The sequence below is a fragment of the Melospiza melodia genome, unplaced genomic scaffold, assembly GCF_035770615.1.
Source record: "Melospiza melodia melodia isolate bMelMel2 unplaced genomic scaffold, bMelMel2.pri scaffold_179, whole genome shotgun sequence".
NCBI lineage: Eukaryota > Metazoa > Chordata > Aves > Passeriformes > Passerellidae > Melospiza > Melospiza melodia.
Genome location: NW_026948524.1, coordinates 20,189 through 92,277, shown reverse-complemented (window position 1 = coordinate 92,277; position 72,089 = coordinate 20,189).

Sequence of the window (72,089 nt, the reverse complement as noted above, 5' to 3'; positions counted from 1 at the left end):
GCTATTTACGGCCGTATTTACGACAGTCGCTATTTACGGCCGTATTTACGACAGTCGCGCTTTACGGCCGTATTTACGGCAGTCGCGCTTTACGGCCGTATTTACGGCAGTCGCGCTTTACGGCCGTATTTACGGCAGTCGCGCTTTACGGCCGTATTTACCGCAGTCGCGCTTTACGGCCGTATTTACGGCAGTCGCGCTTTACGGCCGTATTTACGGCAGTCGCGCTTTACGGCCGTATTTACGGCAGTCGCGCTTTACGGCCGTATGTACGACAGTCGCGCTTTACGGCCGTATTTACGGCAGTCGCGCTTTACGGCCGTATTTACGGCAGTCGCGCTTTACGGCCGTATTTACGACAGTCGCGATTTACGGCCGTATTTACGACAGTCGCGCTTTACGGCCGTATTTACGGCAGTCGCGCTTTACGGCTGTATTTACGACAGTCGCGCTTTACGGCCGTATTTACGGCAGTCGCGCTTTACGGCCGTATTTACGACAGTCGCGCTTTACGGCCGTATTTACGACAGTCGCAATTTACGGCCGTATTTACGACAGTCGCGCTTTACGGCCGTATTTACGACAGTCGCTATTTACGCCCGTATTTATGACAGTCGCGCTTTACGGCCGTATTTACGGCAGTCGCGCTTTACGGCCGTATTTACGGCAGTCGCGATTTACGGCCGTATTTACGGCAGTCGCGCTTTACGGCCGTATTTACGGCAGTCGCGCTTTACGGCCGTATTTACGACAGTCGCGCTTTACGGCCGTATTTACGGCAGTCGCGCTTTACGGCCGTATTTACGACAGTCGCGCTTTACGGCCGTATTTACGACAGTCGCGCTTTACGGCACCTTTTACGACAGTCGCGATTTACGGCCGTATTTACGACAGTCGCGCTTTACGGCCGTATTTACGACAGTCGCGCTTTACGGCCGTATTTACGGCAGTCGCGCTTTACGGCCGTATTTACGGCAGTCGCGCTTTACGGCCGTATTTACGACAGTCGCTATTTACGGCCGTATTTACGACAGTCGCGCTTTACGGCACCTTTTACGACAGTCGCGATTTACGGCCGTATTTACGACAGTCGCGATTTACGGCCGTATTTACGGCAGTCGCGCTTTACGGCCGTATTTACGACAGTCGCGCTTTACGGCCGTATTTACGACAGTCGCGCTTTACGGCACCTTTTACGACAGTCGCGATTTACGGCCGTATTTACGACAGTCGCGCTTTACGGCCGTATTTACGACAGTCGCGCTTTACGGCACCTTTTACGACAGTCGCGCTTTACGGCCGTATTTACGGCAGTCGCGCTTTACGGCCGTATTTACGGCAGTCGCGCTTTACGGCCGTATTTACGACAGTCGCGCTTTACGGCCGTATTTACGACAGTCGCGCTTTACGGCCGTATTTACGACAGTCGCGCTTTACGGCCGTATTTACGGCAGTCGCGCTTTACGGCCGTATGTACGACAGTCGCGCTTTACGGCCGTATTTACGGCAGTCGCGCTTTACGGCCGTATTTACGGCAGTCGCGCTTTACGGCCGTATTTACGGCAGTCGCGCTTTACGGCCGTATTTACGACAGTCGCGATTTACGGCCGTATTTACGACAGTCGCGCTTTACGGCCGTATTTACGGCAGTCGCGCTTTACGGCCGTATTTACGACAGTCGCGCTTTACGGCCGTATTTACGGCAGTCGCGCTTTACGGCCGTATTTACGACAGTCGCGCTTTACGGCCGTATTTACGACAGTCGCTATTTACGGCCGTATTTACGACAGTCGCGCTTTACGGCCGTATTTACGACAGTCGCTATTTACGGCCGTATTTACGACAGTCGCGCTTTACGGCCGTATTTACGGCAGTCGCGATTTACGGCCGTATTTACGGCAGTCGCGCTTTACGGCCGTATTTACGACAGTCGCGCTTTACGGCCGTATTTACGGCAGTCGCGCTTTACGGCCGTATTTACGACAGTCGCGCTTTACGGCCGTATTTACGGCAGTCGCGCTTTACGGCCGTATTTACGACAGTCGCGATTTACGGCCGTATTTACGGCAGTCGCGCTTTACGGCCGTATTTACGACAGTCGCGCTTTACGGCCGTATTTACGACAGTCGCGCTTTACGGCACCTTTTACGACAGTCGCGATTTACGGCCGTATTTACGACAGTCGCGCTTTACGGCCGTATTTACGACAGTCGCGCTTTACGGCCGTATTTACGGCAGTCGCGATTTACGGCCGTATTTACGGCAGTCGCGCTTTACGGCCGTATTTACGGCAGTCGCGCTTTACGGCCGTATTTACGGCAGTCGCGCTTTACGGCACCTTTTACGACAGTCGCGATTTACGGCCGTATTTACGGCAGTCGCGCTTTACGGCCGTATTTACGGCAGTCGCGCTTTACGGCCGTATTTACGGCAGTCGCGCTTTACGGCCGTATTTACGACAGTCGCGCTTTACGGCCGTATTTACGGCAGTCGCGCTTTACGGCCGTATTTACGACAGTCGCGCTTTACGGCCGTATTTACGGCAGTCGCGCTTTACGGCCGTATTTACGACAGTCGCTATTTACGGCCGTATTTACGACAGTCGCGCTTTACGGCCGTATTTACGACAGTCGCTATTTACGGCCGTATTTACGACAGTCGCTATTTACGGCCGTATTTACGACAGTCGCGCTTTACGGCCGTATTTACGACACTCGCGCTTTACGGCCGTATTTACGACAGTCACGCTTTACGGCCGTATTTACGACACTCGCGCTTTACGGCCGTATTTATGACAGTCGCGATTTACGGCCGTATTTACGGCAGTCGCGCTTTACGGCCGTATTTACGACAGTCGCGATTTACGGCCGTATTTACGGCAGTTGCGCTTTACGGCCGTATTTACGACAGTCGCGCTTTACGGCCGTATTTACGACAGTCGCGCTTTACGGCCGTATTTACGGCAGTCGCGCTTTACGGCCGTATTTACGGCAGTCGCGCTTTACGGCCGTATTTACGGCAGTCGCTATTTACGGCCGTATTTACGACAGTCGCGCTTTACGGCCGTATTTACGACAGTCGCGCTTTACGGCCGTATTTACGGCAGTCGCGATTTACGGCCGTATTTACGGCAGTCGCGCTTTACGGCCGAAATTACGGCAGTCGCGCTTTACGGCACCTTTTACGACAGTCGCGATTTACGGCCGTATTTACGGCAGTCGCGCTTTACGGCCGTATTTACGACAGTCGCGCTTTACGGCCGTATTTACGGCAGTCGCGATTTACGGCCGTATTTACGGCAGTCGCGCTTTACGGCCGTATTTACGGCAGTCGCGCTTTACGGCCGTATTTACGGCAGTCGCGCTTTACGGCACCTTTTACGACAGTCGCGATTTACGGCCGTATTTACGGCAGTCGCGCTTTACGGCCGTATTTACGGCAGTCGCGCTTTACGGCCGTATTTACGACAGTCGCGCTTTACGGCCGTATTTACGACAGTCGCGCTTTACGGCCGTATTTACGGCAGTCGCGCTTTACGGCCGTATTTACGACAGTCGCGCTTTACGGCCGTATTTACGGCAGTCGCGCTTTACGGCCGTATTTACGACAGTCGCTATTTACGGCCGTATTTACGACAGTCGCGCTTTACGGCCGTATTTACGACAGTCGCTATTTACGGCCGTATTTACGACAGTCGCGCTTTACGGCCGTATTTACGACACTCGCGCTTTACGGCCGTATTTACGACAGTCACGCTTTACGGCCGTATTTACGACACTCGCGCTTTACGGCCGTATTTATGACAGTCGCGATTTACGGCCGTATTTACGGCAGTCGCGCTTTACGGCCGTATTTACGACAGTCGCGATTTACGGCCGTATTTACGGCAGTTGCGCTTTACGGCCGTATTTACGACAGTCGCGCTTTACGGCCGTATTTACGACAGTCGCGCTTTACGGCCGTATTTACGGCAGTCGCGCTTTACGGCCGTATTTACGGCAGTCGCGCTTTACGGCCGTATTTACGGCAGTCGCGCTTTACGGCCGTATTTACGACAGTCGCGCTTTACGGCCGTATTTACGACAGTCGCGCTTTACGGCCGTATTTACGACAGTCGCGCTTTACGGCCGTATTTACGGCAGTCGCGCTTTACGGCCGTATTTACGGCAGTCGCGCTTTACGGCACCTTTTACGACAGTCGCGCTTTACGGCCGTATTTACGGCAGTCGCGCTTTACGGCCGTATTTACGACAGTCGCGCTTTACGGCCGTATTTACGACAGTCGCGCTTTACGGCCGTATTTACGACAGTCGCGCTTTACGGCCGTATTTACGACAGTCGCTATTTACGGCCGTATTTACGACAGTCGCTATTTACGGCCGTATTTACGACAGTCGCGCTTTACGGCCGTATTTACGACACTCGCGCTTTACGGCCGTATTTACGACAGTCACGCTTTACGGCCGTATTTACGACACTCGCGCTTTACGGCCGTATTTATGACAGTCGCGCTTTACGGCCGTATTTACGGCAGTCGCGCTTTACGGCCGTATTTACGACAGTCGCGATTTACGGCCGTATTTACGGCAGTCGCGCTTTACGGCCGTATTTACGACAGTCGCGCTTTACGGCCGTATTTACGACAGTCGCGCTTTACGGCCGTATTTACGGCAGTCGCGCTTTACGGCCGTATTTACGGCAGTCGCGCTTTACGGCCGTATTTACGGCAGTCGCGCTTTACGGCCGTATTTACGACAGTCGCGCTTTACGGCCGTATTTACGACAGTCTCGCTTTACGGCCGTATTTACGGCAGTCGCGCTTTACGGCCGTATTTACGGCAGTCGCGCTTTACGGCACCTTTTACGACAGTCGCGCTTTACGGCCGTATTTACGACAGTCGCGCTTTACGGCCGTATTTACGGCAGTCGCGCTTTACGGCCGTATTTACGGCAGTCGCGCTTTACGGCCGTATTTACGGCAGTCGCGATTTACGGCCGTATTTACGGCAGTCGCGCTTTACGGCCGTATTTACGGCAGTCGCGCTTTACGGCCGTATTTACGACAGTCGCGCTTTACGGCCGTATTTACGGCAGTCGCGCTTTACGGCCGTATTTACGGCAGTCGCGCTTTACGGCCGTATTTACGACAGTCGCGCTTTACGGCCGTATTTACGGCAGTCGCGCTTTACGGCCGTATTTACGGCAGTCGCGCTTTACGGCCGTATTTACGACAGTCGCGCTTTACGGCCGTATTTACGGCAGTCGCGGTTTACGGCCGTATTTACGACAGTCGCGCTTTACGGCCGTATTTACGACAGTCGCGCTTTACGACCGTATTTACGGCAGTCGCGCTTTACGGCCGTATTTACGGCACTCGCGCTTTACGGCCGTATTTACGACAGTCGCGCTTTACGGCCGTATTTACGGCAGTCGCGCTTTACGGCCGTATTTACGGCAGTCGCGCTTTACGGCCGTATTTACGACAGTCGCGATTTACGGCCGTATTTACGGCAGTCGCGCTTTACGGCCGTATTTACGGCAGTCGCGCTTTACGGCCGTATTTACGACAGTCGCGCTTTACGGCACCTTTTACGACAGTCGCGATTTACGGCCGTATTTACGACAGTCGCGCTTTACGGCCGTATTTACGACAGTCGCGCTTTACGGCCGTATTTACGGCAGTCGCGATTTACGGCCGTATTTACGGCAGTCGCGCTTTACGGCCGTATTTACGGCAGTCGCGCTTTACGGCCGTATTTACGACAGTCGCGCTTTACGGCCGTATTTACGACAGTCGCGCTTTACGGCCGTATTTACGACAGTCTCGCTTTACGGCCGTATTTACGGCAGTCGCGCTTTACGGCCGTATTTACGGCAGTCGCGCTTTACGGCACCTTTTACGACAGTCGCGCTTTACGGCCGTATTTACGACAGTCGCGCTTTACGGCCGTATTTACGGCAGTCGCGCTTTACGGCCGTATTTACGGCAGTCGCGATTTACGGCCGTATTTACGACAGTCGCGCTTTACGGCCGTATTTACGGCAGTCGCGGTTTACGGCCGTATTTACGACAGTCGCGATTTACGGCCGTATTTACGACAGTCGCGCTTTACGGCCGTATTTACGGCAGTCGCGCTTTACGGCCGTATTTACGGCACTCGCGCTTTACGGCCGTATTTACGACAGTCGCGCTTAACGGCCGTATTTACGGCAGTCGCGCTTTACGGCCGTATTTACGGCAGTCGCGCTTTACGGCCGTATTTACGACAGTCGCGATTTACGGCCGTATTTACGGCAGTCGCGCTTTACGGCCGTATTTACGACAGTCGCGCTTTACGGCCGTATTTACGACAGTCGCGCTTTACGGCACCTTTTACGACAGTCGCGATTTACGGCCGTATTTACGACAGTCGCGCTTTACGGCCGTATTTACGACAGTCGCGCTTTACGGCCGTATTTACGGCAGTCGCGATTTACGGCCGTATTTACGGCAGTCGCGCTTTACGGCCGTATTTACGACAGTCGCGCTTTACGGCCGTATTTACGACAGTCGCGCTTTACGGCCGTATTTACGACAGTCGCGATTTACGGCCGTATTTACGGCAGTCGCGCTTTACGGCCGTATTTACGACAGTCGCGCTTTACGGCCGTATTTACGGCAGTCGCGCTTTACGGCCGTATTTACGGCAGTCGCGCTTTACGGCACCTTTTACGACAGTCGCGCTTTACGGCCGTATTTACGGCAGTCGCGCTTTACGGCCGTATTTACGGCAGTCGCGCTTTACGGCCGTATTTACGGCAGTCGCGCTTTACGGTCGTATTTACGGCAGTCGCGCTTTACGGCCGTATTTACGGCAGTCGCGCTTTACGGCCGTATTTACGACAGTCGCTATTTACGGCCGTATTTATGACAGTCGCGCTTTACGGCCGTATTTACGGCAGTCGCGCTTTACGGCCGTATTTACGGCAGTCGCGCTTTACGGCCGTATTTACGACAGTCACGCTTTACGGCCGTATTTACGACACTCGCGCTTTACGGCCGTATTTACGACAGTCGCGATTTACGGCCGTATTTACGGCAGTCGCGCTTTACGGCCGTATTTACGGCAGTCGCGCTTTACGGCCGTATTTACGACAGTCGCGATTTACGGCCGTATTTACGACAGTCGCGCTTTACGGCCGTATTTACGGCAGTCGCGATTTACGGCCGTATTTACGACAGTCGCGATTTACGGCCGTATTTACGACAGTCGCGCTTTACGGCCGTATTTACGACAGTCCGCTTTAGGGCCGTATTTACGGCAGTCGCGCTTTACGGCCGTATTTACGACAGTCGCGCTTTACGGCCGTATTTACGGCAGTCGCGCTTTACGGCCGTATTTACGACAGTCGCGCTTTACGGCCGTATTTACGACAGTCGCTAGTTACGGCCGTATTTACGACAGTCGCGCTTTACGGCCGTATTTACGACAGTCGCTATTTACGGCCGTATTTACGACAGTCGCGCTTTACGGCCGTATTTACGACAGTCGCGCTTTACGGCCGTATTTACGGCAGTCGCGCTTTACGGCCGTATTTACGGCAGTCGCGCTTTACGGCACCTTTTACGACAGTCGCGCTTTACGGCCGTATTTACGGCAGTCGCGCTTTACGGCCGTATTTACGACAGTCGCGCTTTACGGCCGTATTTACGACAGTCGCGCTTTACGGCCGTATTTACGGCAGTCGCGCTTTACGGCCGTATTTACGGCAGTCGCGCTTTACGGCACCTTTTACGACAGTCGCGCTTTACGGCCGTATTTACGGCAGTCGCGCTTTACGGCCGTATTTACGACAGTCGCGCTTTACGGCCGTATTTACGACAGTCGCGCTTTACGGCCGTATTTACGACAGTCGCTATTTACGGCCGTATTTACGACAGTCGCGCTTTACGGCCGTATTTACGACAGTCGCTATTTACGGCCGTATTTACGACAGTCGCTATTTACGGCCGTATTTACGACAGTCGCGCTTTACGGCCGTATTTACGACACTCGCGCTTTACGGCCGTATTTACGACAGTCACGCTTTACGGCCGTATTTACGACACTCGCGCTTTACGGCCGTATTTACGACAGTCGCGCTTTACGGCCGTATTTACGGCAGTCGCGCTTTACGGCCGTATTTACGACAGTCGCGATTTACGGCCGAATTTACGGCAGTCGCGCTTTACGGCCGTATTTACGACAGTCGCGCTTTACGGCCGTATTTACGACAGTCGCGCTTTACGGCCGTATTCACGGCAGTCGCGCTTTACGGCCGTATTTACGGCAGTCGCGCTTTACGGCCGTATTTACGGCAGTCGCGCTTTACGGCCGTATTTACGACAGTCGCGCTTTACGGCCGTATTTACGACAGTCTCGCTTTACGGCCGTATTTACGGCAGTCGCGCTTTACGGCCGTATTTACGGCAGTCGCGCTTTACGGCACCTTTTACGACAGTCGCGCTTTACGGCCGTATTTACGACAGTCGCGCTTTACGGCCGTATTTACGGCAGTCGCGCTTTACGGCCGTATTTACGGCAGTCGCGCTTTACGGCCGTATTTACGGCAGTCGCGATTTACGGCCGTATTTACGGCAGTCGCGCTTTACGGCCGTATTTACGGCAGTCGCGCTTTACGGCCGTATTTACGACAGTCGCGCTTTACGGCCGTATTTACGGCAGTCGCGCTTTACGGCCGTATTTACGGCAGTCGCGCTTTACGGCCGTATTTACGACAGTCGCGCTTTACGGCCGTATTTACGGCAGTCGCGCTTTACGGCCGTATTTACGGCAGTCGCGCTTTACGGCCGTATTTACGACAGTCGCGCTTTACGGCCGTATTTACGGCAGTCGCGCTTTACGGCCGTATTTACGACAGTCGCGCTTTACGGCCGTATTTACGACAGTCGCGCTTTACGGCCGTATTTACGGCAGTCGCGCTTTACGGCCGTATTTACGGCACTCGCGCTTTACGGCCGTATTTACGACAGTCGCGCTTTACGGCCGTATTTACGGCAGTCGCGCTTTACGGCCGTATTTACGGCAGTCGCGCTTTACGGCCGTATTTACGACAGTCGCGATTTACGGCCGTATTTACGGCAGTCGCGCTTTACGGCCGTATTTACGACAGTCGCGCTTTACGGCCGTATTTACGACAGTCGCGCTTTACGGCACCTTTTACGACAGTCGCGATTTACGGCCGTATTTACGACAGTCGCGCTTTACGGCCGTATTTACGACAGTCGCGCTTTACGGCCGTATTTACGGCAGTCGCGATTTACGGCCGTATTTACGGCAGTCGCGCTTTACGGCCGTATTTACGACAGTCGCGCTTTACGGCCGTATTTACGGCAGTCGCGCTTTACGGCCGTATTTACGACAGTCGCGCTTTACGGCCGTATTTACGACAGTCGCGCTTTACGGCCGTATTTACGACAGTCTCGCTTTACGGCCGTATTTACGGCAGTCGCGCTTTACGGCCGTATTTACGACAGTCGCGCTTTACGGCACCTTTTACGACAGTCGCGCTTTACGGCCGTATTTACGACAGTCGCGCTTTACGGCCGTATTTACGGCAGTCGCGCTTTACGGCCGTATTTACGGCAGTCGCGCTTTACGGCCGTATTTACGACAGTCGCGCTTTACGGCCGTATTTACGGCAGTCGCGCTTTACGGCCGTATTTACGGCAGTCGCGCTTTACGGCCGTATTTACGACAGTCGCGCTTTACGGCCGTATTTACGGCAGTCGCGCTTTACGGCCGTATTTACGGCAGTCGCGCTTTACGGCCGTATTTACGACAGTCGCGCTTTACGGCCGTATTTACGGCAGTCGCGGTTTACGGCCGTATTTACGACAGTCGCGCTTTACGGCTGTATTTACGACAGTCGCGCTTTACGGCCGTATTTACGGCAGTCGCGCTTTACGGCCGTATTTACGGCAGTCGCGCTTTACGGCCGTATTTACGACAGTCGCGCTTTACGGCCGTATTTACGGCAGTCGCGCTTTACGGCCGTATTTACGACAGTCGCGATTTACGGCCGTATTTACGGCAGTCGCGCTTTACGGCCGTATTTACGACAGTCGCGCTTTACGGCCGTATTTACGACAGTCGCGCTTTACGGCACCTTTTACGACAGTCGCGATTTACGGCCGTATTTACGACAGTCGCGCTTTACGGCCGTATTTACGACAGTCGCGCTTTACGGCCGTATTTACGGCAGTCGCGATTTACGGCCGTATTTACGGCAGTCGCGCTTTACGGCCGTATTTACGACAGTCGCGCTTTACGGCCGTATTTACGACAGTCGCGCTTTACGGCCGTATTTACGACAGTCGCGATTTACGGCCGTATTTACGGCAGTCGCGCTTTACGGCCGTATTTACGACAGTCGCGCTTTACGGCCGTATTTACGGCAGTCGCGCTTTACGGCCGTATTTACGGCAGTCGCGCTTTACGGCACCTTTTACGACAGTCGCGCTTTACGGCCGTATTTACGGCAGTCGCGCTTTACGGCCGTATTTACGGCAGTCGCGCTTTACGGCCGTATTTACGGCAGTCGCGCTTTACGGTCGTATTTACGGCAGTCGCGCTTTACGGCCGTATTTACGGCAGTCGCGCTTTACGGCCGTATTTACGACAGTCGCTATTTACGGCCGTATTTATGACAGTCGCGCTTTACGGCCGTATTTACGGCAGTCGCGCTTTACGGCCGTATTTACGGCAGTCGCGCTTTACGGCCGTATTTACGACAGTCACGCTTTACGGCCGTATTTACGACACTCGCGCTTTACGGCCGTATTTACGACAGTCGCGATTTACGGCCGTATTTACGGCAGTCGCGCTTTACGGCCGTATTTACGGCAGTCGCGCTTTACGGCCGTATTTACGACAGTCGCGATTTACGGCCGTATTTACGACAGTCGCGCTTTACGGCCGTATTTACGGCAGTCGCGCTTTACGGCCGTATTTACGGCAGTCGCGATTTACGGCCGTATTTACGACAGTCGCGATTTACGGCCGTATTTACGACAGTCGCGCTTTACGGCCGTATTTACGACAGTCCGCTTTAGGGCCGTATTTACGGCAGTCGCGCTTTACGGCCGTATTTACGACAGTCGCGCTTTACGGCCGTATTTACGGCAGTCGCGCTTTACGGCCGTATTTACGACAGTCGCGCTTTACGGCCGTATTTACGACAGTCGCTAGTTACGGCCGTATTTACGACAGTCGCGCTTTACGGCCGTATTTACGACAGTCGCTATTTACGGCCGTATTTACGACAGTCGCGCTTTACGGCCGTATTTACGACAGTCGCGCTTTACGGCCGTATTTACGGCAGTCGCTATTTACGGCCGTATTTACGACAGTCGCGCTTTACGGCCGTATTTACGGCAGTCGCGCTTTACGGCCGTATTTACGGCAGTCGCGCTTTACGGCCGTATTTACGACAGTCGCGCTTTACGGCCGTATTTACGACAGTCGCTATTTACGGCCGTATTTACGACAGTCGCGCTTTACGGCCGTATTTACGACAGTCGCTATTTACGGCCGTATTTACGACAGTCGCGCTTTACGGCCGTATTTACGACAGTCGCGCTTTACGGCCGTATTTACGACAGTCGCGCTTTACGGCCGTATTTACGACAGTCGCGCTTTACGGCCGTATTTACGGCAGTCGCGCTTTACGGCCGTATTTACGGCAGTCGCGCTTTACGGCACCTTTTACGACAGTCGCGCTTTACGGCCGTATTTACGACAGTCGCGCTTTACGGCCGTATTTACGACAGTCGCGCTTTACGGCACCTTTTACGACAGTCGCGCTTTACGGCCGTATTTACGACAGTCGCGCTTTACGGCCGTATTTACGACAGTCGCGCTTTACGGCACCTTTTACGACAGTCGCGCTTTACGGCCGTATTTACGACAGTCGCGATTTACGGCCGTATTTACGACAGTCGCGCTTTACGGCCGTATTTACGGCAGTCGCGCTTTACGGCCGTATTTACGACAGTCGCTATTTACGGCCGTATTTACGACAGTCGCGCTTTACGGCCGTATTTACGACAGTCGCTATTTACGGCCGTATTTACGACAGTCGCGCTTTACGGCCGAATTTACGACAGTCGCGCTTTACGGCCGCATTTACGGCAGTCGCGCTTTACGGCCGTATTTACGGCAGTCGCGATTTACGGCCGTATTTACGACAGTCGCGCTTTACGGCCGTATTTACGGCAGTCGCGCTTTACGGCCGTATTTACGGCAGTCGCGCTTTACGGCCGTATTTACGACAGTCGCGCTTTACGGCCGTATTTACGGCAGTCGCGCTTTACGGCCGTATTTACGACAGTCGCGATTTACGGCCGTATTTACGGCAGTCGCGCTTTACGGCCGTATTTACGGCAGTCGCGCTTTACGGCCGTATTTACGACAGTCGCGCTTTACGGCACCTTTTACGACAGTCGCGATTTACGGCCGTATTTACGACAGTCGCGCTTTACGGCCGTATTTACGACAGTCGCGCTTTACGGCCGTATTTACGACAGTCGCGATTTACGGCCGTATTTACGGCAGTCGCGCTTTACGGCCGTATTTACGACAGTCGCTATTTACGGCCGTATTTACGACAGTCGCTATTTACGGCCGTATTTACGACAGTCGCGCTTTACGGCCGTATTTACGGCAGTCGCGATTTACGGCCGTATTTACGGCAGTCGCGCTTTACGGCCGTATTTACGGCAGTCGCGCTTTACGGCCGTATTTACGGCAGTCGCGCTTTACGGCCGTATTTACGGCAGTCGCGCTTTACGGCCGTATTTACGGCAGTCGCGCTTTACGGCCGTATTTACGGCAGTCGCGCTTTACGGCCGTATGTACGACAGTCGCGCTTTACGGCCGTATTTACGGCAGTCGCGCTTTACGGCCGTATTTACGGCAGTCGCGCTTTACGGCCGTATTTACGACAGTCGCGATTTACGGCCGTATTTACGACAGTCGCGCTTTACGGCCGTATTTACGGCAGTCGCGCTTTACGGCCGTATTTACGACAGTCGCGCTTTACGGCCGTATTTACGGCAGTCGCGCTTTACGGCCGTATTTACGACAGTCGCGCTTTACGGCCGTATTTACGACAGTCGCTATTTACGGCCGTATTTACGACAGTCGCGCTTTACGGCCGTATTTACGACAGTCGCTATTTACGGCCGTATTTATGACAGTCGCGCTTTACGGCCGTATTTACGGCAGTCGCGCTTTACGGCCGTATTTACGGCAGTCGCGATTTACGGCCGTATTTACGGCAGTCGCGCTTTACGGCCGTATTTACGGCAGTCGCGCTTTACGGCCGTATTTACGGCAGTCGCGCTTTACGGCCGTATTTACGACAGTCGCGCTTTACGGCCGTATTTACGACAGTCGCGCTTTACGGCACCTTTTACGACAGTCGCGATTTACGGCCGTATTTACGACAGTCGCGCTTTACGGCCGTATTTACGGCAGTCGCGCTTTACGGCCGTATTTACGGCAGTCGCGCTTTACGGCCGTATTTACGGCAGTCGCGCTTTACGGCCGTATTTACGACAGTCGCTATTTACGGCCGTATTTACGACAGTCGCGCTTTACGGCACCTTTTACGACAGTCGCGATTTACGGCCGTATTTACGACAGTCGCGATTTACGGCCGTATTTACGGCAGTCGCGCTTTACGGCCGTATTTACGACAGTCGCTATTTACGGCCGTATTTACGACAGTCGCGCTTTACGGCCGTATTTACGACAGTCGCTATTTACGGCCGTATTTATGACAGTCGCGCTTTACGGCCGTATTTACGGCAGTCGCGCTTTACGGCCGTATTTACGGCAGTCGCGATTTACGGCCGTATTTACGGCAGTCGCGCTTTACGGCCGTATTTACGGCAGTCGCGCTTTACGGCCGTATTTACGGCAGTCGCGCTTTACGGCCGTATTTACGACAGTCGCGCTTTACGGCCGTATTTACGACAGTCGCGCTTTACGGCACCTTTTACGACAGTCGCGATTTACGGCCGTATTTACGACAGTCGCGCTTTACGGCCGTATTTACGACAGTCGCGCTTTACGGCCGTATTTACGGCAGTCGCGCTTTACGGCCGTATTTACGGCAGTCGCGCTTTACGGCCGTATTTACGACAGTCGCTATTTACGGCCGTATTTACGACAGTCGCGCTTTACGGCACCTTTTACGACAGTCGCGATTTACGGCCGTATTTACGACAGTCGCGATTTACGGCCGTATTTACGGCAGTCGCGCTTTACGGCCGTATTTACGACAGTCGCGCTTTACGGCCGTATTTACGACAGTCGCGCTTTACGGCACCTTTTACGACAGTCGCGATTTACGGCCGTATTTACGACAGTCGCGCTTTACGGCACCTTTTACGACAGTCGCGCTTTACGGCCGTATTTACGGCAGTCGCGCTTTACGGCCGTATTTACGGCAGTCGCGCTTTACGGCCGTATTTACGACAGTCGCGCTTTACGGCCGTATTTACGACAGTCGCGCTTTACGGCCGTATTTACGGCAGTCGCGCTTTACGGCCGTATGTACGACAGTCGCGCTTTACGGCCGTATTTACGGCAGTCGCGCTTTACGGCCGTATTTACGGCAGTCGCGCTTTACGGCCGTATTTACGACAGTCGCGATTTACGGCCGTATTTACGACAGTCGCGCTTTACGGCCGTATTTACGGCAGTCGCGCTTTACGGCCGTATTTACGACAGTCGCGCTTTACGGCCGTATTTACGGCAGTCGCGCTTTACGGCCGTATTTACGACAGTCGCGCTTTACGGCCGTATTTACGACAGTCGCTATTTACGGCCGTATTTACGACAGTCGCGCTTTACGGCCGTATTTACGACAGTCGCTATTTACGGCCGTATTTACGACAGTCGCGCTTTACGGCCGTATTTACGACAGTCGCGATTTACGGCCGTATTTACGGCAGTCGCGCTTTACGGCCGTATTTACGACAGTCGCGCTTTACGGCCGTATTTACGACAGTCGCGCTTTACGGCACCTTTTACGACAGTCGCGCTTTACGGCCGTATTTACGACAGTCGCGCTTTACGGCCGTATTTACGACAGTCGCGCTTTACGGCCGTATTTACGGCAGTCGCGCTTTACGGCCGTATTTACGGCAGTCGCGCTTTACGGCCGTATTTACGACAGTCGCTATTTACGGCCGTATTTACGACAGTCGCGCTTTACGGCCGTATTTACGACAGTCGCGCTTTACGGCCGTATTTACGGCAGTCGCGATTTACGGCCGTATTTACGGCAGTCGCGCTTTACGGCCGTATTTACGGCAGTCGCGCTTTACGGCACCTTTTACGACAGTCGCGATTTACGGCCGTATTTACGGCAGTCGCGCTTTACGGCCGTATTTACGACAGTCGCGCTTTACGGCCGTATTTACGGCAGTCGCGATTTACGGCCGTATTTACGGCAGTCGCGCTTTACGGCCGTATTTACGGCAGTCGCGCTTTACGGCCGTATTTACGGCAGTCGCGCTTTACGGCACCTTTTACGACAGTCGCGATTTACGGCCGTATTTACGGCAGTCGCGCTTTACGGCCGTATTTACGGCAGTCGCGCTTTACGGCCGTATTTACGGCAGTCGCGCTTTACGGCCGTATTTACGGCAGTCGCGCTTTACGGCCGTATTTACGACAGTCGCGCTTTACGGCCGTATTTACGGCAGTCGCGCTTTACGGCCGTATTTACGACAGTCGCGCTTTACGGCCGTATTTACGGCAGTCGCGCTTTACGGCCGTATTTACGACAGTCGCTATTTACGGCCGTATTTACGACAGTCGCGCTTTACGGCCGTATTTACGACAGTCGCTATTTACGGCCGTATTTACGACAGTCGCTATTTACGGCCGTATTTACGACAGTCGCGCTTTACGGCCGTATTTACGACACTCGCGCTTTACGGCCGTATTTACGACAGTCACGCTTTACGGCCGTATTTACGACACTCGCGCTTTACGGCCGTATTTATGACAGTCGCGATTTACGGCCGTATTTACGGCAGTCGCGCTTTACGGCCGTATTTACGACAGTCGCGATTTACGGCCGTATTTACGGCAGTTGCGCTTTACGGCCGTATTTACGACAGTCGCGCTTTACGGCCGTATTTACGGCAGTCGCGCTTTACGGCCGTATTTACGGCAGTCGCGCTTTACGGCCGTATTTACGGCAGTCGCGCTTTACGGCCGTATTTACGGCAGTCGCGCTTTACGGCCGTATTTACGACAGTCGCGCTTTACGGCCGTATTTACGACAGTCGCGCTTTACGGCCGTATTTACGACAGTCGCGCTTTACGGCCGTATTTACGGCAGTCGCGCTTTACGGCCGTATTTACGGCAGTCGCGCTTTACGGCCGTATTTACGGCAGTCGCGCTTTACGGCACCTTTTACGACAGTCGCGCTTTACGGCCGTATTTACGGCAGTCGCGCTTTACGGCCGTATTTACGACAGTCGCGCTTTACGGCCGTATTTACGACAGTCGCGCTTTACGGCCGTATTTACGACAGTCGCTATTTACGGCCGTATTTACGACAGTCGCGCTTTACGGCCGTATTTACGACAGTCGCTATTTACGGCCGTATTTACGACAGTCGCTATTTACGGCCGTATTTACGACAGTCGCGCTTTACGGCCGTATTTACGACACTCGCGCTTTACGGCCGTATTTACGACAGTCACGCTTTACGGCCGTATTTACGACACTCGCGCTTTACGGCCGTATTTATGACAGTCGCGCTTTACGGCCGTATTTACGGCAGTCGCGCTTTACGGCCGTATTTACGACAGTCGCGATTTACGGCCGTATTTACGGCAGTCGCGCTTTACGGCCGTATTTACGACAGTCGCGCTTTACGGCCGTATTTACGACAGTCGCGCTTTACGGCCGTATTTACGGCAGTCGCGCTTTACGGCCGTATTTACGGCAGTCGCGCTTTACGGCCGTATTTACGACAGTCGCGCTTTACGGCCGTATTTACGACAGTCGCGCTTTACGGCCGTATTTACGACAGTCTCGCTTTACGGCCGTATTTACGGCAGTCGCGCTTTACGGCCGTATTTACGGCAGTCGCGCTTTACGGCACCTTTTACGACAGTCGCGCTTTACGGCCGTATTTACGACAGTCGCGCTTTACGGCCGTATTTACGGCAGTCGCGCTTTACGGCCGTATTTACGGCAGTCGCGCTTTACGGCCGTATTTACGGCAGTCGCGCTTTACGGCCGTATTTACGGCAGTCGCGCTTTACGGCCGTATTTACGGCAGTCGCGCTTTACGGCCGTATTTACGACAGTCGCGCTTTACGGCCGTATTTACGGCAGTCGCGCTTTACGGCCGTATTTACGGCAGTCGCGCTTTACGGCCGTATTTACGACAGTCGCGCTTTACGGCCGTATTTACGGCAGTCGCGCTTTACGGCCGTATTTACGGCAGTCGCGCTTTACGGCCGTATTTACGACAGTCGCGCTTTACGGCCGTATTTACGGCAGTCGCGGTTTACGGCCGTATTTACGACAGTCGCGCTTTACGGCCGTATTTACGACAGTCGCGCTTTACGGCCGTATTTACGGCAGTCGCGCTTTACGGCCGTATTTACGGCACTCGCGCTTTACGGCCGTATTTACGACAGTCGCGCTTTACGGCCGTATTTACGGCAGTCGCGCTTTACGGCCGTATTTACGGCAGTCGCGCTTTACGGCCGTATTTACGGCAGTCGCGATTTACGGCCGTATTTACGGCAGTCGCGCTTTACGGCCGTATTTACGACAGTCGCGCTTTACGGCCGTATTTACGACAGTCGCGCTTTACGGCACCTTTTACGACAGTCGCGATTTACGGCCGTATTTACGACAGTCGCGCTTTACGGCCGTATTTACGACAGTCGCGCTTTACGGCCGTATTTACGGCAGTCGCGATTTACGGCCGTATTTACGGCACTCGCGCTTTACGGCCGTATTTACGGCAGTCGCGCTTTACGGCCGTATTTACGGCAGTCGCGCTTTACGGCCGTATTTACGACAGTCGCGCTTTACGGCCGTATTTACGACAGTCGCGCTTTACGGCCGTATTTACGACAGTCTCGCTTTACGGCCGTATTTACGGCAGTCGCGCTTTACGGCCGTATTTACGGCAGTCGCGCTTTACGGCACCTTTTACGACAGTCGCGCTTTACGGCCGTATTTACGACAGTCGCGCTTTACGGCCGTATTTACGGCAGTCGCGCTTTACGGCCGTATTTACGGCAGTCGCGCTTTACGGCCGTATTTACGGCAGTCGCGATTTACGGCCGTATTTACGGCAGTCGCGCTTTACGGCCGTATTTACGGCAGTCGCGCTTTACGGCCGTATTTACGACAGTCGCGCTTTACGGCCGTATTTACGGCAGTCGCGCTTTACGGCCGTATTTACGGCAGTCGCGCTTTACGGCCGTATTTACGACAGTCGCGCTTTACGGCCGTATTTACGGCAGTCGCGCTTTACGGCCGTATTTACGGCAGTCGCGCTTTACGGCCGTATTTACGACAGTCGCGCTTTACGGCCGTATTTACGGCAGTCGCGGTTTACGGCCGTATTTACGACAGTCGCGATTTTGGCCGTATTTACGACAGTCGCGCTTTACGGCCGTATTTACGGCAGTCGCGCTTTACGGCCGTATTTACGGCACTCGCGCTTTACGGCCGTATTTACGACAGTCGCGCTTAACGGCCGTATTTACGGCAGTCGCGCTTTACGGCCGTATTTACGACAGTCGCGCTTTACGGCCGTATTTACGACAGTCGCGCTTTACGGCCGTATTTACGACAGTCGCGCTTTACGGCACCTTTTACGACAGTCGCGATTTACGGCCGTATTTACGACAGTCGCGCTTTACGGCCGTATTTACGACAGTCGCGCTTTACGGCCGTATTTACGGCAGTCGCGATTTACGGCCGTATTTACGGCAGTCGCGCTTTACGGCCGTATTTACGACAGTCGCGCTTTACGGCCGTATTTACGACAGTCGCGCTTTACGGCCGTATTTACGACAGTCGCGATTTACGGCCGTATTTACGGCAGTCGCGCTTTACGGCCGTATTTACGACAGTCGCGCTTTACGGCCGTATTTACGGCAGTCGCGCTTTACGGCCGTATTTACGGCAGTCGCGCTTTACGGCACCTTTTACGACAGTCGCGCTTTACGGCCGTATTTACGGCAGTCGCGCTTTACGGCCGTATTTACGGCAGTCGCGCTTTACGGCCGTATTTACGGCAGTCGCGCTTTACGGTCGTATTTACGGCAGTCGCGCTTTACGGCCGTATTTACGACAGTCGCGCTTTACGGCCGTATTTACGACAGTCGCTATTTACGGCCGTATTTATGACAGTCGCGCTTTACGGCCGTATTTACGGCAGTCGCGCTTTACGGCCGTATTTACGGCAGTCGCGCTTTACGGCCGTATTTACGACAGTCACGCTTTACGGCCGTATTTACGACACTCGCGCTTTACGGCCGTATTTACGACAGTCGCGATTTACGGCCGTATTTACGGCAGTCGCGCTTTACGGCCGTATTTACGGCAGTCGCGCTTTACGGCCGTATTTACGACAGTCGCGATTTACGGCCGTATTTACGACAGTCGCGCTTTACGGCCGTATTTACGGCAGTCGCGCTTTACGGCCGTATTTACGGCAGTCGCGATTTACGGCCGTATTTACGACAGTCGCGATTTACGGCCGTATTTACGACAGTCGCGCTTTACGGCCGTATTTACGACAGTCCGCTTTAGGGCCGTATTTACGGCAGTCGCGCTTTACGGCCGTATTTACGACAGTCGCGCTTTACGGCCGTATTTACGGCAGTCGCGCTTTACGGCCGTATTTACGACAGTCGCGCTTTACGGCCGTATTTACGACAGTCGCTAGTTACGGCCGTATTTACGACAGTCGCGCTTTACGGCCGTATTTACGACAGTCGCTATTTACGGCCGTATTTACGACAGTCGCGCTTTACGGCCGTATTTACGACAGTCGCGCTTTACGGCCGTATTTACGGCAGTCGCGCTTTACGGCCGTATTTACGGCAGTCGCGCTTTACGGCACCTTTTACGACAGTCGCGCTTTACGGCCGTATTTACGGCAGTCGCGCTTTACGGCCGTATTTACGACAGTCGCGCTTTACGGCCGTATTTACGGCAGTCGCGCTTTACGGCCGTATTTACGGCAGTCGCGCTTTACGGCACCTTTTACGACAGTCGCGCTTTACGGCCGTATTTACGGCAGTCGCGTTTTACGGCCGTATTTACGACAGTCGCGCTTTACGGCCGTATTTACGACAGTCGCGCTTTACGGCCGTATTTACGACAGTCGCTATTTACGGCCGTATTTACGACAGTCGCGCTTTACGGCCGTATTTACGACAGTCGCTATTTACGGCCGTATTTACGACAGTCGCTATTTACGGCCGTATTTACGACAGTCGCGCTTTACGGCCGTATTTACGACACTCGCGCTTTACGGCCGTATTTATGACAGTCGCGCTTTACGGCCGTATTTACGACACTCGCGCTTTACGGCCGTATTTATGACAGTCGCGCTTTACGGCCGTATTTACGGCAGTCGCGCTTTACGGCCGTATTTACGACAGTCGCGATTTACGGCCGTATTTACGGCAGTCGCGCTTTACGGCCGTATTTACGACAGTCGCGCTTTACGGCCGTATTTACGACAGTCGCGCTTTACGGCCGTATTTACGGCAGTCGCGCTTTACGGCCGTATTTACGGCAGTCGCGCTTTACGGCCGTATTTACGGCAGTCGCGCTTTACGGCCGTATTTACGACAGTCGCGCTTTACGGCCGTATTTACGACAGTCGCGCTTTACGGCCGTATTTATGACAGTCTCGCTTTACGGCCGTATTTACGGCAGTCGCGCTTTACGGCCGTATTTACGGCAGTCGCGCTTTACGGCACCTTTTACGACAGTCGCGCTTTACGGCCGTATTTACGACAGTCGCGCTTTACGGCCGTATTTACGGCAGTCGCGCTTTACGGCCGTATTTACGGCAGTCGCGCTTTACGGCCGTATTTACGGCAGTCGCGATTTACGGCCGTATTTACGGCAGTCGCGCTTTACGGCCGTATTTACGGCAGTCGCGCTTTACGGCCGTATTTACGACAGTCGCGCTTTACGGCCGTATTTAAGGCAGTCGCGATTTACGGCCGTATTTACGGCAGTCGCGCTTTACGGCCGTATTTACGACAGTCGCGCTTTACGGCCGTATTTACGGCAGTCGCGCTTTACGGCCGTATTTACGGCAGTCGCGCTTTACGGCCGTATTTACGACAGTCGCGCTTTACGGCCGTATTTACGGCAGTCGCGCTTTACGGCCGTATTTACGACAGTCGCGCTTTACGGCCGTATTTACGACAGTCGCGCTTTACGGCCGTATTTACGGCAGTCGCGCTTTACGGCCGTATTTACGGCACTCGCGCTTTACGGCCGTATTTACGACAGTCGCGCTTTACGGCCGTATTTACGGCAGTCGCGCTTTACGGCCGTATTTACGGCAGTCGCGCTTTACGGCCGTATTTACGACAGTCGCGATTTACGGCCGTATTTACGGCAGTCGCGCTTTACGGCCGTATTTACGACAGTCGCGCTTTACGGCCGTATTTACGACAGTCGCGCTTTACGGCACCTTTTACGACAGTCGCGATTTACGGCCGTATTTACGACAGTCGCGCTTTACGGCCGTATTTACGACAGTCGCGCTTTACGGCCGTATTTACGGCAGTCGCGATTTACGGCCGTATTTACGGCAGTCGCGCTTTACGGCCGTATTTACGGCAGTCGCGCTTTACGGCCGTATTTACGGCAGTCGCGCTTTACGGCCGTATTTACGACAGTCGCGCTTTACGGCCGTATTTACGACAGTCGCGCTTTACGGCCGTATTTACGACAGTCTCGCTTTACGGCCGTATTTACGGCAGTCGCGCTTTACGGCCGTATTTACGGCAGTCGCGCTTTACGGCACCTTTTACGACAGTCGCGCTTTACGGCCGTATTTACGACAGTCGCGCTTTACGGCCGTATTTACGGCAGTCGCGCTTTACGGCCGTATTTACGGCAGTCGCGCTTTACGGCCGTATTTACGACAGTCGCGATTTACGGCCGTATTTACGGCAGTCGCGCTTTACGGCCGTATTTACGGCAGTCGCGCTTTACGGCCGTATTTACGACAGTCGCGCTTTACGGCCGTATTTACGGCAGTCGCGCTTTACGGCCGTATTTACGGCAGTCGCGCTTTACGGCCGTATTTACGACAGTCGCGCTTTACGGCCGTATTTACGGCAGTCGCGCTTTACGGCCGTATTTACGGCAGTCGCGCTTTACGGCCGTATTTACGACAGTCGCGCTTTACGGCCGTATTTACGGCAGTCGCGGTTTACGGCCGTATTTACGACAGTCGCGCTTTACGGCCGTATTTACGACAGTCGCGCTTTACGGCCGTATTTACGGCAGTCGCGCTTTACGGCCGTATTTACGGCAGTCGCGCTTTACGGCCGTATTTACGACAGTCGCGCTTTACGGCCGTATTTACGGCAGTCGCGCTTTACGGCCGTATTTACGGCAGTCGCGCTTTACGGCCGTATTTACGACAGTCGCGATTTACGGCCGTATTTACGGCAGTCGCGCTTTACGGCCGTATTTACGACAGTCGCGCTTTACGGCCGTATTTACGACAGTCGCGCTTTACGGCACCTTTTACGACAGTCGCGATTTACGGCCGTATTTACGACAGTCGCGCTTTACGGCCGTATTTACGACAGTCGCGCTTTACGGCCGTATTTACGGCAGTCGCGATTTACGGCCGTATTTACGGCAGTCGCGCTTTACGGCCGTATTTACGACAGTCGCGCTTTACGGCCGTATTTACGACAGTCGCGATTTACGGCCGTATTTACGGCAGTCGCGCTTTACGGCCGTATTTACGACAGTCGCGCTTTACGGCCGTATTTACGGCAGTCGCGCTTTACGGCCGTATTTACGGCAGTCGCGCTTTACGGCACCTTTTACGACAGTCGCGCTTTACGGCCGTATTTACGGCAGTCGCGCTTTACGGCCGTATTTACGGCAGTCGCGCTTTACGGCCGTATTTACGGCAGTCGCGCTTTACGGTCGTATTTACGGCAGTCGCGCTTTACGGCCGTATTTACGGCAGTCGCGCTTTACGGCCGTATTTACGACAGTCGCTATTTACGGCCGTATTTATGACAGTCGCGCTTTACGGCCGTATTTACGGCAGTCGCGCTTTACGGCCGTATTTACGGCAGTCGCGCTTTACGGCCGTATTTACGACAGTCGCGCTTTACGGCCGTATTTACGACAGTCGCGCTTTACGGCCGTATTTACGACAGTCGCTATTTACGGCCGTATTTACGACAGTCGCGCTTTACGGCCGTATTTACGACAGTCGCTATTTACGGCCGTATTTACGACAGTCGCTATTTACGGCCGTATTTACGACAGTCGCGCTTTACGGCCGTATTTACGACACTCGCGCTTTACGGCCGTATTTACGACAGTCACGCTTTACGGCCGTATTTACGACACTCGCGCTTTACGGCCGTATTTAGGACAGTCGCGCTTTACGGCCGTATTTACGGCAGTCGCGCTTTACGGCCGTATTTACGACAGTCGCGCTTTACGGCCGTATTTACGGCAGTCGCGCTTTACGGCCGTATTTACGACAGTCGCGCTTTACGGCCGTATTTACGACAGTCGCGCTTTACGGCCGTATTTACGGCAGTCGCGCTTTACGGCCGTATTTACGGCAGTCGCGCTTTACGGCCGTATTTACGGCAGTCGCGCTTTACGGCCGTATTTACGACAGTCGCGCTTTACGGCCGTATTTACGACAGTCGCGCTTTACGGCCGTATTTACGACAGTCTCGCTTTACGGCCGTATTTACGGCAGTCGCGCTTTACGGCCGTATTTACGGCAGTCGCGCTTTACGGCACCTTTTACGACAGTCGCGCTTTACGGCCGTATTTACGACAGTCGCGCTTTACGGCCGTATTTACGGCAGTCGCGCTTTACGGCCGTATTTACGGCAGTCGCGCTTTACGGCCGTATTTACGGCAGTCGCGATTTACGGCCGTATTTACGGCAGTCGCGCTTTACGGCCGTATTTACGGCAGTCGCGCTTTACGGCCGTATTTACGGCAGTCGCGCTTTACGGCCGTATTTACGACAGTCGCGCTTTACGGCCGTATTTACGGCAGTCGCGCTTTACGGCCGTATTTACGGCAGTCGCGCTTTACGGCCGTATTTACGACAGTCGCGCTTTACGGCCGTATTTACGGCAGTCGCGCTTTACGGCCGTATTTACGACAGTCGCGCTTTACGGCCGTATTTACGGCAGTCGCGCTTTACGGCCGTATTTACGGCAGTCGCGCTTTACGGCCGTATTTACGACAGTCGCGCTTTACGGCCGTATTTACGGCAGTCGCGCTTTACGGCCGTATTTACGGCAGTCGCGCTTTACGGCCGTATTTACGACAGTCGCGCTTTACGGCCGTATTTACGGCAGTCGCGCTTTACGGCCGTATTTACGACAGTCGCGCTTTACGGCCGTATTTACGACAGTCGCGCTTTACGGCCGTATTTACGGCAGTCGCGCTTTACGGCCGTATTTACGGCACTCGCGCTTTACGGCCGTATTTACGACAGTCGCGCTTTACGGCCGTATTTACGGCAGTCGCGCTTTACGGCCGTATTTACGGCAGTCGCGCTTTACGGCCGTATTTACGACAGTCGCGATTTACGGCCGTATTTACGGCAGTCGCGCTTTACGGCCGTATTTACGACAGTCGCGCTTTACGGCCGTATTTACGACAGTCGCGCTTTACGGCACCTTTTACGACAGTCGCGCTTTACGGCCGTATTTACGACAGTCGCGCTTTACGGCCGTATTTACGACAGTCGCGCTTTACGGCCGTATTTACGGCAGTCGCGATTTACGGCCGTATTTACGGCAGTCGCGCTTTACGGCCGTATTTACGGCAGTCGCGCTTTACGGCACCTTTTACGACAGTCGCGCTTTACGGCCGTATTTACGGCAGTCGCGCTTTACGGCCGTATTTACGACAGTCGCGCTTTACGGCCGTATTTACGACAGTCGCGCTTTACGGCCGTATTTACGGCAGTCGCGCTTTACGGCCGTATTTACGGCAGTCGCGCTTTACGGCACCTTTTACGACAGTCGCGCTTTACGGCCGTATTTACGGCAGTCGCGCTTTACGGCCGTATTTACGACAGTCGCGCTTTACGGCCGTATTTACGACAGTCGCGCTTTACGGCCGTATTTACGACAGTCGCTATTTACGGCCGTATTTACGACAGTCGCGCTTTACGGCCGTATTTACGACAGTCGCTATTTACGGCCGTATTTACGACAGTCGCTATTTACGGCCGTATTTACGACAGTCGCGCTTTACGGCCGTATTTACGACACTCGCGCTTTACGGCCGTATTTACGACAGTCACGCTTTACGGCCGTATTTACGACACTCGCGCTTTACGGCCGTATTTACGACAGTCGCGCTTTACGGCCGTATTTACGGCAGTCGCGCTTTACGGCCGTATTTACGACAGTCGCGATTTACGGCCGAATTTACGGCAGTCGCGCTTTACGGCCGTATTTACGACAGTCGCGCTTTACGGCCGTATTTACGACAGTCGCGCTTTACGGCCGTATTTACGGCAGTCGCGCTTTACGGCCGTATTTACGGCAGTCGCGCTTTACGGCCGTATTTACGGCAGTCGCGCTTTACGGCCGTATTTACGACAGTCGCGCTTTACGGCCGTATTTACGACAGTCGCGCTTTACGGCCGTATTTACGGCAGTCTCGCTTTACGGCCGTATTTACGGCAGTCGCGCTTTACGGCCGTATTTACGGCAGTCGCGCTTTACGGCACCTTTTACGACAGTCGCGCTTTACGGCCGTATTTACGACAGTCGCGCTTTACGGCCGTATTTACGGCAGTCGCGCTTTACGGCCGTATTTACGACAGTCGCGCTTTACGGCCGTATTTACGGCAGTCGCGCTTTACGGCCGTATTTACGGCAGTCGCGCTTTACGGCCGTATTTACGACAGTCGCGCTTTACGGCCGTATTTACGGCAGTCGCGCTTTACGGCCGTATTTACGACAGTCGCGCTTTACGGCCGTATTTACGACAGTCGCGCTTTACGGCCGTATTTACGGCAGTCGCGCTTTACGGCCGTATTTACGGCACTCGCGCTTTACGGCCGTATTTACGACAGTCGCGCTTTACGGCCGTATTTACGGCAGTCGCGCTTTACGGCCGTATTTACGGCAGTCGCGCTTTACGGCCGTATTTACGACAGTCGCGATTTACGGCCGTATTTACGGCAGTCGCGCTTTACGGCCGTATTTACGACAGTCGCGCTTTACGGCCGTATTTACGACAGTCGCGCTTTACGGCACCTTTTACGACAGTCGCGATTTACGGCCGTATTTACGACAGTCGCGCTTTACGGCCGTATTTACGACAGTCGCGCTTTACGGCCGTATTTACGGCAGTCGCGATTTACGGCCGTATTTACGGCAGTCGCGCTTTACGGCCGTATTTACGACAGTCGCGCTTTACGGCCGTATTTACGGCAGTCGCGCTTTACGGCCGTATTTACGACAGTCGCGCTTTACGGCCGTATTTACGACAGTCGCGCTTTACGGCCGTATTTACGACAGTCTCGCTTTACGGCCGTATTTACGGCAGTCGCGCTTTACGGCCGTATTTACGACAGTCGCGCTTTACGGCACCTATTTACGACAGTCGCGCTTTACGGCCGTATTTACGACAGTCGCGCTTTACGGCCGTATTTACGGCAGTCGCGCTTTACGGCCGTATTTACGGCAGTCGCGCTTTACGGCCGTATTTACGACAGTCGCGATTTACGGCCGTATTTACGGCAGTCGCGCTTTACGGCCGTATTTACGGCAGTCGCGCTTTACGGCCGTATTTACGACAGTCGCGCTTTACGGCCGTATTTACGGCAGTCGCGCTTTACGGCCGTATTTACGGCAGTCGCGCTTTACGGCCGTATTTACGACAGTCGCGCTTTACGGCCGTATTTACGGCAGTCGCGCTTTACGGCCGTATTTACGGCAGTCGCGCTTTACGGCCGTATTTACGACAGTCGCGCTTTACGGCCGTATTTACGGCAGTCGCGGTTTACGGCCGTATTTACGACAGTCGCGCTTTACGGCTGTATTTACGACAGTCGCGCTTTACGGCCGTATTTACGGCAGTCGCGCTTTACGGCCGTATTTACGGCAGTCGCGCTTTACGGCACCTTTTACGACAGTCGCGCTTTACGGCCGTATTTACGGCAGTCGCGCTTTACGGCCGTATTTACGACAGTCGCGATTTACGGCCGTATTTACGGCAGTCGCGCTTTACGGCCGTATTTACGACAGTCGCGCTTTACGGCCGTATTTACGACAGTCGCGCTTTACGGCACCTTTTACGACAGTCGCGATTTACGGCCGTATTTACGACAGTCGCGCTTTACGGCCGTATTTACGACAGTCGCGCTTTACGGCCGTATTTACGGCAGTCGCGATTTACGGCCGTATTTACGGCAGTCGCGCTTTACGGCCGTATTTACGACAGTCGCGCTTTACGGCCGTATTTACGACAGTCGCGCTTTACGGCCGTATTTACGACAGTCGCGATTTACGGCCGTATTTACGGCAGTCGCGCTTTACGGCCGTATTTACGACAGTCGCGCTTTACGGCCGTATTTACGGCAGTCGCGCTTTACGGCCGTATTTACGGCAGTCGCGCTTTACGGCACCTTTTACGACAGTCGCGCTTTACGGCCGTATTTACGGCAGTCGCGCTTTACGGCCGTATTTACGGCAGTCGCGCTTTACGGCCGTATTTACGGCAGTCGCGCTTTACGGTCGTATTTACGGCAGTCGCGCTTTACGGCCGTATTTACGGCAGTCGCGCTTTACGGCCGTATTTACGACAGTCGCTATTTACGGCCGTATTTATGACAGTCGCGCTTTACGGCCGTATTTACGGCAGTCGCGCTTTACGGCCGTATTTACGGCAGTCGCGCTTTACGGCCGTATTTACGACAGTCACGCTTTACGGCCGTATTTACGACACTCGCGCTTTACGGCCGTATTTACGACAGTCGCGATTTACGGCCGTATTTACGGCAGTCGCGCTTTACGGCCGTATTTACGGCAGTCGCGCTTTACGGCCGTATTTACGACAGTCGCGATTTACGGCCGTATTTACGACAGTCGCGCTTTACGGCCGTATTTACGGCAGTCGCGCTTTACGGCCGTATTTACGGCAGTCGCGATTTACGGCCGTATTTACGACAGTCGCGATTTACGGCCGTATTTACGACAGTCGCGCTTTACGGCCGTATTTACGACAGTCCGCTTTAGGGCCGTATTTACGGCAGTCGCGCTTTACGGCCGTATTTACGACAGTCGCGCTTTACGGCCGTATTTACGGCAGTCGCGCTTTACGGCCGTATTTACGACAGTCGCGCTTTACGGCCGTATTTACGACAGTCGCTAGTTACGGCCGTATTTACGACAGTCGCGCTTTACGGCCGTATTTACGACAGTCGCTATTTACGGCCGTATTTACGACAGTCGCGCTTTACGGCCGTATTTACGACAGTCGCGCTTTACGGCCGTATTTACGGCAGTCGCTATTTACGGCCGTATTTACGACAGTCGCGCTTTACGGCCGTATTTACGGCAGTCGCGCTTTACGGCCGTATTTACGGCAGTCGCGCTTTACGGCCGTATTTACGACAGTCGCGCTTTACGGCCGTATTTACGACAGTCGCTATTTACGGCCGTATTTACGACAGTCGCGCTTTACGGCCGTATTTACGACAGTCGCTATTTACGGCCGTATTTACGACAGTCGCGCTTTACGGCCGTATTTACGACAGTCGCGCTTTACGGCCGTATTTACGACAGTCGCGCTTTACGGCCGTATTTACGGCAGTCGCGCTTTACGGCCGTATTTACGGCAGTCGCGCTTTACGGCACCTTTTACGACAGTCGCGCTTTACGGCCGTATTTACGACAGTCGCGCTTTACGGCCGTATTTACGACAGTCGCGCTTTACGGCACCTTTTACGACAGTCGCGCTTTACGGCCGTATTTACGACAGTCGCGCTTTACGGCCGTATTTACGACAGTCGCGCTTTACGGCACCTTTTACGACAGTCGCGCTTTACGGCCGTATTTACGACAGTCGCGATTTACGGCCGTATTTACGACAGTCGCGCTTTACGGCCGTATTTACGACAGTCGCGCTTTACGGCCGTATGTACGACAGTCGCGCTTTACGGCCGTATTTACGGCAGTCGCGCTTTACGGCCGTATTTACGGCAGTCGCGGTTTACGGCCGTATTTACGGCAGTCGCGCTTTACGGCCGTATTTACGACAGTCGCGCTTTACGGCCGTATTTACGGCAGTCGCGCTTTACGGCCGTATTTACGACAGTCGCTATTTACGGCCGTATTTACGACAGTCGCGCTTTACGGCCGTATTTACGACAGTCGCTATTTACGGCCGTATTTACGACAGTCGCGCTTTACGGCCGAATTTACGACAGTCGCGCTTTACGGCCGTATTTACGGCAGTCGCGCTTTACGGCCGTATTTACGGCAGTCGCGATTTACGGCCGTATTTACGACAGTCGCGCTTTACGGCCGTATTTACGGCAGTCGCGCTTTACGGCCGTATTTACGGCAGTCGCGCTTTACGGCCGTATTTACGACAGTCGCGCTTTACGGCCGTATTTACGGCAGTCGCGCTTTACGGCCGTATTTACGACAGTCGCGATTTACGGCCGTATTTACGGCAGTCGCGCTTTACGGCCGTATTTACGGCAGTCGCGCTTTACGGCCGTATTTACGACAGTCGCGCTTTACGGCACCTTTTACGACAGTCGCGATTTACGGCCGTATTTACGACAGTCGCGCTTTACGGCCGTATTTACGACAGTCGCGCTTTACGGCCGTATTTACGACAGTCGCGATTTACGGCCGTATTTACGGCAGTCGCGCTTTACGGCCGTATTTACGACAGTCGCTATTTACGGCCGTATTTACGACAGTCGCTATTTACGGCCGTATTTACGACAGTCGCGCTTTACGGCCGTATTTACGGCAGTCGCGATTTACGGCCGTATTTACGGCAGTCGCGCTTTACGGCCGTATTTACGGCAGTCGCGCTTTACGGCCGTATTTACGGCAGTCGCGCTTTACGGCCGTATTTACCGCAGTCGCGCTTTACGGCCGTATTTACGGCAGTCGCGCTTTACGGCCGTATTTACGGCAGTCGCGCTTTACGGCCGTATGTACGACAGTCGCGCTTTACGGCCGTATTTACGGCAGTCGCGCTTTACGGCCGTATTTACGGCAGTCGCGCTTTACGGCCGTATTTACGACAGTCGCGATTTACGGCCGTATTTACGACAGTCGCGCTTTACGGCCGTATTTACGGCAGTCGCGCTTTACGGCCGTATTTACGACAGTCGCGCTTTACGGCCGTATTTACGGCAGTCGCGCTTTACGGCCGTATTTACGACAGTCGCGCTTTACGGCCGTATTTACGACAGTCGCTATTTACGGCCGTATTTACGACAGTCGCGCTTTACGGCCGTATTTACGACAGTCGCTATTTACGGCCGTATTTATGACAGTCGCGCTTTACGGCCGTATTTACGGCAGTCGCGCTTTACGGCCGTATTTACGGCAGTCGCGATTTACGGCCGTATTTACGGCAGTCGCGCTTTACGGCCGTATTTACGGCAGTCGCGCTTTACGGCCGTATTTACGGCAGTCGCGCTTTACGGCCGTATTTACGACAGTCGCGCTTTACGGCCGTATTTACGACAGTCGCGCTTTACGGCACCTTTTACGAAAGTCGCGATTTACGGCCGTATTTACGACAGTCGCGCTTTACGGCCGTATTTACGACAGTCGCGCTTTACGGCCGTATTTACGGCAGTCGCGCTTTACGGCCGTATTTACGGCAGTCGCGCTTTACGGCCGTATTTACGACAGTCGCTATTTACGGCCGTATTTACGACAGTCGCGCTTTACGGCACCTTTTACGACAGTCGCGATTTACGGCCGTATTTACGACAGTCGCGATTTACGGCCGTATTTACGGCAGTCGCGCTTTACGGCCGTATTTACGACAGTTGCTATTTACGGCCGTATTTACGACAGTCGCGCTTTACGGCCGTATTTACGACAGTCGCTATTTACGGCCGTATTTATGACAGTCGCGCTTTACGGCCGTATTTACGGCAGTCGCGCTTTACGGCCGTATTTACGGCAGTCGCGATTTACGGCCGTATTTACGGCAGTCGCGCTTTACGGCCGTATTTACGGCAGTCGCGCTTTACGGCCGTATTTACGGCAGTCGCGCTTTACGGCCGTATTTACGACAGTCGCGCTTTACGGCCGTATTTACGACAGTCGCGCTTTACGGCACCTTTTACGACAGTCGCGATTTACGGCCGTATTTACGACAGTCGCGCTTTACGGCCGTATTTACGACAGTCGCGCTTTACGGCCGTATTTACGGCAGTCGCGCTTTACGGCCGTATTTACGGCAGTCGCGCTTTACGGCCGTATTTACGACAGTCGCTATTTACGGCCGTATTTACGACAGTCGCGCTTTACGGCACCTTTTACGACAGTCGCGATTTACGGCCGTATTTACGACAGTCGCGATTTACGGCCGTATTTACGGCAGTCGCGCTTTACGGCCGTATTTACGACAGTCGCGCTTTACGGCCGTATTTACGACAGTCGCGCTTTACGGCACCTTTTACGACAGTCGCGATTTACGGCCGTATTTACGACAGTCGCGCTTTACGGCACCTTTTACGACAGTCGCGCTTTACGGCCGTATTTACGGCAGTCGCGCTTTACGGCCGTATTTACGGCAGTCGCGCTTTACGGCCGTATTTACGACAGTCGCGCTTTACGGCCGTATTTACGGCAGTCGCGCTTTACGGCCGTATGTACGACAGTCGCGCTTTACGGCCGTATTTACGGCAGTCGCGCTTTACGGCCGTATTTACGGCAGTCGCGCTTTACGGCCGTATTTACGACAGTCGCGATTTACGGCCGTATTTACGACAGTCGCGCTTTACGGCCGTATTTACGGCAGTCGCGCTTTACGGCCGTATTTACGACAGTCGCGCTTTACGGCCGTATTTACGGCAGTCGCGCTTTACGGCCGTATTTACGACAGTCGCGCTTTACGGCCGTATTTACGACAGTCGCTATTTACGGCCGAATTTACGACAGTCGCGCTTTACGGCCGTATTTACGACAGTCGCTATTTACGGCCGTATTTACGACAGTCGCGCTTTACGGCCGTATTTACGACAGTCGCGATTTACGGCCGTATTTACGGCAGTCGCGCTTTACGGCCGTATTTACGACAGTCGCGCTTTACGGCCGTATTTACGACAGTCGCGCTTTACGGCACCTTTTACGACAGTCGCGATTTACGGCCGTATTTACGACAGTCGCGCTTTACGGCCGTATTTACGACAGTCGCGCTTTACGGCCGTATTTACGGCAGTCGCGCTTTACGGCCGTATTTACGGCAGTCGCGCTTTACGGCCGTATTTACGACAGTCGCGCTTTACGGCCGTATTTACGACAGTCGCGCTTTACGGCCGTATTTACGACAGTCGCGCTTTACGGCCGTATTTACGGCAGTCGCGATTTACGGCCGTATTTACGACAGTCGCGCTTTACGGCCGTATTTACGGCAGTCGCGCTTTACGGCACCTTTTACGACAGTCGCGATTTACGGCCGTATTTACGGCAGTCGCGCTTTACGGCCGTATTTACGACAGTCGCGCTTTACGGCCGTATTTACGGCAGTCGCGATTTACGGCCGTATTTACGGCAGTCGCGCTTTACGGCCGTATTTACGGCAGTCGCGCTTTACGGCCGTATTTACGGCAGTCGCGCTTTACGGCACCTTTTACGACAGTCGCGATTTACGGCCGTATTTACGGCAGTCGCGCTTTACGGCCGTATTTACGGCAGTCGCGCTTTACGGCCGTATTTACGGCAGTCGCGCTTTACGGCCGTATTTACGGCAGTCGCGCTTTACGGCCGTATTTACGACAGTCGCGCTTTACGGCCGTATTTACGGCAGTCGCGCTTTACGGCCGTATTTACGACAGTCGCGCTTTACGGCCGTATTTACGGCAGTCGCGCTTTACGGCCGTATTTACGACAGTCGCTATTTACGGCCGTATTTACGACAGTCGCGCTTTACGGCCGTATTTACGACAGTCGCTATTTACGGCCGTATTTACGACAGTCGCTATTTACGGCCGTATTTACGACAGTCGCGCTTTACGGCCGTATTTACGACACTCGCGCTTTACGGCCGTATTTACGACAGTCACGCTTTACGGCCGTATTTACGACACTCGCGCTTTACGGCCGTATTTATGACAGTCGCGATTTACGGCCGTATTTACGGCAGTCGCGCTTTACGGCCGTATTTACGACAGTCGCGATTTACGGCCGTATTTACGGCAGTTGCGCTTTACGGCCGTATTTACGACAGTCGCGCTTTACGGCCGTATTTACGACAGTCGCGCTTTACGGCCGTATTTACGGCAGTCGCGCTTTACGGCCGTATTTACGGCAGTCGCGCTTTACGGCCGTATTTACGGCAGTCGCGCTTTACGGCCGTATTTACGACAGTCGCGCTTTACGGCCGTATTTACGACAGTCGCGCTTTACGGCCGTATTTACGACAGTCGCGCTTTACGGCCGTATTTACGGCAGTCGCGCTTTACGGCCGTATTTACGGCAGTCGCGCTTTACGGCCGTATTTACGGCAGTCGCGCTTTACGGCACCTTTTACGACAGTCGCGCTTTACGGCCGTATTTACGGCAGTCGCGCTTTACGGCCGTATTTACGACAGTCGCGCTTTACGGCCGTATTTACGACAGTCGCGCTTTACGGCCGTATTTACGACAGTCGCTATTTACGGCCGTATTTACGACAGTCGCGCTTTACGGCCGTATTTACGACAGTCGCTATTTACGGCCGTATTTACGACAGTCGCTATTTACGGCCGTATTTACGACAGTCGCGCTTTACGGCCGTATTTACGACACTCGCGCTTTACGGCCGTATTTACGACAGTCACGCTTTACGGCCGTATTTACGACACTCGCGCTTTACGGCCGTATTTATGACAGTCGCGCTTTACGGCCGTATTTACGGCAGTCGCGCTTTACGGCCGTATTTACGACAGTCGCGATTTACGGCCGTATTTACGGCAGTCGCGCTTTACGGCCGTATTTACGACAGTCGCGCTTTACGGCCGTATTTACGACAGTCGCGCTTTACGGCCGTATTTACGGCAGTCGCGCTTTACGGCCGTATTTACGGCAGTCGCGCTTTACGGCCGTATTTACGACAGTCGCGCTTTACGGCCGTATTTACGACAGTCGCGCTTTACGGCCGTATTTACGACAGTCTCGCTTTACGGCCGTATTTACGGCAGTCGCGCTTTACGGCCGTATTTACGGCAGTCGCGCTTTACGGCACCTTTTACGACAGTCGCGCTTTACGGCCGTATTTACGACAGTCGCGCTTTACGGCCGTATTTACGGCAGTCGCGCTTTACGGCCGTATTTACGGCAGTCGCGCTTTACGGCCGTATTTACGGCAGTCGCGCTTTACGGCCGTATTTACGGCAGTCGCGCTTTACGGCCGTATTTACGGCAGTCGCGCTTTACGGCCGTATTTACGACAGTCGCGCTTTACGGCCGTATTTACGGCAGTCGCGCTTTACGGCCGTATTTACGGCAGTCGCGCTTTACGGCCGTATTTACGACAGTCGCGCTTTACGGCCGTATTTACGGCAGTCGCGCTTTACGGCCGTATTTACGGCAGTCGCGCTTTACGGCCGTATTTACGACAGTCGCGCTTTACGGCCGTATTTACGGCAGTCGCGGTTTACGGCCGTATTTACGACAGTCGCGCTTTACGGCCGTATTTACGACAGTCGCGCTTTACGGCCGTATTTACGGCAGTCGCGCTTTACGGCCGTATTTACGGCACTCGCGCTTTACGGCCGTATTTACGACAGTCGCGCTTTACGGCCGTATTTACGGCAGTCGCGCTTTACGGCCGTATTTACGGCAGTCGCGCTTTACGGCCGTATTTACGGCAGTCGCGATTTACGGCCGTATTTACGGCAGTCGCGCTTTACGGCCGTATTTACGACAGTCGCGCTTTACGGCCGTATTTACGACAGTCGCGCTTTACGGCACCTTTTACGACAGTCGCGATTTACGGCCGTATTTACGACAGTCGCGCTTTACGGCCGTATTTACGACAGTCGCGCTTTACGGCCGTATTTACGGCAGTCGCGATTTACGGCCGTATTTACGGCAGTCGCGCTTTACGGCCGTATTTACGGCAGTCGCGCTTTACGGCCGTATTTACGGCAGTCGCGCTTTACGGCCGTATTTACGACAGTCGCGCTTTACGGCCGTATTTACGACAGTCGCGCTTTACGGCCGTATTTACGACAGTCTCGCTTTACGGCCGTATTTACGGCAGTCGCGCTTTACGGCCGTATTTACGGCAGTCGCGCTTTACGGCACCTTTTACGACAGTCGCGCTTTACGGCCGTATTTACGACAGTCGCGCTTTACGGCCGTATTTACGGCAGTCGCGCTTTACGGCCGTATTTACGGCAGTCGCGCTTTACGGCCGTATTTACGGCAGTCGCGATTTACGGCCGTATTTACGGCAGTCGCGCTTTACGGCCGTATTTACGGCAGTCGCGCTTTACGGCCGTATTTACGACAGTCGCGCTTTACGGCCGTATTTACGGCAGTCGCGCTTTACGGCCGTATTTACGGCAGTCGCGCTTTACGGCCGTATTTACGACAGTCGCGCTTTACGGCCGTATTTACGGCAGTCGCGCTTTACGGCCGTATTTACGGCAGTCGCGCTTTACGGCCGTATTTACGACAGTCGCGCTTTACGGCCGTATTTACGGCAGTCGCGGTTTACGGCCGTATTTACGACAGTCGCGATTTTTGGCCGTATTTACGACAGTCGCGCTTTACGGCCGTATTTACGGCAGTCGCGCTTTACGGCCGTATTTACGGCACTCGCGCTTTACGGCCGTATTTACGACAGTCGCGCTTAACGGCCGTATTTACGGCAGTCGCGCTTTACGGCCGTATTTACGACAGTCGCGCTTTACGGCCGTATTTACGACAGTCGCGCTTTACGGCCGTATTTACGACAGTCGCGCTTTACGGCACCTTTTACGACAGTCGCGATTTACGGCCGTATTTACGACAGTCGCGCTTTACGGCCGTATTTACGACAGTCGCGCTTTACGGCCGTATTTACGGCAGTCGCGATTTACGGCCGTATTTACGGCAGTCGCGCTTTACGGCCGTATTTACGACAGTCGCGCTTTACGGCCGTATTTACGACAGTCGCGCTTTACGGCCGTATTTACGACAGTCGCGATTTACGGCCGTATTTACGGCAGTCGCGCTTTACGGCCGTATTTACGACAGTCGCGCTTTACGGCCGTATTTACGGCAGTCGCGCTTTACGGCCGTATTTACGGCAGTCGCGCTTTACGGCACCTTTTACGACAGTCGCGCTTTACGGCCGTATTTACGGCAGTCGCGCTTTACGGCCGTATTTACGGCAGTCGCGCTTTACGGCCGTATTTACGGCAGTCGCGCTTTACGGTCGTATTTACGGCAGTCGCGCTTTACGGCCGTATTTACGACAGTCGCGCTTTACGGCCGTATTTACGACAGTCGCTATTTACGGCCGTATTTATGACAGTCGCGCTTTACGGCCGTATTTACGGCAGTCGCGCTTTACGGCCGTATTTACGGCAGTCGCGCTTTACGGCCGTATTTACGACAGTCACGCTTTACGGCCGTATTTACGACACTCGCGCTTTACGGCCGTATTTACGACAGTCGCGATTTACGGCCGTATTTACGGCAGTCGCGCTTTACGGCCGTATTTACGGCAGTCGCGCTTTACGGCCGTATTTACGACAGTCGCGATTTACGGCCGTATTTACGACAGTCGCGCTTTACGGCCGTATTTACGGCAGTCGCGCTTTACGGCCGTATTTACGGCAGTCGCGATTTACGGCCGTATTTACGACAGTCGCGATTTACGGCCGTATTTACGACAGTCGCGCTTTACGGCCGTATTTACGACAGTCCGCTTTAGGGCCGTATTTACGGCAGTCGCGCTTTACGGCCGTATTTACGACAGTCGCGCTTTACGGCCGTATTTACGGCAGTCGCGCTTTACGGCCGTATTTACGACAGTCGCGCTTTACGGCCGTATTTACGACAGTCGCTAGTTACGGCCGTATTTACGACAGTCGCGCTTTACGGCCGTATTTACGACAGTCGCTATTTACGGCCGTATTTACGACAGTCGCGCTTTACGGCCGTATTTACGACAGTCGCGCTTTACGGCCGTATTTACGGCAGTCGCGCTTTACGGCCGTATTTACGGCAGTCGCGCTTTACGGCACCTTTTACGACAGTCGCGCTTTACGGCCGTATTTACGGCAGTCGCGCTTTACGGCCGTATTTACGACAGTCGCGCTTTACGGCCGTATTTACGGCAGTCGCGCTTTACGGCCGTATTTACGGCAGTCGCGCTTTACGGCACCTTTTACGACAGTCGCGCTTTACGGCCGTATTTACGGCAGTCGCGTTTTACGGCCGTATTTACGACAGTCGCGCTTTACGGCCGTATTTACGACAGTCGCGCTTTACGGCCGTATTTACGACAGTCGCTATTTACGGCCGTATTTACGACAGTCGCGCTTTACGGCCGTATTTACGACAGTCGCTATTTACGGCCGTATTTACGACAGTCGCTATTTACGGCCGTATTTACGACAGTCGCGCTTTACGGCCGTATTTACGACACTCGCGCTTTACGGCCGTATTTACGACAGTCACGCTTTACGGCCGTATTTACGACACTCGCGCTTTACGGCCGTATTTATGACAGTCGCGCTTTACGGCCGTATTTACGGCAGTCGCGCTTTACGGCCGTATTTACGACAGTCGCGATTTACGGCCGTATTTACGGCAGTCGCGCTTTACGGCCGTATTTACGACAGTCGCGCTTTACGGCCGTATTTACGACAGTCGCGCTTTACGGCCGTATTTACGGCAGTCGCGCTTTACGGCCGTATTTACGGCAGTCGCGCTTTACGGCCGTATTTACGGCAGTCGCGCTTTACGGCCGTATTTACGACAGTCGCGCTTTACGGCCGTATTTACGACAGTCGCGCTTTACGGCCGTATTTATGACAGTCTCGCTTTACGGCCGTATTTACGGCAGTCGCGCTTTACGGCCGTATTTACGGCAGTCGCGCTTTACGGCACCTTTTACGACAGTCGCGCTTTACGGCCGTATTTACGACAGTCGCGCTTTACGGCCGTATTTACGGCAGTCGCGCTTTACGGCCGTATTTACGGCAGTCGCGCTTTACGGCCGTATTTACGGCAGTCGCGATTTACGGCCGTATTTACGGCAGTCGCGCTTTACGGCCGTATTTACGGCAGTCGCGCTTTACGGCCGTATTTACGACAGTCGCGCTTTACGGCCGTATTTAAGGCAGTCGCGATTTACGGCCGTATTTACGGCAGTCGCGCTTTACGGCCGTATTTACGACAGTCGCGCTTTACGGCCGTATTTACGGCAGTCGCGCTTTACGGCCGTATTTACGGCAGTCGCGCTTTACGGCCGTATTTACGACAGTCGCGCTTTACGGCCGTATTTACGGCAGTCGCGCTTTACGGCCGTATTTACGACAGTCGCGCTTTACGGCCGTATTTACGACAGTCGCGCTTTACGGCCGTATTTACGGCAGTCGCGCTTTACGGCCGTATTTACGGCACTCGCGCTTTACGGCCGTATTTACGACAGTCGCGCTTTACGGCCGTATTTACGGCAGTCGCGCTTTACGGCCGTATTTACGGCAGTCGCGCTTTACGGCCGTATTTACGACAGTCGCGATTTACGGCCGTATTTACGGCAGTCGCGCTTTACGGCCGTATTTACGACAGTCGCGCTTTACGGCCGTATTTACGACAGTCGCGCTTTACGGCACCTTTTACGACAGTCGCGATTTACGGCCGTATTTACGACAGTCGCGCTTTACGGCCGTATTTACGACAGTCGCGCTTTACGGCCGTATTTACGGCAGTCGCGATTTACGGCCGTATTTACGGCAGTCGCGCTTTACGGCCGTATTTACGGCAGTCGCGCTTTACGGCCGTATTTACGGCAGTCGCGCTTTACGGCCGTATTTACGACAGTCGCGCTTTACGGCCGTATTTACGACAGTCGCGCTTTACGGCCGTATTTACGACAGTCTCGCTTTACGGCCGTATTTACGGCAGTCGCGCTTTACGGCCGTATTTACGGCAGTCGCGCTTTACGGCACCTTTTACGACAGTCGCGCTTTACGGCCGTATTTACGACAGTCGCGCTTTACGGCCGTATTTACGGCAGTCGCGCTTTACGGCCGTATTTACGGCAGTCGCGCTTTACGGCCGTATTTACGACAGTCGCGATTTACGGCCGTATTTACGGCAGTCGCGCTTTACGGCCGTATTTACGGCAGTCGCGCTTTACGGCCGTATTTACGACAGTCGCGCTTTACGGCCGTATTTACGGCAGTCGCGCTTTACGGCCGTATTTACGGCAGTCGCGCTTTACGGCCGTATTTACGACAGTCGCGCTTTACGGCCGTATTTACGGCAGTCGCGCTTTACGGCCGTATTTACGGCAGTCGCGCTTTACGGCCGTATTTACGACAGTCGCGCTTTACGGCCGTATTTACGGCAGTCGCGGTTTACGGCCGTATTTACGACAGTCGCGCTTTACGGCCGTATTTACGACAGTCGCGCTTTACGGCCGTATTTACGGCAGTCGCGCTTTACGGCCGTATTTACGGCAGTCGCGCTTTACGGCCGTATTTACGACAGTCGCGCTTTACGGCCGTATTTACGGCAGTCGCGCTTTACGGCCGTATTTACGGCAGTCGCGCTTTACGGCCGTATTTACGACAGTCGCGATTTACGGCCGTATTTACGGCAGTCGCGCTTTACGGCCGTATTTACGACAGTCGCGCTTTACGGCCGTATTTACGACAGTCGCGCTTTACGGCACCTTTTACGACAGTCGCGATTTACGGCCGTATTTACGACAGTCGCGCTTTACGGCCGTATTTACGACAGTCGCGCTTTACGGCCGTATTTACGGCAGTCGCGATTTACGGCCGTATTTACGGCAGTCGCGCTTTACGGCCGTATTTACGACAGTCGCGCTTTACGGCCGTATTTACGACAGTCGCGATTTACGGCCGTATTTACGGCAGTCGCGCTTTACGGCCGTATTTACGGCAGTCGCGCTTTACGGCCGTATTTACGGCAGTCGCGCTTTACGGCCGTATTTACGGCAGTCGCGCTTTACGGCACCTTTTACGACAGTCGCGCTTTACGGCCGTATTTACGGCAGTCGCGCTTTACGGCCGTATTTACGGCAGTCGCGCTTTACGGCCGTATTTACGGCAGTCGCGCTTTACGGTCGTATTTACGGCAGTCGCGCTTTACGGCCGTATTTACGGCAGTCGCGCTTTACGGCCGTATTTACGACAGTCGCTATTTACGGCCGTATTTATGACAGTCGCGCTTTACGGCCGTATTTACGGCAGTCGCGCTTTACGGCCGTATTTACGGCAGTCGCGCTTTACGGCCGTATTTACGACAGTCGCGCTTTACGGCCGTATTTACGACAGTCGCGCTTTACGGCCGTATTTACGACAGTCGCTATTTACGGCCGTATTTACGACAGTCGCGCTTTACGGCCGTATTTACGACAGTCGCTATTTAGGGCCGTATTTACGACAGTCGCTATTTACGGCCGTATTTACGACAGTCGCGCTTTACGGCCGTATTTACGACACTCGCGCTTTACGGCCGTATTTACGACAGTCACGCTTTACGGCCGTATTTACGACACTCGCGCTTTACGGCCGTATTTAGGACAGTCGCGCTTTACGGCCGTATTTACGGCAGTCGCGCTTTACGGCCGTATTTACGACAGTCGCGCTTTACGGCCGTATTTACGGCAGTCGCGCTTTACGGCCGTATTTACGACAGTCGCGCTTTACGGCCGTATTTACGACAGTCGCGCTTTACGGCCGTATTTACGGCAGTCGCGCTTTACGGCCGTATTTACGGCAGTCGCGCTTTACGGCCGTATTTACGGCAGTCGCGCTTTACGGCCGTATTTACGACAGTCGCGCTTTACGGCCGTATTTACGACAGTCGCGCTTTACGGCCGTATTTACGACAGTCTCGCTTTACGGCCGTATTTACGGCAGTCGCGCTTTACGGCCGTATTTACGGCAGTCGCGCTTTACGGCACCTTTTACGACAGTCGCGCTTTACGGCCGTATTTACGACAGTCGCGCTTTACGGCCGTATTTACGGCAGTCGCGCTTTACGGCCGTATTTACGGCAGTCGCGCTTTACGGCCGTATTTACGGCAGTCGCGATTTACGGCCGTATTTACGGCAGTCGCGCTTTACGGCCGTATTTACGGCAGTCGCGCTTTACGGCCGTATTTACGGCAGTCGCGCTTTACGGCCGTATTTACGACAGTCGCGCTTTACGGCCGTATTTACGGCAGTCGCGCTTTACGGCCGTATTTACGGCAGTCGCGCTTTACGGCCGTATTTACGACAGTCGCGCTTTACGGCCGTATTTACGGCAGTCGCGCTTTACGGCCGTATTTACGACAGTCGCGCTTTACGGCCGTATTTACGGCAGTCGCGCTTTACGGCCGTATTTACGGCAGTCGCGCTTTACGGCCGTATTTACGACAGTCGCGCTTTACGGCCGTATTTACGGCAGTCGCGCTTTACGGCCGTATTTACGGCAGTCGCGCTTTACGGCCGTATTTACGACAGTCGCGCTTTACGGCCGTATTTACGGCAGTCGCGCTTTACGGCCGTATTTACGACAGTCGCGCTTTACGGCCGTATTTACGACAGTCGCGCTTTACGGCCGTATTTACGGCAGTCGCGCTTTACGGCCGTATTTACGGCACTCGCGCTTTACGGCCGTATTTACGACAGTCGCGCTTTACGGCCGTATTTACGGCAGTCGCGCTTTACGGCCGTATTTACGGCAGTCGCGCTTTACGGCCGTATTTACGACAGTCGCGATTTACGGCCGTATTTACGGCAGTCGCGCTTTACGGCCGTATTTACGACAGTCGCGCTTTACGGCCGTATTTACGACAGTCGCGCTTTACGGCACCTTTTACGACAGTCGCGCTTTACGGCCGTATTTACGACAGTCGCGCTTTACGGCCGTATTTACGACAGTCGCGCTTTACGGCCGTATTTACGGCAGTCGCGATTTACGGCCGTATTTACGGCAGTCGCGCTTTACGGCCGTATTTACGACAGTCGCGCTTTACGGCCGTATTTACGACAGTCGCGCTTTACGGCCGTATTTACGACAGTCGCGATTTACGGCCGTATTTACGGCAGTCGCGCTTTACGGCCGTATTTACGACAGTCGCGCTTTACGGCCGTATTTACGGCAGTCGCGCTTTACGGCCGTATTTACGGCAGTCGCGCTTTACGGCACCTTTTACGACAGTCGCGCTTTACGGCCGTATTTACGGCAGTCGCGCTTTACGGCCGTATTTACGGCAGTCGCGCTTTACGGCCGTATTTACGGCAGTCGCGCTTTACGGTCGTATTTACGGCAGTCGCGCTTTACGGCCGTATTTACGACAGTCGCGCTTTACGGCCGTATTTACGACAGTCGCTATTTACGGCCGTATTTATGACAGTCGCGCTTTACGGCCGTATTTACGGCAGTCGCGCTTTACGTCCGTATTTACGGCAGTCGCGCTTTACGGCCGTATTTACGACAGTCACGCTTTACGGCCGTATTTACGACACTCGCGCTTTACGGCCGTATTTACGACAGTCGCGATTTACGGCCGTATTTACGGCAGTCGCGCTTTACGGCCGTATTTACGGCAGTCGCGCTTTACGGCCGTATTTACAACAGTCGCGATTTACGGCCGTATTTACGACAGTCGCGCTTTACGGCCGTATTTACGGCAGTCGCGCTTTACGGCCGTATTTACGGCAGTCGCGATTTACGGCCGTATTTACGACAGTCGCGCTTTACGGCCGTATTTACGACAGTCGCGCTTTACGGCCGTATTTACGACAGTCCGCTTTAGGGCCGTATTTACGGCAGTCGCGCTTTACGGCCGTATTTACGACAGTCGCGCTTTACGGCCGTATTTACGGCAGTCGCGCTTTACGGCCGTATTTACGACAGTCGCGCTTTACGGCCGTATTTACGACAGTCGCGCTTTACGGCCGTATTTACGACAGTCGCGCTTTACGGCCGTATTTACGACAGTCGCTATTTACGGCCGTATTTACGACAGTCGCGCTTTACGGCCGTATTTACGACAGTCGCGCTTTACGGCCGTATTTACGGCAGTCGCGCTTTACGGCCGTATTTACGACAGTCGCGATTTACGGCCGTATTTACGGCAGTCGCGCTTTACGGCGGTATTTACGACAGTCGCGCTTTACGGCCGTATTTACGGCAGTCGCGCTTTACGGCCGTATTTACGGCAGTCGCGCTTTACGGCCGTATTTACGGCAGTCGCGCTTTACGGCCGTATTTACGACAGTCGCGCTTTACGGCCGTATTTACGACAGTCGCGCTTTACGGCCGTATTTACGGCAGTCGCGCTTTACGGCCGTATTTACGACAGTCGCGCTTTACGGCCGTATTTACGACAGTCGCGCTTTACGGCCGTATTTACGGCAGTCGCGATTTACGGCCGTATTTACGGCAGTCGCGCTTTACGGCCGTATTTACGACAGTCGCGCTTTACGGCCGTATTTACGACAGTCGCGCTTTACGGCCGTATTTACGGCAGTCGCGCTTTACGGCCGTATTTACGACAGTCGCGCTTTACGGCCGTATTTACGACAGTCGCGATTTACGGCCGTATTTACGACAGTCGCGCTTTACGGCCGTATTTACGGCAGTCGCGCTTTACGGCCGTATTTACGGCAGTCGCGATTTACGGCCGTATTTACGGCAGTCGCGCTTTACGGCCGTATTTACGACAGTCGCGCTTTACGGCCGTATTTACGGCAGTCGCGCTTTACGGCCGTATTTACGGCAGTCGCGCTTTACGGCCGTATTTACGACAGTCGCGCTTTACGGCCGTATTTACGACAGTCGCGCTTTACGGCCGTATTTACGGCAGTCGCGCTTTACGGCCGTATTTACGGCAGTCGCGATTTACGGCCGTATTTACGGCAGTCGCGCTTTACGGCCGTATTTACGACAGTCGCGCTTTACGGCCGTATTTACGGCAGTCGCGCTTTACGGCTGTATTTACGGCAGTCGCGCTTTACGGCACCTTTTACGACAGTCGCGCTTTACGGCCGTATTTACGGCAGTCGCGCTTTACGGCCGTATTTACGGCAGTCGCGCTTTACGGCCGTATTTACGGCAGTCGCGCTTTACGGTCGTATTTACGGCAGTCGCGCTTTACGGCCGTATTTACGGCAGTCGCGCTTTACGGCCGTATTTACGACAGTCGCTATTTACGGCCGTATTTACGACAGTCGCGCTTTACGGCGGTATTTACGGCAGTCGAGCTTTACGGCCGTATTTACGGCAGTCGCGCTTTACGGCCGTATTTACGACAGTCACGCTTTACGGCCGTATTTACGGCAGTCGCGCTTTACGGCCGTATTTACGACAGTCGCGATTTACGGCCGTATTTACGGCAGTCGCGCTTTACGGCCGTATTTACGGCAGTCGCGCTTTACGGCCGTATTTACGACAGTCGCGATTTACGGCGTATTTACGACAGTCGCGATTTACGGCCGTATTTACGACAGTCGCGCTTTACGGCCGTATTTACGGCAGTCGCGCTTTACGGCCGTATTTACGACAGTCGCGCTTTACGGCCGTATTTACGGCAGTCGCGCTTTACGGCCGTATTTACGGCAGTCGCGCTTTACGGCCGTATTTACGACAGTCGCGATTTACGGCCGTATTTACGGCAGTCGCGCTTTACGGCCGTATTTACGACAGTCGCGCTTTACGGCCATATTTACGGCAGTCGCCCTTTACGGCCGTATTTACGGCAGTCGCGCTTTACGGCCGTATTTACGGCAGTCGCGCTTTACGGCCGTATTTAAGGCAGTCGCGCTTTACGGCCGTATTTACGACAGTCGCGCTTTACGGCCGTATTTACGGCAGTCGCGCTTTACGGCCGTATTTACGGCAGTCGCGATTTACGGCCGTATTTACGGCAGTCGCGCTTTACGGCCGTATTTACGACAGTCGCGCTTTAGGGCCGTATTTACGGCAGTCGCGCTTTAGGGCCGTATTTACGGCAGTCGCGCTTTACGGCCGTATTTACGGCAGTCGCGCTTTACGGCCGTATTTACGACAGTCGCGCTTTACGGCCGTATTTACGGCAGTCGCGCTTTACGGCCGTATTTACGGCAGTCGCGCTTTACGGCCGTATTTACGACAGTCGCGCTTTACGGCACCTTTTACGACAGTCGCGATTTACGGCCGTATTTACGACAGTCGCGCTTTACGGCCGTATTTACGGCAGTCGCGCTTTACGGCCGTATTTACGACAGTCGCGCTTTACGGCCGTATTTACGACAGTCGCGCTTTACGGCCGTATTTAAGGCAGTCGCGCTTTACGGCCGTATTTACGGCAGTCGCGCTTTACGGCCGTATTTACGACAGTCGCGCTTTACGGCCGTATTTACGGCAGTCGCGCTTTACGGCCGTATTTACGGCAGTCGCGCTTTATGGCCGTATTTACGGCAGTCGCGCTTTACGGCCGTATTTACGGCAGTCGCGCTTTACGGCCGTATTTACGGCAGTCGCGCTTTACGGCACCTTTTACGACAGTCGCGCTTTACGGCCGTATTTACGGCAGTCGCGCTTTACGGCCGTATTTACGGCAGTCGCGCTTTACGGCCGTATTTACGGCAGTCGCGCTTTACGGCCGTATTTACGACAGTCGCGCTTTACGGCCGTATTTACGGCAGTCGCGCTTTACGGCCGTATTTACGGCAGTCGCGCTTTACGGCCGTATTTACGACAGTCGCGCTTTACGGCCGTATTTACGACAGTCGCTATTTACGGCCGTATTTACGACACTCGCGCTTTACGGCCGTATTTACGACAGTCGCTATTTACGGCCGTATTTACGACAGTCGCGCTTTACGGCCGTATTTACGGCAGTCGCGCTTTACGGCCGTATTTACGGCAGTCCCGCTTTACGGCCGTATTTACGACAGTCACGCTTTACGGCCGTATTTACGACACTCGCGCTTTACGGCCGTATTTACGACAGTCGCGATTTACGGCCGTATTTACGGCAGTCGCGCTTTACGGCCGTATTTACGGCAGTCGCGCTTTACGGCCGTATTTACGGCAGTCGCGCTTTACGGCCGTATTTACGGCAGTCGCGCTTTACGGCCGTATTTACGACAGTCGCGCTTTACGGCCGTATTTACGGCAGTCGGCCCTCACGGCCGTATTTACGGCAGTCGCGCTTTACGGCCGTATTTACGGCAGTCGCGCTTTACGGCCGTATTTACGGCAGTCGCGCTTTACGGCCGTATTTAAGGCAGTCGCGCTTTACGGCCGTATTTACGACAGTCGCGCTTTACGGCCGTATTTACGACAGTCGCTATTTACGGCCGTATTTACGACAGTCGCGCTTTACGGCCGTATTTACGACAGTCGCTATTTACGGCCGTATTTACGACAGTCGCGCTTTACGGCCGTATTTACGGCAGTCGCGCTTTACGGCCGTATTTACGGCAGTCCCGCTTTACGGCCGTATTTACGACAGTCACGCTTTACGGCCGTATTTACGACACTCGCGCTTTACGGCCGTATTTACGACAGTCGCGATTTACGGCCGTATTTACGGCAGTCGCGCTTTACGGCCGTATTTACGGCAGTCGCGCTTTACGGCCGTATTTACGACAGTCGCGCTTTACGGCCGTATTTACGGCAGTCGCCCCTCACGGCCGTATTTACGGCAGTCGCGCTTTACGGCCGTATTTACGGCAGTCGCGCTTTACGGCCGTATTTACGGCAGTCGCGCTTTACGGCCGTATTTAAGGCAGTCGCGCTTTACGGCCGTATTTACGACAGTCGCGCTTTACGGCCGTATTTACGGCAGTCGCGCTTTACGGCCGTATTTACGGCAGTCGCGATTTACGGCCGTATTTACGACAGTCGCGCTTTACGGCACCTTTTACGACAGTCGCGATTTACGGCCGTATTTACGACAGTCGCGCTTTACGGCCGTATTTACGGCAGTCGCGCTTTACGGCCGTATTTACGGCAGTCGCGCTTTACGGCCGTATTTACGACAGTCGCGCTTTACGGCCGTATTTACGACAGTCGCGCTTTACGGCCGTATTTACGGCAGTCGCGATTTACGGCCGTATTTACGGCAGTCGCGCTTTACGGCCGTATTTACGACAGTCGCGCTTTACGGCCGTATTTACGGCAGTCGCGATTTACGGCCGTATTTACGGCAGTCGCGATTTACGGCCGTATTTACGGCAGTCGCGCTTTACGGCCGTATTTACGACAGTCGCGCTTTACGGCCGTATTTACGACAGTCGCGATTTACGGCCGTATTTACGACAGTCGCGCTTTACGGCCGTATTTACGACAGTCGCGCTTTACGGCCGTATTTACGGCAGTCGCGATTTACGGCCGTATTTACGGCAGTCGCGCTTTACGGCCGTATTTACGACAGTCGCGCTTTACGGCCGTATTTACGGCAGTCGCGCTTTACGGCCGTATTTACGGCAGTCGCGCTTTACGGCACCTTTTACGACAGTCGCGCTTTACGGCCGTATTTACGGCAGTCGCGCTTTACGGCCGTATTTACGGCAGTCGCGCTTTACGGCCGTATTTACGACAGTCGCGATTTACGGCCGTATTTACGACAGTCGCGCTTTACGGCCGTATTTACGGCAGTCGCGCTTTACAACCGTATTTACGGCAGTCGCGCTTTACGGCCGTATTTACGACAGTCGCGCTTTACGGCACCTTTTACGACAGTCGCGATTTACGGCCGTATTTACGACAGTCGCGCTTTACGGCCGTATTTACGGCAGTCGCGCTTTACGGCCGTATTTACGGCAGTCGCGCTTTACGGCCGTATTTACGACAGTCGCGCTTTACGGCCGTATTTACGACAGTCGCGCTTTACGGCCGTATTTACGGCAGTCGCGCTTTACGGCACCTTTTACGACAGTCGCGCTTTACGGCCGTATTTACGGCAGTCGCGCTTTACGGCCGTATTTACGGCAGTCGCGCTTTACGGCCGTATTTACGACAGTCGCGATTTACGGCCGTATTTACGACAGTCGCGCTTTACGGCCGTATTTACGGCAGTCGCGCTTTACAACCGTATTTACGGCAGTCGCGATTTACGGCCGTATTTACGGCAGTCGCGCTTTACGGCCGTATTTACGACAGTCGCCCTTTACGGCCGTATTTACGGCAGTCGCGCTTTACGGCCGTATTTACGGCAGTCGCGCTTTACGGCCGTATTTACGGCAGTCGCGCTTTACGGCCGTATTTACGACAGTCGCGCTTTACGGCCGTATTTACGGCAGTCGCGCTTTACGGCCGTATTTACGACAGTCGCGCTTTACGGCCGTATTTACGGCAGTCGCGCTTTACGGCCGTATTTACGGCAGTCGCGCTTTACGGCCGTATTTACGACAGTCGCGCTTTACGGCCGTATTTACGGCAGTCGCGCTTTACGGCCGTATTTACGACAGTCGCGCTTTACGGCCGTATTTACGACAGTCGCGATTTACGGCCGTATTTACGGCAGTCGCGCTTTACGGCCGTATTTACGACAGTCGCGCTTTACGGCCGTATTTACGACAGTCGCGCTTTACGGCCGTATTTACGACAGTCGCGCTTTACGTCCGTATTACGGCAGTCGCGCTTTACGGCCGTATTTACGACAGTCGCGATTTACGGCCGTATTTACGGCAGTCGCGCTTTACGGCCGTATTTACGACAGTCGCGCTTTAACGGCCGTATTTACGACAGTCGCGCTTTACGGCCGTATTTACGGCAGTCGCGCTTTACGGCCGTATTTACGACAGTCGTGCTTTACGGCCATATTTACGGCAGTCGCCCTTTACGGCCGTATTTACGGCAGTCGCGCTTTCCGGCCGTCCTTACGGCAGTCGCGCTTTACGGCCGTATTTACGGCAGTCGCGCTTTACGGCCGTATTTACGACAGTCGCGCTTTACGGCCGTATTTACGACAGTCGCGCTTTACGGCCGTATTTACGGCAGTCGCGCTTTACGGCCGTATTTACGGCAGTCGCGCTTTACGGCCCTATTTACGGCAGTCGCGCTTTACGCCGTATTTACGGCAGTCGCGCTTTACGGCCGTATTTACGACAGTCGCGCTTTACGGCCGTATTTACGGCAGTCGCGCTTTAGGGCCGTATTTACGACAGTCGCGCTTTACGGCCGTATTTACGGCAGTCGCGCTTTACGGCCGTATTTACGACAGTCGCGCTTTACGGCCGTATTTACGGCAGTCGCGCTTTACGGCCGTATTTACGGCAGTCGCGCTTTACGGCCGTATTTACGACAGTCGCGCTTTACGGCCGTATTTACGACAGTCGCGCTTTACGGCCGTATTTACGACAGTCGCGCTTTACGGCCGTATTTACGGCAGTCGCGCTTTACGGCCGTATTTACGACAGTCGCGCTTTACGGCCGTATTTACGGCAGTCGCGCTTTACGGCCGTATTTACGGCAGTCGCGCTTTACGGCCGTATTTACGGCAGTCGCGCTTTACGGCCGTATTTACGACAGTCGCGCTTTACGGCCGTATTTACGGCAGTCGCGCTTTACGGCCGTATTTACGGCAGTCGCCCTTTACGGCCGTATTTACGGCAGTCGCGCTTTACGGCCGTATTTACGGCAGTCGCGCTTTACGGCCGTATTTACGACACTCGCGCTTTACGGCCGTATTTACGACAGTCGCGATTTACGGCCGTATTTACGACAGTCGCGCTTTACGGCCGTATTTACGACAGTCGCGCTTTACGGCCGTATTTACGGCAGTCGCGATTTACGGCCGTATTTACGGCAGTCGCGCTTTACGGCCGTATTTACGGCAGTCGCGCTTTACGGCCGTATTTACGACAGTCGCGCTTTACGGCCGTATTTACGGCAGTCGCGCTTTACGGCCGTATTTACGGCAGTCGCGATTTACGGCCGTATTTACGACAGTCGCGCTTTACGGCCGTATTTACGGCAGTCGCGCTTTACGGCCGTATTTACGGCAGTCGCCCTTTACGGCCGTATTTACGCCAGTCGCGCTTTACGGCCGTATTTACGGCAGTCGCGCTTTACGGCCGTATTTACGGCAGTCGCGCTTTACGGCCGTATTTACGACAGTCGCGCTTTACGGCCGTATTTACGGCAGTCGCGCTTTACGGCCGTATTTACGGCAGTCGCGCTTTACGGCCGTATTTACGACAGTCGCGCTTTACGGCCGTATTTACGGCAGTCGCGCTTTACGGCCGTATTTACGACAGTCGCGCTTTACGGCCGTATTTACGACAGTCGCGCTTTACGGCCGTATTTACGACAGTCGCGATTTACGGCCGTATTTACGGCAGTCGCGCTTTACGGCCGTATTTACGGCAGTCGCGATTTACGGCCGTATTTACGGCAGTCGCGCTTTACGGCCGTATTTACGACAGTCGCGCTTTACGGCCGTATTTACGGCAGTCGCGCTTTACGGCCGTATTTACGGCAGTCGCGCTTTACGGCCGTATTTACGACAGTCGCGCTTTACGGCCGTATTTACGGCAGTCGCGCTTTACGGCCGTATTTACGACAGTCGCGCTTTACGGCCGTATTTACGGCAGTCGCGCTTTACGGCCGTATTTACGGCAGTCGCGCTTTACGGCCGTATTTACGGCAGTCGCGCTTTACGGCCGTATTTACGACAGTCGCGCTTTACGGCCGTATTTACGGCAGTCGCGCTTTACGGCCGTATTTACGACAGTCGCGATTTACGGCCGTATTTACGACAGTCGCGCTTTACGGCCGTATTTACGGCAGTCGCGCTTTACGGCCGTATTTACGGCAGTCGCCCTTTACGGCCGTATTTACGGCAGTCGCGCTTTACGGCCGTATTTACGGCAGTCGCGCTTTACGGCCGTATTTACGGCAGTCGCGCTTTACGTCCGTATTTACGGCAGTCGCGCTTTACGGCCGTATTTACGGCAGTCGCGCTTTACGGCCGTATTTACGGCAGTCGCGCTTTACGGCCGTATTTACGACAGTCGCGATTTACGGCCGTATTTACGACAGTCGCGCTTTACGGCCGTATTTACGGCAGTCGCGCTTTACGGCCGTATTTACGGCAGTCGCGCTTTACGGCCGTATTTACGACAGTCGCGATTTACGGCCGTATTTACGGCAGTCGCGCTTTACGGCCGTATTTACGACAGTCGCGCTTTACGGCCGTATTTACGACAGTCGCGCTTTACGGCCGTATTTACGACAGTCGCGCTTTACGGCCGTATTTACGGCAGTCGCGCTTTACGGCCGTATTTACGACAGTCGCGCTTTACGGCCGTATTTACGGCAGTCGCGCTTTACGGCCGTATTTACGGCAGTCGCGCTTTACGGCCGTATTTACTGCAGTCGCGCTTTACGGCCGTATTTACGGCAGTCGCGCTTTACGGCCGTATTTACGGCAGTCGCGCTTTACGGCCGTATTTACGACAGTCGCGCTTTACGGCCGTATTTACGGCAGTCGCGCTTTACGGCCGTATTTACGACAGTCGCGATTTACGGCCGTATTTACGGCAGTCGCGCTTTACGGCCGTATTTACGACAGTCGCGCTTTACGGCCGTATTTACGACAGTCGCGCTTTACGGCACCTTTTACGACAGTCGCGATTTACGGCCGTATTTACGACAGTCGCGCTTTACGGCCGTATTTACGGCAGTCGCGCTTTACGGCCGTATTTACGGCAGTCGCGCTTTACGGCCGTATTTACGGCAGTCGCGCTTTACGGCCGTATTTACGACAGTCGCGCTTTACGGCCGTATTTACGACAGTCGCGATTTACGGCCGTATTTACGGCAGTCGCGCTTTACGGCCGTATTTACGGCAGTCGCGCTTTACGGCCGTATTTACGGCAGTCGCGCTTTACGGCCGTATTTACGGCAGTCGCGCTTTACGGCCGTATTTACGACAGTCGCGCTTTACGGCCGTATTTACGGCAGTCGCGCTTTACGGCCGTATTTACGACAGTCGCGCTTTACGGCCGTATTTACGGCAGTCGCGCTTTACGGCCGTATTTACGGCAGTCGCGCTTTACGGCCGTATTTACGACAGTCGCGCTTTACGGCCGTATTTACGACAGTCGCGCTTTACGGCCGTATTTACGACAGTCGCGCTTTACGGCCGTATTTACGGCAGTCGCGCTTTACGGCCGTATTTACGACAGTCGCGCTTTACGGCCGTATTTACGGCAGTCGCGCTTTACGGCCGTATTTACGGCAGTCGCGCTTTACGGCCGTATTTACGGCAGTCGCGCTTTACGGCCGTATTTACGACAGTCGCGCTTTACGGCCGTATTTACGGCAGTCGCGCTTTACGGCCGTATTTACGGCAGTCGCGCTTTACGGCCGTATTTACGACAGTCGCGCTTTACGGCCGTATTTACGGCAGTCGCGCTTTACGGCCGTATTTACGACAGTCGCGCTTTACGGCCGTATTTACGACAGTCGCGCTTTACGGCCGTATTTACGACAGTCGCGATTTACGGCCGTATTTACGGCAGTCGCGCTTTACGGCCGTATTTACGACAGTCGCGCTTTACGGCCGTATTTACGACAGTCGCGCTTTACGGCCGTATTTACGGCAGTCGCGCTTTACGGCCGTATTTACGACAGTCGCGCTTTACGGCCGTATTTACGGCAGTCGCGCTTTACGGCCGTATTTACGACAGTCGCGCTTTACGGCCGTATTTACGACAGTCGCGCTTTACGGCCGTATTTACGGCAGTCGCGCTTTACGGCCGTATTTACGGCAGTCGCCCTTTACGGCCGTATTTACGGCAGTCGCGCTTTACGGCCGTATTTACGGCAGTCGCGATTTACGGCCGTATTTACGACAGTCGCGCTTTACGGCCGTATTTACGGCAGTCGCGCTTTACGGCCGTATTTACGGCAGTCGCGCTTTACGGCCGTATTTACGCCAGTCGCGCTTTACGGCCGTATTTACGGCAGTCGCGCTTTACGGCCGTATTTACGGCAGTCGCGCTTTACGGCCGTATTTACGACAGTCGCGCTTTACGGCCGTATTTACGGCAGTCGCGCTTTACGGCCGTATTTACGGCAGTCGCGCTTTACGGCCGTATTTACGGCAGTCGCGCTTTACGGCCGTATTTACGGCAGTCGCGCTTTACGGCCGTATTTACGGCAGTCGCGCTTTACGGCCGTATTTACGGCAGTCGCGCTTTACGGCCGTATTTACGACAGTCGCGCTTTACGGCCGTATTTACGACAGTCGCGCTTTACGGCCGTATTTACGACAGTCGCGCTTTACGGCCGTATTTACGACAGTCGCGCTTTACGGCCGTATTTACGGCAGTCGCGCTTTACGGCCGTATTTACGGCAGTCGCGCTTTACGGCCGTATTTACGGCAGTCGCGCTTTACGGCCGTATTTACGGCAGTCGCGCTTTACGGCCGTATTTACGACAGTCGCGCTTTACGGCCGTATTTACGACAGTCGCGCTTTACGGCCGTATTTACGACAGTCGCGCTTTACGGCCGTATTTACGGCAGTCGCGCTTTACGGCCGTATTTACGCAGTCGCGCTTTACGGCCGTATTTACGGCAGTCGCGCTTTACGGCCGTATTTACGACAGTCGCGCTTTACGGCCGTATTTACGGCAGTCGCGCTTTACGGCCGTATTTACGGACAGTCGCGCTTTACGGCCGTATTTACGGCAGTCGCGCTTTACGGCCGTATTTACGACAGTCGCGCTTTACGGCCGTATTTACGGCAGTCGCGCTTTACGGCCGTATTTACGGCAGTCGCGCTTTACGGCCGTATTTACGGCAGTCGCGCTTTACGGCCGTATTTACGACAGTCGCGCTTTACGGCCGTATTTACGACAGTCGCGATTTACGGCCGTATTTACGGCAGTCGCGCTTTACGGCCGTATTTACGACAGTCGCGCTTTACGGCCGTATTTACGACAGTCGCGCTTTACGGCCGTATTTACGGCAGTCGCGCTTTAACGGCCGTATTTACGGCAGTCGCGATTTACGGCCGTATTTACGGCAGTCGCGCTTTACGGCCGTATTTACGACAGTCGCGCTTTACGGCCGTATTTACGGCAGTCGCGATTTACGGCCGTATTTACGGCAGTCGCGCTTTAACGGCCGTATTTACGACAGTCGCGCTTTACGGCCGTATTTACGGCAGTCGCGCTTTACGGCCGTATTTACGACAGTCGCGCTTTACGGCCGTATTTACGACAGTCGCGCTTTACGGCCGTATTTAGGACAGTCGCGCTTTACGGCCGTATTTACGGCAGTCGCGCTTTACGGCCGTATTTACGACAGTCGCGCTTTACGGCCGTATTTACGGCAGTCGCGCTTTACGGCCGTATTTACGGCAGTCGCGCTTTACGGCCGTATTTACGACAGTCGCGCTTTACGGCCGTATTTACGGCAGTCGCGCTTTACGGCCGTATTTACGGCAGTCGCGCTTTACGGCCGTATTTACGGCAGTCGCGCTTTACGGCCGTATTTACGACAGTCGCGATTTACGGCCGTATTTACGGCAGTCGCGCTTTACGGCCGTATTTACGACAGTCGCTTTACGGCCGTATTACGACAGTCGCGCTTTACGGCCGTATTTACGGCAGTCGCGCTTTACGGCCGTATTTACGACAGTCGCGATTTACGGCCGTATTTACGGCAGTCGCGCTTTACGGCCGTATTTACGACAGTCGCGCTTTACGGCCGTATTTACGGCAGTCGCGATTTACGGCCGTATTTACGGCAGTCGCGCTTTACGGCCGTATTTACGGCAGTCGCGATTTACGGCCGTATTTACGGCAGTCGCGATTACGGCCGTATTTACGACAGTCGCGCTTTACGGCCGTATTTACGACAGTCGCGCTTTACGGCCGTATTTACGGCAGTCGCGCTTTACGGCCGTATTTACGGCAGTCGCGCTTTACGGCCGTATTTACGGCAGTCGCGCTTTACGGCCGTATTTACGACAGTCGCGCTTTACGGCCGTATTTACGGCAGTCGCGCTTTACGGCCGTATTTACGGCAGTCGCGCTTTACGGCCGTATTTACGGCAGTCGCGCTTTACGGCCGTATTTACGACAGTCGCGCTTTACGGCCGTATTTACGGCAGTCGCGCTTTACGGCCGTATTTACGGCAGTCGCGCTTTACGGCCGTATTTACGAACAGTCGCGCTTTACGGCCGTATTTACGACAGTCGCGCTTTACGGCCGTATTTACGGCAGTCGCGCTTTACGGCCGTATTTACGACAGTCGCGATTTACGGCCGTATTTACGGCAGTCGCGCTTTACGGCCGTATTTACGACAGTCGCGCTTTACGGCCGTATTTACGGCAGTCGCGATTTACGGCCGTATTTACGGCAGTCGCGCTTTACGGCCGTATTTACGACAGTCGCGCTTTACGGCCGTATTTACGGCAGTCGCGCTTTACGGCCGTATTTACGGCAGTCGCGCTTTACGGCCGTATTTACGGCAGTCGCGCTTTACGGCCGTATTTACGGCAGTCGCGCTTTACGGCCGTATTTACGACAGTCGCTATTTACGGCCGTATTTACGGCAGTCGCGCTTTACGGCCGTATTTACGACAGTCGCGCTTTACGGCCGTATTTACGGCAGTCGCGATTTACGGCCGTATTTACGGCAGTCGCGCTTTACGGCCGTATTTACGACAGTCGCTATTTACGGCCGTATTTACGGCAGTCGCGATTTACGGCCGTATTTACGGCAGTCGCGCTTTACGGCCGTATTTACGACAGTCGCTATTTACGGCCGTATTTCGACAGTCGCGCTTTACGGCCGTATTTACGGCAGTCGCGCTTTACGGCCGTATTTACGGCAGTCGCGCTTTACGGCCGTATTTACGACAGTCGCGCTTTACGGCCGTATTTACGGCAGTCGCGCTTTACGGCCGTATTTACGGCAGTCGCGCTTTACGGCCGTATTTACGACAGTCGCGCTTTACGGCCGTATTTACGACAGTCGCTATTTACGGCCGTATTTACGGCAGTCGCGCTTTACGGCCGTATTTACGACAGTCGCGCTTTACGGCCGTATTTACGGCAGTCGCGCTTTACGGCCGTATTTACGGCAGTCGCGCTTTACGGCCGTATTTACGGCAGTCGCGCTTTACGGCCGTATTTACGGCAGTCGCGCTTTACGGCCGTATTTACGGCAGTCGCGCTTTACGGCCGTATTTACGGCAGTCGCGATTTACGGCCGTATTTACGGCAGTCGCGCTTTACGGCCGTATTTACGGCAGTCGCGCTTTACGGCCGTATTTACGACAGTCGCGCTTTACGGCCGTATTTACGACAGACGCGCTTTACGGCCGTATTTACGGCAGTCGCGCTTTACGGCCGTATTTACGGCAGTCGCGCTTTACGGCCGTATTTACGACAGTCGCGCTTTACGGCCGTATTTACGACAGTCGCGCTTTACGGCCGTATTTACGGCAGTCGCGCTTTACGGCCGTATTTACGGCAGTCGCGCTTTACGGCCGTATTTACGACAGTCGCGCTTTACGGCCGTATTTACGGCAGTCGCGATTTACGGCCGTATTTACGGCAGTCGCGCTTTACGGCCGTATTTACGACAGTCGCGCTTTACGGCCGTATTTACGACAGTCGCGATTTACGGCCGTATTTACGACAGTCGCGCTTTACGGCCGTATTTACGACATTCGCGCTTTACGGCCGTAAATACGGCAGTCGCGATTTACGGCCGTATTTACGACAGTCGCGCTTTACGGCCGTATTTACGGCAGTCGCGCTTTACGGCCGTATTTACGACAGTCGCGCTTTACGGCCGTATTTACGACAGTCGCGCTTTACGGCCGTATTTACGACAGTCGCGCTTTACGGCCGTATTTACGACAGTCGCGATTTACGGCCGTATTTACGGCAGTCGCGCTTTACGGCCGTATTTACGACAGTCGCGCTTTACGGCCGTATTTACGGCAGTCGCGCTTTACGGCCGTATTTACGACAGTCGCGATTTACGGCCCTATTTACGGCAGTCGCGCTTTACGGCCGTATTTACGACAGTCGCTATTTACGGCCGTATTTACGGCAGTCGCGATTTACGGCCGTATTTACGGCAGTCGCGCTTTACGGCCGTATTTACGACAGTCGCGCTTTACGGCCGTATTTACGACAGTCGCGCTTTACGGCCGTATTTACGGCAGTCGCGCTTTACGGCCGTATTTACGACAGTCGCGATTTACGGCCGTATTTACGGCAGTCGCGCTTTACGGCCGTATTTACGACAGTCGCTATTTACGGCCGTATTTACGGCAGTCGCGATTTACGGCCGTATTTACGGCAGTCGCGCTTTACGGCCGTATTTACGACAGTCGCGCTTTACGGCCGTATTTACGGCAGTCGCGCTTTACGGCCGTATTTACGACAGTCGCGCTTTACGGCCGTATTTACGACAGTCGCGCTTTACGGCCGTATTTACGGCAGTCGCGCTTTACGGCCGTATTTACGGCAGTCGCGCTTTACGGCCGTATTTACGACAGTCGCGCTTTACGGCCGTATTTACGGCAGTCGCGATTTACGGCCGTATTTACGGCAGTCGCGCTTTACGGCCGTATTTACGGCAGTCGCGCTTTACGGCCGTATTTACGACAGTCGCGCTTTACGGCCGTATTTACGACAGTCGCGCTTTACGGCCGTATTTACGACAGTCGCGATTTACGGCCGTATTTACGACAGTCGCGCTTTACGGCCGTATTTACGACAGTCGCGCCTTACGGCCGTAAATACGGCAGTCGCGATTTACGGCCGTATTTTCGACAGTCGCGCTTTACGGCCGTATTTACGGCAGTCGCGCTTTACGGCCGTATTTACGACAGTCGCGCTTTACGGCCGTATTTACGACAGTCGCGATTTACGGCCGTATTTACGACAGTCGCGCTTTACGGCCGTATTTACGACAGTCGCGATTTACGGCCGTATTTACGGCAGTCGCGCTTTACGGCCGTATTTACGACAGTCGCGCTTTACGGCCGTATTTACGACAGTCGCGATTTACGGCCGTATTTACGGCAGTCGCGCTTTACGCCTGTATTTACGACAGTCGCTATTTACGGCCGTATTTACGGCAGTCGCGATTTACGGCCGTATTTACGGCAGTCGCGCTTTACGGCCGTATTTACGACAGTCGCGCTTTACGGCCGTATTTACGGCAGTCGCGCTTTACGGCCGTATTTACGACAGTCGCGCTTTACGGCCGTATTTACGGCAGTCGCGCTTTACGGCCGTATTTACGGCAGTCGCGCTTTACGGCCGTATTTACGGCAGTCGCGCTTTACGGCCGTATTTACGGCAGTCGCGCTTTACGGCCGTATTTACGACAGTCGCGCTTTACGGCCGTATTTACGGCAGTCGCGCTTTACGGCCGTATTTACGACAGTCGCGCTTTACGGCCGTATTTACGACAGTCGCGCTTTACGGCCGTATTTACGGCAGTCGCGCTTTTCGGCCGTATTTACGACAGTCGCGCTTTACGGCCGTATTTACGGCAGTCGCGCTTTACGGCCGTATTTACGACAGTCGCGCTTTACGACTGTATTTACGACAGTCGCGATTTACGGCCGTATTTACGACAGTCGCGCTTTACGGCCGTATTTACGACAGTCGCTATTTACGGCCGTATTTACGACAGTCGCGCTTTACGGCCGTATTTACGGCAGTCGCGCTTTACGGCCGTATTTACGGCAGTCGCGATTTACGGCCGTATTTACGACAGTCGCGCTTTACGGCCGTATTTACGGCAGTCGCGCTTTACGGCCGTAAATACGGCAGTCGCGCTTTACGGCCGTATTTACGGCAGTCGCGCTTTACGGCCGTATTTACGACAGTCGCGCTTTACGGCCGTATTTACGACAGTCGCTATTTACGGCCGTATTTACGACAGTCGCGCTTTACGGCCGTATTTACGGCAGTCGCGCTTTACGGCCGTATTTACGACAGTCGCGCTTTACGGCCGTATTTACGGCAGTCGCGCTTTACGGCCGTATTTACGACAGTCGCGCTTTACGGCCGTATTTACGGCAGTCGCGCTTTACGGCCGTATTTACGACAGTCGCTATTTACGGCCGTATTTACGACAGTCGCGCTTTACGGCCGTATTTACGACAGTCGCGCTTTACGGCCGTATTTACGGCAGTCGCGCTTTACGGCCGTATTTACGGCAGTCGCGCTTTACGGCCGTATTTACGGCAGTCGCTATTTACGGCCGTATTTACGACAGTCGCGCTTTACGGCCGTATTTACGACAGTCGCTATTTACGGCCGTATTTACGACAGTCGCGCTTTACGGCCGTATTTACGGCAGTCGCGCTTTACGGCCGTATTTACGGCAGTCGCGCTTTACGGCCGTATTTACGGCAGTCGCGCTTTACGGCCGTATTCACGACAGTCGCGCTTTACGGCCGTATTTACGACAGTCGCGATTTACGGCCGTATTTACGGCAGTCGCGCTTTACGGCCGTATTTACAACAGTCGCGCTTTACGGCCGTATTTACGACAGTCGCGCTTTACGGCCGTATTTACGGCAGTCGCGATTTACGGCCGTATTTACGACAGTCGCGCTTTACGGCCGTATTTACGGCAGTCGCGCTTTACGGCCGTATTTACGGCAGTCGCGCTTTACGGCCGTATTTACGGCAGTCGCGCTTTACGGCCGTATTTACGGCAGTCGCGCTTTACGGCCGTATTTACGACAGTCGCGCTTTACGGCCGTATTTACGACAGTCGCGCTTTACGGCCGTATTTACGGCAGTCGCGCTTTACGGCCGTATTTACGACAGTCGCGCTTTACGGCCGTATTTACGGCAGTCGCGCTTTACGGCCGTATTTACGACAGTCGCGCTTTACGGCCGTATTTACGGCTGTCGCGATTTACGGCCGTATTTACGGCAGTCGCGCTTTACGGCCGTATTTACGGCAGTCGCGCTTTACGGCCGTATTTACGACAGTCGCGCTTTACGGCCGTATTTACGGCAGTCGCGATTTACGGCCGTATTTACGGCAGTCGCGCTTTACGGCCGTATTTACGGCAGTCGCTATTTACGGCCGTATTTACGACAGTCGCGCTTTACGGCCGTATTTACGACAGTCGCTATTTACGGCCGTATTTACGACAGTCGCGCTTTACGGCCGTATTTACGGCAGTCGCGCTTTACGGCCGTATTTACGGCAGTCGCGCTTTACGGCCGTATTTACGGCAGTCGCGCTTTACGGCCGTATTTACGACAGTCGCGCTTTACGGCCGTATTTACGACAGTCGCGATTTACGGCCGTATTTACGGCAGTCGCGCTTTACGGCCGTATTTACGACAGTCGCGCTTTACGGCCGTATTTAGGACAGTCGCGCTTTACGGCCGTATTTACGGCAGTCGCGCTTTACGGCCGTATTTACGACAGTCGCGCTTTACGGCCGTATTTACGGCAGTCGCGCTTTACGGCCGTATTTACGACAGTCGCGATTTACGGCCGTATTTACGGCAGTCGCGCTTTACGGCCGTATTTACGACAGTCGCGCTTTACGGCCGTATTCACGACAGTCGCGCTTTACGGCCGTATTTACGGCAGTCGCGCTTTACGGCCGTATTTACGGCAGTCGCGCTTTACGGCCGTATTTACGGTAGTCGCGCTTTACGGCCGTATTTACGGCAGTCGCGCTTTACGGCCGTATTTACGACAGTCGCGCTTTACGGCCGTATTTACGACAGTCGCGATTTACGGCCGTATTTACGACAGTCGCGCTTTACGGCCGTATTTACGACAGTCGCGCTTTACTGCACCTTTTACGACAGTCGCGCTTTACGGCCGTATTTACGACAGTCGCGCTTTACGGCCGTATTTACGACAGTCGCGCTTTACGGCCGTATTTACGACAGTCGCGCTTTACGGCCGTATTTACGGCAGTCGCGCTTTACGGCCGTATTTACGACAGTCGCGCTTTACGGCCGTATTTACGACAGCCGCGCTTTACGGCACCTTTTACGACAATCTACATCTTAGCCAAAGCTTTTCCACTATGTCTGGCAGGGAGAAACTGTGCCAGCACAGAAAACATCTCCCACCGTGGTCGATAGGATACACGGAAGTCTGCCAGGTGTTTTGCAGGGAGAAAAGAAAAGGTGTCCAAAACAGCTTCCAATCCGATGTTCATGTGATTGGAAAAGTCAGGAGAGTGCAAAGGTACTGTTTTCTATCAGTTGGCAAGCTGCGCACACAATCCCAGTCTTATACAGCTTCCTTCTTCACCCTTCCGAAGCTGCCGCTTTCGCCCGCTCCAGGAGACGAAAAAGAGCCTTCTTCGCGCAAAGACGATTGTGCCGCTCACAGTGCTCTCCTTAGCGCGGCTTCTCCGAAAGACGCCCGGGAGCAGCACTTAGCTCCGGACAGCATGGTACCATCGTCTTTAGCTTCTTTTGGGGTCCACATCGTAGCATAATACTTTTCCACTATGTCTGGCAGGGAGAAACTCTGCCAGCACAGAAAACAACTCCCACTGTGGTCGAGGGGATGCACGGAGGTCTGCCAGGTGTTTTGCAGGGAGAAAAGTAAAGGTGTCCAAAACAGCTTCCAATCGAATGTTCATGTGATTGGAAACAACAGGAGAGTGCAAAAGTACTGTTTTCTATCATTTGGCAAGCTGCGCACACAATCCCAGTCTTATACAGCTTCCTTCTTCACCTTTCCGAAGCTGCCGCTTTCGCCCGCTCCAGGAGACGAAAAAGAGCCTTCTTCGCGCAAAGACGATTGTGCCGCTCACAGTGCTCTCCTTAGCGCGGCTTCTGCCGAAAGACGCCCGGGAGCGGCGCTTAGCTCCAGAGAGCACTGTACCTTCGTCTTTAGCGTCTCTTCTCGTCTACATCTTAGCCAAAGCTTTTCCACTATGTCTGGCAGGGAGAAACTGTGCCAGCACAGAAAACAACTCCCACCGTGGTCGAGAGGATACACGGAGGTCTGCCAGGTGTTTTGCAGGGAGAAAAGAAAAGGTGTCCAAAACAGCTTCCAATGGAATGTTCATGTGATTGGAAACAACAGGAGAGTGCAAAAGTACTGTTTTCTATCAGTTGGCAAGCTGCGCACACAATCCCAGTCTTGTACAGCTTCCCTCTTCACCTTTCCGAAACTGCCGCTTTCGTCCGCTCCAGGAGACGAAAAAGAGCCTTCTTCGCGCAAAGACAATTGTGCCGCTCACAGTGCTCTCCTTAACGCGGCTTCTGCCGAAAGAGGCCCGGGAGCGGCGCTTTGCTCCAGAGAGCAAGGTACCTTCGTCTTTAGCGTCTCTTCTCGTCTACATCTTAGCCAAAGCTTTTCCTCTATGTCTGGCAGGGAGAAACTGTGCCAGCACAGAAAACAACTCCCACCGTGGTCGAGAGGATACACGGAGGTCTGCCAGGTGTTTTGCAGGGAGAAAAGAAAAGGTGTCCAAAACAGCTTCCAATGGAATGTTCATGTGATTGGAAACAACAGGAGAGTGCAAAAGTACTGTTTTCTATCAGTTGGCAAGCTGCGCACACAATCCCAGTCTTGTACAGCTTCCTTCTTCACCTTTCCGAAGCTGCCGCTTTCGCCCGCTCCAGGAGACGAAAAAGAGCCTTCTTCGCGCAAAGACGATTGTGCCGCTCACAGTGCTCTCCTTAGCGCGCCTTCTCCGAAAGACGCCCGGGAGCAGCACTTAGCTCCGGACAGCATGGTACCATCGTCTTTAGCTTCTTTTGGGGTCCACATCGTAGCATAATACTTTTCCACTATGTCTGGCAGGGAGAAACTCTGCCAGCACAGAAAACAACTCCCACTGTGGTCGAGGGGATGCACGGAGGTCTGCCAGGTGTTTTGCAGGGAGAAAAGAAAAGGTGTCCAAAACAGCTTCCAATGGAATGTTCATGAGATTGGAAACAACAGGAGAGTGCAAAAGTACTGTTTTCTATCATTTGGCAAGCTGCGCACACAATCCCAGTGTTGTACAGCTTCCTTCTTCACCTTTCCGAAGCTGCCGCTTTCGCCCGCTCCAGGAGATGAAAAAGAGCCTTCGCGCAAAGACGATTGTGCCGCTCACAGTGCTCTCCTTAGTGCGGCTTCTCCGAAAGACGCCCGGGAGCAGCACTTTGCTCCGGACAGCATGGTACCATCGTCTTTAGCGTCTTTTGTGGTCTACATGGAAGTAGAAAGCTTTTCCATTATGTCTGGCAGGGAGAAACTGTGCCAGCACAGAAAACAACTCCCACCGTGGTCGAGAGGATACACGGAGGTCTGCCAGGTGTTTTGCAGGGAGAAAAGAAAAGGTGTCCAAAACAGCTTCCAATGGAATGTTCATGTGATTGGAAACAACAGGAGAGTGCAAAAGTACTGTTTTCTATCAGTTGGCAAGCTGCGCACACAATCCCAGTCTTGTACAGCTTCCCTCTTCACCTTTCCGAAACTGCCGCTTTCGTCCGCTCCAGGAGACGAAAAAGAGCCTTCTTCGCGCAAAGACGATTGTGCCGCTCACAGTGCTCTCCTTAGCGCGGCTTCTCCGAAAGACGCCCGGGAGCAGCACTTAGCTCCGGACAGCATGGTACCATCGTCTTTAGCTTCTTTTGGGGTCCACATCGTAGCATAATACTTTTCCACTATGTCTGGCAGGGAGAAACTCTGCCAGCACAGAAAACAACTCCCACTGTGGTCGAGGGGATGCACGGAGGTCTGCCAGGTGTTTTGCAGGGAGAAAAGAAAAGGTGTCCAAAACAGCTTCCAATGGAATGTTCATGTGATTGGAAACAACAGGAGAGTGCAAAAGTACTGTTTTCTATCATTTGGCAAGCTGCGCACACAATCCCAGTGTTGTACAGCTTCCTTCTTCAACGTTCCGAAGCTGCCGCTTTCGCCCGCTCCAGGAGACGAAAAAGAGACTTCTTCGCGCAAAGACGATTGTGCCGCTCACAGTGCTCTCCTTAGCACGGCTTCTCCGAAAGACGCCCGGGAGCAGCACTTAGCTCCGGACAGAATGGTACCATCGTCTTTAGCGTCTTTTGTGGTCTACATGGAAGTAGAAAGCTTTTCCATTATGTCTGGCAGGGAGAAACTGTGCCAGCACAGAAAACTACTCCCACCGTGGTCGAGAGGATACACGGAGGTCTGCCAGGTGTTTTGCAGGGAGAAAAGAAAAGGTGTCCAAAACAGCTTCCAATCGAATGTTCATGTGATTGGAAACAACAGGAGAGTGCAAAAGTACTGTTTTCTATCATTTGGCAAGCTGCGCACACAATCCCAGTCTTATACAGCTTCCTTCTTCACCTTTCCGAAGCTGCCGCTTTCGCCCGCTCCAGGAGACGAAAAAGAGCCTTCTTCGCGCAAAGACGATTGTGCCGCTCACAGTGCTCTCCTTAGCACGGCTTCTCCGAAAGACGCCCGGGAGCAGCACTTAGCTCCGGACAGCATGGTACCATCGTCTTTAGCTTCTTTTGGGGTCCACATCGTAGCATAATACTTTTCCACTATGTCTGGAAGGGAGAAACTCTGCCAGCACAGAAAACAACTCCCACCGTGGTCGAGGGGATGCACGGAGGTCTGCCAGGTGTTTTGCAGGGAGAAAAGAAAAGGTGTCCAAAACAGCTTCCAATCGAATGTTCAAGTGATTGGAAACAACAGGAGAGTGCAAAAGTACTGTTTTCTATCATTTGGCAAGCTGCGCACACAATCCCAGTGTTGTACAGCTTGCTTCTTCACCTTCCCGAAGCTGCCGCTCTCGCCGGCTGCCGGAGCCCAAGAAGCGGCTTCTTCGCGCAAAGACGATTGTGCCGCTCACAGTGCTCTCCTTAGCGCGGCTTCTGCCGAAAGACGCCCGGCAGCGGCTCTTACCTCCGGAGAGCATCCTACCTTCCTCTTTAGCTCCTCTTCTCATCTACACCTCGGCAACAAGCTTTTCCACTATGTCTGGCTAGGAAAAACTGTGCCAGCACAGAAAACATCTCCCATCGTGTTCTAGAAGTTGCACGGATGTCTGCCAAGTGTTTGGCAGGAAGAAAAGAAAAGTTGTCCAAAACAGCTTCCAATCGAATGTTCCTGTGATTGGAAAAGTCAGGAGAGTGCAAAGGTACTGTTTTCTATCAGTTGGCAAGGTGCGCACACAATCCCAGTGTTGTACAGCTTGCTTCTTCACCTTCCCGAAGCTGCCGCTCTCGCCGGCTGCCGGAGCCCAAGAAGCGGCTTCTTCGCGCAAAGACGATTGTGCCGCTCACAGTGCTCTCCTTAGCGCGGCTTCTGCCGAAAGACGCCCGGCAGCGGCTCTTACCTCCGGAGAGCATCCTATCTTCGTCTTTCGCGTCTTTTGTAGTCTACATCTTAGCAAAACGCTTTCCCACTATGTCTGGCTAGGAAAAACTGTGCCAGCCCAGAAAACATCTCCCATCGTGTTCTAGAAGTTGCACGGATGTCTGCCAAGTGTTTGGCAGGAAGAAAAGAAAAGTTGTCCAAAACAGCTTCCAATCGAATGTTCCTGTGATTGGAAAAGTCAGGAGAGTGCAAAGGTACTGTTTTCTATCAGTTGGCAAGGTGCGCACACAATCCCAGTGTTGTACAGCTTGCTTCTTCACCTTCCCGAAGCTGCCGCTCTCGCCGGCTGCCGGAGCCCAAGAAGCGGCTTCTTCGCGCAAAGACGATTGTGCCGCTCACAGTGCTCTCCTTAGCGCGGCTTCTGCCGAAAGACGCCCGGCAGCGGCTCTTACCTCCGGAGAGCATCCTACCTTCCTCTTTAGCTCCTCTTCTCATCTACACCTCGGCAACAAGCTTTTCCACTATGTCTGGCTAGGAAAAACTGTGCCAGCACAGAAAACATCTCCCCTCGTGTTCTAGAAGTTGCACGGATGTCTGCCAAGTGTTTGGCAGGAAGAAAAGAAAAGTTGTCCAAAACAGCTTCCAATCGAATGTTCCTGTGATTGGAAAAGTCAGGAGAGTGCAAAGGTACTGTTTTCTATCAGTTGGCAAGGTGCGCACACAATCCCAGTGTTGTACAGCTTGCTTCTTCACCTTCCCGAAGCTGCCGCTCTCGCCGGCTGCCGGAGCCCAAGAAGCGGCTTCTTCGCGCAAAGACGATTGTGCCGCTCACAGTGCTCTCCTTAGCGCGGCTTCTGCCGAAAGACGCCCGGCAGCGGCTCTTACCTCCGGAGAGCATCCTACCTTCCTCTTTAGCTCCTCTTCTCATCTACACCTCGGCAACAAGCTTTTCCACTATGTCTGGCTAGGAAAAACTGTGCCAGCACAGAAAACATCTCCCCTCGTGTTCTAGAAGTTGCACGGATGTCTGCCAAGTGTTTGGCAGGAAGAAAAGAAAAGTTGTCCAAAACAGCTTCCAATCGAATGTTCCTGTGATTGGAAAAGTCAGGAGAGTGCAAAGGTACTGTTTTCTATCAGTTGGCAAGGTGCGCACACAATCCCAGTGTTGTACAGCTTGCTTCTTCACCTTCCCGAAGCTGCCGCTCTCGCCGGTTGCCGGAGCCCAAGAAGCGGCTTCTTCGCGCAAAGACGATTGTGCCGCTCACAGTGCTCTCCTTAGCGCGGCTTCTGCCGAAAGACGCCCGGCAGCGGCTCTTACCTCCGGAGAGCATCCTACCTTCCTCTTTAGCTCCTCTTCTCATCTACACCTCGGCAACAAGCTTTTCCACTATGTCTGGCTAGGAAAAACTGTGCCAGCACAGAAAACATCTCCCCTCGTGTTCTAGAAGTTGCACGGATGTCTGCCAAGTGTTTGGCAGGAAGAAAAGAAAAGTTGTCCAAAACAGCTTCCAATCGAATGTTCCTGTGATTGGAAAAGTCAGGAGAGTGCAAAGGTACTGTTTTCTATCAGTTGGCAAGGTGCGCACACAATCCCAGTGCTGTACAGCTTGCTTCTTCACCTTCCCGAAGCTGCCGCTCTCGCCGGCTGCCGGAGCCCAAGAAGCGGCTTCTTCGCGCAAAGACGATTGTGCCGCTCACAGTGCTCTCCTTAGCGCGGCTTCTGCCGAAAGACGCCCGGCAGCGGCTCTTACCTCCGGAGAGCATCCTACCTTCCTCTTTAGCTCCTCTTCTCATCTACACCTCGGCAACAAGCTTTTCCACTATGTCTGGCTAGGAAAAACTGTGCCAGCACAGAAAACATCTCCCATCGTGTTCTAGAAGTTGCACGGATGTCTGCCAAGTGTTTGGCAGGAAGAAAAGAAAAGTTGTCCAAAACAGCTTCCAATCGAATGTTCCTGTGATTGGAAAAGTCAGGAGAGTGCAAAGGTACTGTTTTCTATCAGTTGGCAAGGTGCGCACACAATCCCAGTGTTGTACAGCTTGCTTCTTCACCTTCCCGAAGCTGCCGCTCTCGCCGGCTGCCGGAGCCCAAGAAGCGGCTTCTTCGCGCAAAGACGATTGTGCCGCTCACAGTGCTCTCCTTGGCGCGGCTTCTGCCGAAAGACGCCCGGCAGCGGCTCTTACCTCCGGAGAGCATCCTACCTTCCTCTTTAGCTCCTCTTCTCATCTACACCTCGGCAACAAGCTTTTCCACTATGTCTGGCTAGGAAAAACTGTGCCAGCACAGAAAACATCTCCCATCGTGTTCTAGAAGTTGCACGGATGTCTGCCAAGTGTTTGGCAGGAAGAAAAGAAAAGTTTTCCAAAACAGCTTCCAATCGAATGTTCCTGTGATTGGAAAAGTCAGGAGAGTGCAAAGGTACTGTTTTCTATCAGTTGGCAAGGTGCGCACACAATCCCAGTGTTGTACAGCTTGCTTCTTCACCTTCCCGAAGCTGCCGCTCTCGCCGGCTGCCGGAGCCCAAGAAGCGGCTTCTTCGCGCAAAGACGATTGTGCCGCTCACAGTGCTCTCCTTAGCGCGGCTTCTGCCGAAAGACGCCCGGCAGCGGCTCTTACCTCCGGAGAGCATCCTACCTTCCTCTTTAGCTCCTCTTCTCATCTACACCTCGGCAACAAGCTTTTCCACTATGTCTGGCTAGGAAAAACTGTGCCAGCACAGAAAACATCTCCCCTCGTGTTCTAGAAGTTGCACGGATGTCTGCCAAGTGTTTGGCAGGAAGAAAAGAAAAGTTGTCCAAAACAGCTTCCAATCGAATGTTCCTGTGATTGGAAAAGTCAGGAGAGTGCAAAGGTACTGTTTTCTATCAGTTGGCAAGGTGCGCACACAATCCCAGTGTTGTACAGCTTGCTTCTTCACCTTCCCGAAGCTGCCGCTCTCGCCGGCTGCCGGAGCCCAAGAAGCGGCTTCTTCGCGCAAAGACGATTGTGCCGCTCACAGTGCTCTCCTTAGCGCGGCTTCTGCCGAAAGACGCCCGGCAGCGGCTCTTACCTCCGGAGAGCATCCTACCTTCCTCTTTAGCTCCTCTTCTCATCTACACCTCGGCAACAAGCTTTTCCACTATGTCTGGCTAGGAAAAACTGTGCCAGCACAGAAAACATCTCCCATCGTGTTCTAGAAGTTGCACGGATGTCTGCCAAGTGTTTGGCAGGAAGAAAAGAAAAGTTGTCCAAACAGCTTCCAATCGAATGTTCCTGTGATTGGAAAAGTCAGGAGAGTGCAAAGGTACTGTTTTCTATCAGTGGCAAGGTGCGCACACAATCCCAGTGTTGTACAGCTTGCTTCTTCACCTTCCCGAAGCTGCCGCTCTCGCCGGTTGCCGGAGCCCAAGAAGCGGCTTCTTCGCGCAAAGACGATTGTGCCGCTCACAGTGCTCTCCTTAGCGCGGCTTCTGCCGAAAGACGCCCGGCAGCGGCTCTTACCTCCGGAGAGCATCCTACCTTCCTCTTTAGCTCCTCTTCTCATCTACACCTCGGCAACAAGCTTTTCCACTATGTCTGGCTAGGAAAAACTGTGCCAGCACAGAAAACATCTCCCCTCGTGTTCTAGAAGTTGCACGGATGTCTGCCAAGTGTTTGGCAGGAAGAAAGAAAAGTTGTCCAAAACAGCTTCCAATCGAATGTTCCTGTGATTGGAAAAGTCAGGAGAGTGCAAAGGTACTGTTTTCTATCAGTTGGCAAGGTGCGCACACAATCCCAGTGTTGTACAGCTTGCTTCTTCACCTTCCCGAAGCTGCCGCTCTCGCCGGCTGCCGGAGCCCAAGAAGCGGCTTCTTCGCGCAAAGACGATTGTGCCGCTCACAGTGCTCTCCTTAGCGCGGCTTCTGCCGAAAGACGCCCGGCAGCGGCTCTTACCTCCGGAGAGCATCCTACCTTCCTCTTTAGCTCCTCTTCTCATCTACACTCGGCAACAAGCTTTTCCACTATGTCTGGCTAGGAAAAACTGTGCCAGCACAGAAAACATCTCCCATCGTGTTCTAGAAGTTGCACGGATGTCTGCCAAGTGTTTGGCAGAAGAAAAGAAAAGTTGTCCAAAACAGCTTCCAATCGAATGTTCCTGTGATTGGAAAAGTCAGGAGAGTGCAAAGGTACTGTTTTCTATCAGTTGGCAAGGTGCGCACACAATCCAGTGTTGTACAGCTTGCTTCTTCACCTTCCCGAAGCTGCCGCTCTCGCCGGCTGCCGGAGCCCAAGAAGCGGCTTCTTCGCGCAAAGACGATTGTGCCGCTCACAGTGCTCTCCTTGGCGCGGCTTCTGCCGAAAGACGCCCGGCAGCGGCTCTTACCTCCGGAGAGCATCCTACCTTCCTCTTTAGCTCCTCTTCTCATCTACACCTCGGCAACAAGCTTTTCCACTATGTCTGGCTAGGAAAAACTGTGCCAGCACAGAAAACATCTCCATCGTGTTCTAGAAGTTGCACGGATGTCTGCCAAGTGTTTGGCAGGAAGAAAAGAAAAGTTGTCCAAAACAGCTTCCAATCGAATGTTCCTGTGATTGGAAAAGTCAGGAGAGTGCAAAGGTACTGTTTTCTATCAGTTGGCAAGGTGCGCACACAATCCCAGTGTTGTACAGCTTGCTTCTTCACCTTCCCGAAGCTGCCGCTCTCGCCGGCTGCCGGAGCCCAAGAAGCGGCTTCTTCGCGCAAAGACGATTGTGCCGCTCACAGTGCTCTCCTTAGCGCGGCTTCTGCCGAAAGACGCCCGGCAGCGGCTCTTACCTCCGGAGAGCATCCTACCTTCCTCTTTAGCTCCTCTTCTCATCTACACCTCGGCAACAAGCTTTTCCACTCTGTCTGGCTAGGAAAAACTGTGCCAGCACAGAAAACATCTCCCATCGTGTTCTAGAAGTTGCACGGATGTCTGCCAAGTGTTTGGCAGGAAGAAAAGAAAAGTTGTCCAAAAACAGCTTCCAATCGAATGTTCCTGTGATTGGAAAAGTCAGGAGAGTGCAAAGGTACTGTTTTCTATCAGTTGGCAAGGTGCGCACACAATCCCAGTGTTGTACAGCTTGCTTCTTCACCTTCCCGAAGCTGCCGCTCTCGCCGGCTGCCGGAGCCCAAGAAGCGGCTTCTTCGCGCAAAGACGATTGTGCCGCTCACAGTGCTCTCCTTAGCGCGGCTTCTGCCGAAAGACGCCCGGCAGCGGCTCTTACCTCCGGAGAGCATCCTACCTTCCTCTTTAGCTCCTCTTCTCATCTACACCTCGGCAACAAGCTTTTCCACTATGTCTGGCTAGGAAAAACTGTGCCAGCACAGAAAACATCTCCCATCGTGTTCTAGAAGTTGCACGGATGTCTGCCAAGTGTTTGGCAGGAAGAAAAGAAAAGTTGTCCAAAACAGCTTCCAATCGAATGTTCCTGTGATTGGAAAAGTCAGGAGAGTGCAAAGGTACTGTTTTCTATCAGTTGGCAAGGTGCGCACACAATCCCAGTGTTGTACAGCTTGCTTCTTCACCTTCCCGAAGCTGCCGCTCTCGCCGGCTGCCGGAGCCCAAGAAGCGGCTTCTTCGCGCAAAGACGATTGTGCCGCTCACAGTGCTCTCCTTAGCGCGGCTTCTGCCGAAAGACGCCCGGCAGCGGCTCTTACCTCCGGAGAGCATCCTACCTTCCTCTTTAGCTCCTCTTCACATCTACACCTCGGCAACAAGCTTTTCCACTATGTCTGGCTAGGAAAAAACTGTGCCAGCACAGAAAACATCTCCCATCGTGTTCTAGAAGTTGCACGGATGTCTGCCAAGTGTTTGGCAGGAAGAAAAGAAAAGTTGTCCAAAACAGCTTCCAATCGAATGTTCCTGTGATTGGAAAAGTCAGGAGAGTGCAAAGGTACTGTTTTCTATCAGTTGGCAAGGTGCGCACACAATCCCAGTGTTGTACAGCTTGCTTCTTCACCTTCCCGAAGCTGCCGCTCTCGCCGGCTGCCGGAGCCCAAGAAGCGGCTTCTTCGCGCAAAGACGATTGTGCCGCTCACAGTGCTCTCCTTAGCGCGGCTTCTGCCGAAAGACGCCCGGCAGCGGCTCTTACCTCCGGAGAGCATCCTACCTTCCTCTTT